General features: G+C 39.3%; 2 protein-coding genes and 1 non-coding gene across 3 annotated transcripts; 2 read left to right on the plus strand and 1 right to left on the minus strand.

The window, feature by feature from the left end:
* Positions 1 to 1,809: 1,809 nt before the first annotated feature.
* Positions 1,810 to 7,811, minus strand: LOC137290872 (diisopropyl-fluorophosphatase-like). The gene is made up of 6 exons (XM_067822034.1): positions 7,744 to 7,811; positions 5,707 to 5,899; positions 5,250 to 5,390; positions 4,393 to 4,524; positions 4,058 to 4,274; positions 1,810 to 3,434 (listed from the first exon to the last, which is right to left on the minus strand). The coding sequence occupies exons 1-6, from the start codon at positions 7,806 to 7,808 to the stop codon at positions 3,172 to 3,174; spliced, it is 1,011 nt and encodes a 336-aa protein (XP_067678135.1). The 5' UTR covers positions 7,809 to 7,811; the 3' UTR covers positions 1,810 to 3,171.
* A 183-nt stretch (positions 7,812 to 7,994) lies between these two features.
* On the plus strand, positions 7,995 to 47,383 carry LOC137290622 (rapamycin-insensitive companion of mTOR-like). The gene is made up of 35 exons (XM_067821685.1): positions 7,995 to 8,050; positions 8,144 to 8,194; positions 16,264 to 16,423; positions 17,437 to 17,568; positions 18,960 to 19,150; positions 20,489 to 20,661; positions 21,791 to 21,855; positions 22,459 to 22,526; positions 23,140 to 23,222; positions 23,764 to 23,851; positions 24,432 to 24,522; positions 25,392 to 25,458; positions 26,411 to 26,491; positions 27,931 to 28,031; positions 28,647 to 28,824; positions 29,051 to 29,155; positions 30,082 to 30,128; positions 30,479 to 30,614; positions 35,372 to 35,431; positions 36,080 to 36,228; positions 36,959 to 37,085; positions 37,410 to 37,574; positions 37,820 to 37,975; positions 38,877 to 38,983; positions 39,556 to 39,643; positions 40,176 to 40,268; positions 40,937 to 41,043; positions 41,297 to 42,547; positions 43,022 to 43,181; positions 43,863 to 43,938; positions 44,375 to 44,506; positions 44,859 to 45,017; positions 45,860 to 45,983; positions 46,340 to 46,478; positions 46,756 to 47,383. The coding sequence occupies exons 1-35, from the start codon at positions 7,996 to 7,998 to the stop codon at positions 46,873 to 46,875; spliced, it is 5,085 nt and encodes a 1,694-aa protein (XP_067677786.1). The 5' UTR covers position 7,995; the 3' UTR covers positions 46,876 to 47,383.
* Positions 40,307 to 40,412, plus strand: LOC137292390 (U6 spliceosomal RNA). Its single transcript, XR_010957438.1, has one exon. It is a non-coding gene; the product is annotated as a U6 spliceosomal RNA (small nuclear RNA).
* Positions 47,384 to 58,430: the final 11,047 nt, after the last annotated feature.

The following is a 58,430-nucleotide window of genomic DNA, read 5'->3' on the forward strand; positions in this document are numbered from 1 at the left end:
GACAGACGAAAGTTATAGCAACAATGTAAGTGCCCCTTTAAACTACTCAGCTACCCCACCGCCCCTAATGACCTAGAGAAGTCCAACGTAACGCAGAACGCAGAACCTTCAGCTTAACAAATATGATGATCACAAACCAAGGGTTAAGGTGGGATTCGAATCTTTTGCACAATTGGCCAACTCTGCATTGTTAACTGGATCTTGCAACAAATCCTCGTATCATTCATGCGACACCATCTCTTTATGGCTACAACAAATCGTTTTTGGGAGACGCACCGTTAAAACACCCCTTCAGTACCACCACGTGCCACGCCTACTGCCTTGAAGGTCAAGAACGTGGCCTTTCTTTCTCCATGTAACATCTTGATAGCTCATCCCGGGATAGATCAGATTTGTTTAGTTCAGGTTTTTTTGTTGTTGTTGTTGAACTCCAGGAAAGTGAGAATTCTTTTTAGAAACTCTATCGAAACATGCAAATGCCTTTTAAACAGTTGTGAACGTTTCAAAACCTTGGTTTGGAAAATTTCAGAACCGACCCTAAATGATAACGACGTTGTAACACGCACATACAGTGTCAAATACAACGTACATTGTCCAGTTGCTGGACAGGTGGCTATTTGTTTCAGTTATGCCATTTTTATGAGCTTATAACAAAACTATCTGATGTTGAATAGGTCAAGTTTATGATATAGACTAAAATGCATTGCTCATGCTAGATATAGACTAAAATGCATTGCTCATGCTATTTAGTATGGACCCGTTAGAGAGCTGACTTTATGTATTAGATATCGGTATGTTCAGATAAATAGTAGTGTCATATATCTGACATAAAACTATCGTGGGACGTAATACATCGTTGTCGAGGTATCTCCTTGGTTTGAACTATAGGCGCGATTCTGTATCTGATGCTGTGGCCTGGCATAGATTTGATACTGTTTCCTGATACTCATTAGAAGCACATGTATGCAATATCAGCATTACCAAAGTTGACAACGGAGGTTTCTGCACAAAGAATATATACTTACAAATAAAACTCGCGAATGAATGTGGTTAAGATTATCATATATAGTATACTAAAAACGCAACACCCCATTCTCCTCCCACAGAGGCTACTCCTGTCATATCTTCTTACCTTACGAGAAAGGCAATACTTAAATAATATTGGAAAACAATGTGTAAGACCTCTGAATGAAAAACAATATATTTGGTACAGTCTAATTCAGGCAAGAACAGGCAACATTTGGGGCAGAAAGACAAGATTAAGCAAGCCTTAATATTGCTTTTAACACTAGTGCCCTTATATAGCCCTCAACTAAATATCAGAGAAAACTTGGAAGTGAGGGAGCAATATTCAGGCTATATGAACATGGCTTATTTATTATCTTCTCTGGACTACACAATCCAGTGATACTTATTGCGTGACTGTGAACATTCATTCAGTAATCAATGCTTATTGAAAAGTGGCAACAAATAAGATCCCTGGTCAGGCTTGCTGACGTGGTTGACACATGTTTTTCATGTTATTCCACCAGAGTGATTGAGTGAGTTTAGTTTTATGCTACACTCAGCAATGTTTCATGGCGGCGGTCTGTAAATAATTGAGTCTGGACCAGACAATCCAGTGATCAACAGCGTGAGCTTTAATCTGCACAACTGGGATCCAGTGACATATGTCAACCAAGTCAACAAGACTGACCATTCAACCCTGTTAGTCACCTCTTTATTCAAGAAGACCTTAGTGCAGTATGGATGACTAACTTTGCTTTGAAGATGCAGAAACTGTGGAAATGGAAAATAAGGACAATAATATTTAAAGTTAAAGATAAAATGTTTTATTCATGACATGTTTGAAATGACAATAATCTTTAGTTAACACAAATGGTGAGATATAAACCTACTGGCACTGAAAAAATTAAACTCTGACTCATAAACATGCTTCTTTGAAAAGCCCAAAAGAAAATAATTTAATGAAATCATGACTTTTGATACTACTCTACCAAATGCACACACACACTACCCCTCAACCTCTCCTAAATTCAAGCTTAATTTCAGAATCTGACATAAAAAAACATCAGGCAATTTTTGTAATTGCTTGGTTTGTGGTGTACCATATGAACAGAAAACAAATCAGGTAAAAACACATTTTATGAATAAAACAAATGTGATAATTACATTCAGAACAGGCATAGAACTCTGGTCTTTAAATACATTTTTCATTTTTTCAACATATTTAATTACTTTGACTTTGAGTATTGGTTTTGTGAAGAGAGCAAATTCTTTCTACAATCTTGTCGGACTATTCTGGTCAGATCTGAATACTTGAAAAATAAGTATTGGTTACACCAAGAAATTAAGAAGACGCCTTTCAAGACAACGCTACCAACTCACTTACCTGCATGTGTACTCACCTTTCCAGCTGTACGTCACACACACCACAGTCTGCACCATCTCCACCATCAGATCACCAACTCACGGCAGCAATGAATCCCTCATTCAAATCCCACTTCAGCATTTCATTGTCAAAACAAGCATTTTCAACATGCCTAATTTGTTAGTTGTGTTGCTCCACATGCCCATTAGCTTGATGGTACATATAAAGCCATAGTTATCACCTTCACCACATGTACAAGACCTGAACATGCTGATTCAGCAAATTTGGCACATGCGTCCTCTTTGGAATCCCAGGCTCAAGCATGATTTCTTAAATTTGATATACATGTGTATATGTCTCTGTGTTTGACTGATACCTGTGCAACAAATGTTTTAAGCCTAAAGCTTAAGTGTTTGATGGGATTTTAGAATAGAGTGAGTGAGCTAAACCACTTTTAGCTGTATTCCAGCAATATCACGTCAGGGGACCCCAGATATGGGTTTTAGACATTATTCCCATGTTAGGAATGGAACCTGGATCTTTGGTGTGACGAGCGAACAAACTAGAATACCCCTACTCACCCTAAAATAATAATGAGCATATAGCAATGATCCTCATATCATAAAGAAACATTTCCAACAGATATCATCTGGAAGAAGTATCCGGTCTAACATGGACTGAACCAGCAAAGGTCTGACTTCACATTTAACAGCAAGAAATTGGAGTGTACCAACAACAGATTAATATAAAGAATACGAAAGTTTGAATGATAAACTATGCATGACATACATGCAAAATAACTACACTTCAAAATACTGTGGTTTGCCCCTCCTTTCCCAATCAAACTTCCACAAGCCGAATGTGTCATGCTCCGTGACATACACCGTGTTGCACTGTGGGTGGAAATGCAGATTGCTGACTTTGGAGAAGGGACACTTGATACGTTTCTGTGGCAATCCACCCTCTGGACTGAACACTTCTATGAATCCACTGCCCCAGTGTGCCACCAGTAGATTGTTATCCTCGTCAAAGTCCATCCCATCAGCTCCACCCTCATGGCCACCTGACATATAAAACACAGAGTGAGTTAATGCTGTTTTTTATCAAAGACTGAGATGTTTTTATGTGAGAGGGATATCAGAGCCGGAAAAATAATTTCATGAAGTTTGAAAAATAAATGTCATCTAAGACAGAATGGCCCATGATGCTATATTTGTTTATGTAAAATGAACAAACATTATCAGCTTTTAAGTGAAATACACATGTCTGAAAATGATACATCTAAACTTTTTAATAACTTGATAAACACAATTCAACTTAGCAGTGTGTAAAAACTTCCCTCTTATATTTTGTTTGATAGGAGTGAGTGAGTGAGTGAGTTTAGTATTACGCCGCACTCGGCAATGTTACAGCTATATGGCGGCAGTCTGTAAATAATCGAGTCTGGACCAGACTATCCAGTGATCAACAACATGAGCATCGATCTGCGCAATTGGTAACCGATGACATGTGCCAGCCAAGTCAGCAAGCCTGACCACCCGATCCCGTTAGTCGCCTCTTACGACAAGCATAGTCGCCTTTTAGGGCAAGCATGGGTTGCTGAAGGCCTATTCTACCCCGGGATGTTTGATAGGAAGACATATAAACACTGAAAGTGTGAAACATATCAGGCCAAGACTTTCTCACCTGGGAGTCTCCCCCACACTGTCTTGTTGGTAACCTTTCCGGGCTCAATGATATCATATCCCCACAGCAGTTTTGTTGGGGTTTCAGCTACAATCAGTTTCCTTGGTCTGTCATCATCTGAGTGTAGTACAGCTATGCCATTAGGAAAACGAATCCCAGTGTCCACTCTTATGACCTGACCATTTCTAAGCAGGCAGTACACAGAGCCAAAGGGATCCTACAAAACAAAACATCTAACATCAAGGTATCTCCCAAATCCATAATCATCTAAAGTAGAAAATATTGTTATATTTGATATCCATTAAGATAGCACCTGGTATTAATTGTAAAGTCACCTGGAAGGACCTTGTGTATGGAGCTGGTGCTATCTCTCCTGCTGGTGCTGTGACCCACAGTGATCCCTGGTAGTCAAATATGCAGTCATTACAACCCTGCATTGGACGTCCATCACTGTCATTCTTACTAAGCTGAAATACACACAGTCTCAGCAACATGATTAACATTTATTCCACATTTAGTGTCTTATAAATAAAATGGTGAATGAGTGAAGGAGACGAGTGAGTGAGGGCAAAGTCCTCCAGGTGAGGTGAGGTGAGGTGAGGTGAGGTGAGGTGAGGTTTTACATTGTATTTAAGAATATTTCGCTCATATGACAATATGTATCCATGTGTACATGCGGCTGTTTTCATAGTGTTAACTGACACCATGCTGCAGTTAAGCATGAACAGCACACTAAGACACATTATACTGACTCCAAGCACACCAGTCCATGTCGAGCACCAGGCAGGGACTAACAAGAACCATGTTTTAATGTCTTTTGGTGTGATTTGCGACCGGGCAGACACAAACTACTGCTGCACAAGTGGCTGTGAGTGAGCAAGTTAGTGGAGAGTCCATTGGGCCACCCACATAACAATTAGAGAGTGTGTGAAGAATATGATGCAATCAGCAATATTTTATCTGCATAAGCAGAATGTAACCATGGTAAGTAGCAGCACAATGATAACATCCAATCACCTGGTCACACATGACCACACTGTCCATATTAATCATCTCCAAGAAGCATTGGCTGCTGAGGCCCCAGTACGGAAATTGTTTTGCAAGAGACAACAATCTTGAGCAGCATTAATTAGGAATCCTCAAACTGGATAAAATGAGTCACCATGTTCTCAGTTATATTCTACACATTTACCTGTGTCATGTTACCATCTGGTGTGACTTTAAGAATTCCAAGTCTCATATCAGAAACTCGAAAAGTTCCATCTTTACTAAACTGCATACCAGCTGGGATTCCGCCATAGCCTCTAACAGTTGGCTGAAGAAACACTCTCGTCTGAAACAATTACAGAGATCTGCCACCACTGGTGAGAACAAAATCATGCAGTTGTTTCTCAAATTGTATTCAGGTATTTATATATATTGACATGCATGCCATACCATGCGCACTTCCCACAGTGTCAACATGGTCAATGTTCAGCGTGCGAAAATCAATTCTGTACATTTGCATATAAGCCCATACGTAATGAACTAGTGAGAGGTTGTTGAACTACTGAGAAATCATTCTGTAGTCTTACTATTGTCTGCATGTATTTTTGGCATTTTCAGTAAAGAATAACATTTGAACAACAAGGTCGTATTCATGACAATACCTGTTTCTTTTCCAAGTCAACTTTTAATACTTGTCCTGCATATCTCCCATTCTTTTCCACTTCTGGGGCAACCATGTAGAAGTCTGACCTGTTGTTGAACACAGGTCCTTCAGCACCAGGAATCCCATCAAGAACTTTAGTAAAATTGTACTCAACAACAACAGCTTCAGAAGTTCTTGCACTGTTTTCTAATCTGAAAGAAACATTATGGAAGGAAAACACAAAGTGTTAAAGGTCTCAGATGCTAACACTTTCATTGACACAAACATTTGTATGAAGCTGAGAAATCATGGGTTTGTGGCTTGCCCAAGGCCTGTAACTCTGCATTGCACATTGCAGTGACTGTAATATGTATAACTAATAATAATAACTTCAGTGGTTCTTAACTATGTCAAATCTGTGTGCACATTAAGTCTAACATTTGTGTCTTCTGTTGTTTCACAAAAAAACGATTACCACATATCTTAGACTATGTAAAAATTCTGACAACATAACAGAACTTTTGTAACAAAAGATTATAAGGCTCATTTTATTGGTCCTGGTGAAAATGGTCACACATCAAAATGGCCATAAAACATCCAAGTCAAAATGGCCATAAAAATGTCAAAATGGCCATACCAAATAATCAAAATGGCCACACACTATATTGCTATTTTCTAATACTCATAACATTTTCCAATATTGTATACAGAGGATATTATATGAGTGCCCATGTCATACACTGTTCATGACACAAGTGCTTAAATGTCAGTATTTCCCGAGCGAGAGAGAGAGATATATTGATATTTAGGTAGGACTGTCATAAACGTAGTATGATATGGGCACTAATATCAGGCCCCGCTAAGTAATAGAAGGAATTACGGCAAATTTGAAGGAATTGCATCTCAAATGCAAACAAATGCAGCCCACTCGCAAACAATAGCAGCGATATCTGTTGTTTACTGGTAATAACATAAACATAACGCCCCTATCGGAAATTATGTTGGTAATACTTGAAACACGCTAGGCCATCTTCGGAGATTTCTTTGTCGCGTTATGAAATTCACACATCAAAACATGGCATCACTGGAAGTAGCACCTGTCTTGTTGAGTTTTGTTTTTAGTTTCTACTGTTTTCATTTATATAATTATCCATCTTTGACCACCTGTGTTGAATGCGTTCAGGTATGAGGTGTTGTCTGAGCTGTAGAATATTTTTAAGGAAAGGATCGTCACTGCAAAAGAGAGTCATCCGCTGGATGTGTCCGATGTTCAGGCGTAAACAACCTCCGGGGTCATGTCTCAGTAATCTGATGCCGGAACCACTGAAACTTCATAGAATCTGTGTGCATTGAAACACAAATAACAATAATATACAATGTCTGGCCATTTTGACTGTTTGGCATGGTCATTTTGACTCGGGGTTGTTGCCATTTTAACTTTTGTGTGGCCATTTTTTCATGTGGCAATTTGGAAAGAGTTCTGCCCATACCCCTCTCTTTTTACGTACTAAATTTGCTCCTTCCCCAGTAAAAAATTCCAACAATGAAAAAATTTCATTGATTGTTTCTTACACCTGTTCCAGTTTACTGAATGTATATTTAGAATGAGGTATGCATGCCAGTTTATCATTTTGGATTTTAATGGGTGTGGGGGATATGTGTGCAACCTTAATTACTTGGGACATGTGCAAATTCTAATTACACACCAGAACACATTATCTGCATACTGCTAACACCTTTTCCCACCAATATATGATTTATCTGTTTATTAAGAATAAAAAGGTGCATTACGTAATTGTCAGCTTTCAGAATTAGCTTCTAAATTAGGTTGCTCCATGATTCAGCCTATCTCCGGAACCTCTTCACCGAATTCATGTACAAGGTTTAAATCCGGGCTCTTCAACCAGCTTAGGTTCATTCAAAAGTAAACAAACCACTTATGCAAGGGCATGCAGATGCACATAGTCACTACACACACACATCGATGGATTTATCGAAAACATTCTAACATATATAATAGGAAAACCCAAAACAAGAAGAATGTTTGGTTGCAAACCCATGAGACAGAAACAAGAAACAGCTGAGAGCAGCAAGTAAGTCCATGTTTCTCAAGTCAGCCATGATTGTCGACAACGGGTCGGCATGATTTACGGCATAAAAAGACTATTTTAATCCCTATCAATGTTAACATTGCCTGTAACATCGACATAAAAATCGAAGGTAAAGCCGTCAACGTGATAGGTTACCACAATATTAGGCCTTTCAATTTTGCGACTTTCCAAAACTCGTTACTTTGGGAGCCACCAATATGGCGGCCTCGATGGTTCGCCCTGGCCGTAATATTCGAAGTGGCCGATTTCGAGGTAATTGTGTGCTATTAACTGTATTGATTTGTGTTTTTCAAAACATCGCATTTGCTATAGGAGTGGTTTTACATGCATGCATTCATTTTTCAGCTCGCCACGAGAGCGGCAGCGAAGAAACAGTGAGGTTGGATTGGAGTAAAGGTTGGCAGTTTTGACTTCCCTACCTGAAATATCATCTCAATAAACGTGACACTGTTTTTAGTGTAGATATCTTCAACTAAGTACAAAATGATATGTCTCTAATGCAACAATTGGATTGTCTGAAACCAAAAAAATGCCCAAATAAACCGGTGATGTACAACAATATAATATTGCTGAAGTAGATAAGACATGACATCATCAGCTCATCACAATTCTTAGACTAATTCGGAATACGTTAATATGAAGAACAGTGCACTATTAATTGTCTATCTCTTGAGATTGCATTGTCATTCACAGTTGACAGGAAAATGTTGTCTCTGTGGAAGTAAGCTCCACATACCTGTTGTGTTTACTGCTTCCTTCAGTTGGTTTAAGAAACAAGTGAAAATCAAACATGATGTGTCAAACAGTTGGTTGAATTCTAATCACTCATTTTCAGCCCAAGAGATAACCTCAGAAATCTTTGGTCAAGAGTCATTTAACATGCTCAGGTCTTTCTTGGCATAGTGTGACCTAGTCCAGCATATAACTAGATGACTTCGCACTATACCAAGGTGTGCTTGGCGTCTAGCCAGCAAGTGAATTTTCTTTGACGCACTGTGTGCTGTACAGAGAGGTACAGTAGTTATAGTAAAAAATCCAGCCTATTGACTAGAACAGGTGCACGGATTGCCAAAACAAACACTCATTTTCAAAATGGCATGCTTACCTCCACTAACATTCATTCAATTTATTATTTACCAGCCCTGATATGGAACCACCCCCGTTTTGCACCACTTGGCAGACATTTTGATTGGTTAACTAAAAAGTGGAATCTCACTAAAACGGTCAGCGATAAATTGACTGGTTGCATGGAAACGAACTTAAGGCATTTTTTCATCGTTTGTAGACATTTCTGGATCCCATATATTATTGAACCATTCACTGAACTCTTAACATTACATTGATTACCCTAAAACGAAATGAATCACTGTTAGTAATTATAATTCTACACCATTATCATAATGGCAGTGTGTATGTTAGTATACATAATGGGTCATACGAGATGATAGTTTTCACTTTCATGCACTTAGTAAAGTTGACATATTTCCTAATTAGGATTTTGTCACTTATTCATTCAATGTTTCATTCCTTCTACGTTCCTCATTTCTACACCATACAATTCTTATCCTTCAGTACTAAAGTGACACCATTACGCAAGTTACATGACACTGAAAGAAGACGTTTTCATGATTATGTTTATATAGTTATATGTATGAATCTGAATCTAAGAATGTAGAGTAATGAGTAATTAGTGCTCAAATGATTCTTGGTACTTGATATTATGTTTATATGTATGGATGTGAAGGTATGATGTTTACATCGTTTTGTGAAACTGTATGTGGTCTTTAAGAGACATCTTACATGTATCATGTCCCTGCTTCACCACCTCCGGCTTGTATTTAGTGAAATGTAATGAAAAACGTTTTTCGTTGTGTTAGTTAATTATTGGATACGGTCTGGGAGGTCCCCTGTTAACTTCCAGAGAGAGAGGGGGAGTTGAAATGAATACGCCAGCATATGAAAATCTAACAAGTTATTCTGGGCGAAGACGTTTTTAAGTACTACCCCCAAGAGAGTGTGTCATAAAGTTTTTCTTATCTTGACAATACATTCAGCGATTTGTTAGCTGATGCATCAGAGATGCATAATGGATTAGTGATTGAGTGAGTGAGTTTAGTTTTACGCCGCACTCAGAAATATTCCAGCTATTTGGCGGCGGTCTGTAAATAATCGAATCTGGACCAGACAATCCAGTGATCAACAACATGAGCATCGATCTGCGCAATTGGGAACCGATGACATGTGTCAACCAAGTCAGCGAGCCTGACCACCCGATCCCGTTAGTCGCCTCTTACGACAAGCTGAGTCGCCTTTTATGGCAAGCATGGGTTGCTGAAGGCCTCTTCTACCCCGGGACCTTCACGAGTGCATAATGGATTAAATAATTAATGTGTGTGTGTGCTCACGCGCGTGTGCGCGTGTATGTTTAGTTCGAAAGGATCTTCATCTTACCGTTCAATAACTAATGTGAATGTTAAGAGATTTCTTACATGTACCATGTATGCTTTAAGTTAGTATTAGTAATACCATGTCTTTTTATGATTATTCAGCTTTTTATGGACTTTAAGTATGATGTGTAATGAGATCTACAGAATCTCTCTTTGTGGCTGGTGTCTTCAAGTAACTTGGTACTCATACAAATATCATTCCAAACTTGAACTCGTGTCTGAAAAAAAAATTTCACATTTGGATAATAAGAGCACGATGCACACCTATCCAACAACATATACATCAAGAAATGACACTGTGGGCCTCGTGTCATCTTAGAACCTGAAATGTACCATCCACAAACAATAATATATACTACTAACGGTTCATTTCCCCTCCGCCTACTGCAGAGCATCATGGTCCGTTTTCATGGATTCCACTTTTTAGACCTCTCATTCACATATTCACAATGGCCAACTGTCAAGGGGGTATATATGTTTCAAGACTTGTCAGAAATAAAATGAGTGTATTTTATTGGCTCTAAGTGTCCTGATTTTCTGATGAATGTTTTTTTTTTAGCAAAATGTGCAAATATATCAGTCGATTGGGTGAGTTTTCAGTCTTGATTTGGCTTAAACCGTCCTGCTCAAATTTCTTCTGGAAAGGTGCGTCAAAGAAAATGCACTCGCCGTATAAACTCGATGTAGGACTTGGCTGGAATACGAGTTTATTCTTATGAACTAAGTGTGACCATAGTTGTCTCCCATTGTGGTAATCATGATAAAGTGATTATGTTAATGATGATTTGAAACTCTTGTGAAAAGTGGTAGTGGTATAATAAAATGTAATTAACAATTACTTCGTCAGCAACTGTATAGCTCACTTACTTCTGGAAAACATCCACACACAGTTTTACAGCAGTTACTTGATATTAGTGTGGTGATTGCAACAAATCAAGTTACTCCAAATAGAATCAAAGCTATTTTCAGATGCTGAAAACAAATGATCAGATTGTCAAGGCATGGTGATGCTTAATTAGGACTTAGCAAACCATCACCTATATCTTTTTACTTGTCATTTGTATTGCATCTATATGAACACCAACCTACTATCATAGTCAGCTTAGTTTTGTGAATCAGCTGAACACTCATCCAAAAGTAGCCTCCCTTTAACCCATGCATTGGTGTGCAAATCAAGAGGGAAGTTTACAGGCTACCATCCAGGAAGAGTTGACTTTCACCAGAAGTCACCATACAGACATGGAACTGGTCACTCCCCAGTCCCATAGAGATGCCGCAGACAGTCATCTCTATTGGTCCTGGAGGATTGTCATGACCATGTGTAATGAAAAATTTAGGCAAGAATATTTTCCCGAACATGTCCGTCCTGCTAGAAAACATTTCCCGGAAGATCTGTGCCGTTTCTCTCAAACACATCTGGGTATAACTTATAAGACTCGCTGAGGCCCATGGGTAAATCTCGTGAATCTTGTGCAGTTCAAGAATTCAATTGTCACCCTTACTTAAGCCCTGACGATTAAGATACTTGTCAGTGGGAAGAGAAACATCATGTGAATTGTTTGGCGCACAGCTCCAGGTGAAATACTTTCTTTGTCAGTCACTGCATTATGTTGTGATTAGGATGTTTTATGAATATGTGAAATAGCTAGGTTTTCGTTATGTACAGGTTTCTTGTTAATTAGTGCGTTTTCGCACACTGGTGTAATAGCTCGCTTATTGTGAATACGAGCAGAGCATTTTCTTTGACTTAAATAAGACCGTGTCTAACGTGACAGAAGTTTGTGTACATGGAAAAGTTCTCACCAAGCGTGAGTGTAATTGACTTGTAATGGTTTGTTTGTTAAACCAGTTTACTATGTACTAACTTGTAGGGACCACTTTGGTCTTCTGTTAGACATGTGGGGTGAGTCCCAACTTGAGATGTGTCACTGTTTTCCGCTTGTTTGAGAAATGTTTTGCTGCGAGGGCCATTGTGGCTGTGTACCCATCATCACGTGACGTGCTTGTTGGAGCTACTTCCTGCATATAAACTTTGCTGGGAAGTTTTGTATTGTTGAACGCCATGTAATAAGCCTGTAACCCGTAAAAACTACATTTGTTGTCACCTGAAATTGTGTGCCTAACCTGCTGCAAATATAATAAACATGAATTGACAGAATCTCTGTGTCATTTACTTGATTTTGACTTGTGTATGAGATTTTCTTTTATTGTGTTCTATTGCCGTGAGCCGATCTAGTTCCGCCCAACTGACTGAAAATAAATTTAAGTAAGCAACCAGAGTTAATTCCCTTGAGGCGCAGGAATAACAACAGCGTTTGGGCAAAAACACAAATTTGGCTTACACATGCACGCAAGGATTATCATTGAAACTACTCATCACAAGACCAACCTGCGCAAAGGCATTCCGAGTCTTCAGTTACACCTGTTGCAGAGATTTGTCAACAATCACCTGAACAATACTGACACATTTGTCATACCAGATCGTCTCAAGCCATATCTGCTTTGGTGGATTCACAGAGACAACGTCTGTGGGGAACCTACCTAACAGAACCAGACTGCAACATTCATCTATATGTAGATGCATCTCTGCAGGGATGGGGCGCTCACCTCGACAATGAAGTAGTTTCAGGGAAGTGGTCGAGACAAGATCATGCTCTATACATCATCTATCAACACAATACAACATTGGTCAAGCCTTCTCAAGAACGCCAAGCTCAGAGTTCACACAGACAACTCCACAGCAGCTTTCTGTATCAGCAAACAGGGGTCACCAAGTTTGTTACAGCTCACAATTCACCTGTATAGCATCGTATAGCTGAACATCTTCATGAAGGCGTGCCACATTCCAGGAGCAAAGAATGTCCTAGCTGATGTACTATCACAACCAGTATGGCAGTTTCCAACAGAATGGATGATAGGTCCATTGGCATTTTGCCTCATAATACAGACTTTAGAATCCCTGATAATAGACTTGTTTGCAACCAAGTTCAACAAACAGTTACAGACATTTTTGTCTCCAATACTGGATCCACAAGCCTGACTACAGATGCTTTCAGCATGCCATGGGAGGGACTCAAGGCACACGTTTCCGCCTCCATTACTACTGCCTCCAGTATTACAGAAATTCAAGCATACAAGGCGACTACCAGTGACTGGTTGCGGCCTACTGGCCAGTGACTATGTGGTTTTCCGACCTCTTACAAAAAATCGGAAATCCTACCTTAAAACTACCAGAATGACCGAATTTGTTAATTTATCCACCCACCAAGCAAGCTCTCGGAAATCCGTCATCATTCCAGCTACACATATGGACTGTATTTCGTTTGAAGAACCAAGTATATTCAGCATGAGCGGCGAAGGTTGTCATGTTCTCCTTACAAACGTCTACTCGATCTCCATACGAGTCTCGTTAATCCAAGTTTGTCGAGCACATCAAACTGTCTGATTAACGAGGATGTCAGACTAAATAAATGACACTAAGTTACATTTATTCAATTTGTTTTCAGCAAAAGCTTCAGATAAGGCCATTTGTTGAATAAATGGAGGTCGGATTAATGAGACTTGACTCTACGATGATAAGTGGATGAGATTCAAGTAATATGAAAAGCGGAAGGGCTTTACTACAAGTAAATCATCTTGTCCTAAAGTGTCTGACTTTTTGTGTCTTTTGCGACACAAGAAAATTAAAAGGTTCTGTGTTATCAACTTACTTATTGGTGTTTAGTACAGTCATCATTATGAAAACTAGCATAAAGTTGCTTGAAGTACCAGAATTACTAGTATTAGTATGTTCATTCAAGTTGGAATATCAACAAAAAGAATTTCTTGACTCCCTCATGGGGTCTCAATGTAGTACTACAATATCTCAAGTGCAACGCGTCTGAACCACGAGATCAGACATCCATGGACCCTCTATCGCAGAAAATGCTATTTTTGGTTGCCCTATCAACAGCTGTCTGGATGTCAAAAAAACATCCACTGGACTGTGCTTGAACGCTCAAGAAAACTGCGCATTGTGACAGTGTACACCTATGACTCATGGGATTATTGCCAAGAATCAACTGCCTGGACAGCTGACAATTTCACATTCCAGCACTGTCTAGAGTACTCGGTTCAAGTAACATGCAAGATAATCCTTGTGTCCCATCAGAGAATTGAAAATATACCTGCAATGGACAAAGACAAGAATTCTGCATCAAATTTAAGCAAACTCTGCACCCCAGTTTTCAATATTCTGCAAAACATTCTGCGGTTAAAACATTTAAAAAAACAAACAAAACAATATAGAGACCTTCATAGTTTAATTCTCAAACACAGATATAAAGTTGAGTCAACAGTACATCTTGCGTAAGTTTGATGACAAAGCACTGACACCTTTATCTGTGTTTGAGAAGTGAACACTCACTGAAAGTTGTTTCTCTCTTCTTATTCGTAACTGCGATGCAGACGAACAACTTCCGGTTTCATGCAAATAACAATTTTATATTTAAACAAAATCTGAAATAATTTATATTTTCAAAATGATCGATTTTGAGAACATAATTGAAGTGTCAAATTCATCTAATTTTACTTGAAACATGCCTAAAACTTGCTTTATCAATAAAGTATCTTTAATCGTGATTATTTTGAAAATGTCACGATAAATATGCCAGTTTGTTTTATGTGTAACTGATGCTACTACTGACATTAACTCTACTTTTCGTTTTGGCTTTCAGTTTTCACTCACTTTCTAAAATAAGCAAATTTCGTGGCAGAAAAGTGGCAGATTCTGCAGTGATTCTGAAAAGAGGTCTTCTGTGGACCAGACGTTTTTCTGCATGGAAAGATAAATCCCGCGATGTTTTCTGCAACCACGGAATCACGGAATCCAGGAGGGACTGCTACATAAATTTATGCTTTTCTCTTCCTCTGTTTACAGTGAATTCTACCCAGAATATATTGTGATATGTTAAGGTTATGCATGTGGCATGCTGATAGTCATGAGACGATTTCATTGTAAGAAATCAAAAGCAGTCAATGAATGTGTCTGCTTTGGCCTGGTAGTGCCACTGTAAGTTTTCTTTTCATTCAAAAATGTTTAGATTCACATATACATGTTTCATTATTTGTAGATTGGAAGTTTCCAAAGCCAGGTGTATGCCTGAATGTTCCTTTTAGATGAACATCCAAATTGTTGGGTACTCGGGTCTAAGTTGGGTCTGACCCCTCGAGTACTCGAGTCCCAAAACTTGGTCATGCCGAAGACCCTGGTTCGATTCCCACACGGGAATGAAACTGAATTCACTCACTCATAAATTCATTTGAATGTTGTTATGGACAGTGTGCTGTACTCATGTACTGATTGAACGATCAGTGTTGACATGGTCGAATAGTAACATAACCATTTGTTAATGTGAGCATGGCAAAAGTACGCTTAGAAATTATTTGTTTTTGACACATACACATTGACTGAAATACATGTAAAATGATGTTAGTGTTGTGTAGAATCTCTTGTGGTATTCATTATCATAATAGGATTTATGTCACACATTGTGAATGAGATATGTCTGGTCCTATAGTTTAATCCCATAAACTTAGCTGACACGTTTTATATCCACATTTAATTCAGTGCAGAATTACAATATACGGACATGTGTTGTACCTTGCATCGCGATGATAAGCAGGGATGAAAATAATTCTTGAATTGCCAATGTACCCCTTTACAGTGACACTTGTAAAATCACTTACCCTGAGAATTTTTCCACTATACTAGCCGATTTTCTTGTTGATTATTTAAATAAACAACATAATTAACAATGGAAAAGTCCACTGGACACCTTTACAGTGTGATATACAAATTAGCTTACCCGACAGAAAAAGAAAATAGACGGGGATGTCAGGCAATGGGTTATTTCCACCCTGATAAGGCAATGATGTTTTCGTTTAACTGTTTTGAAGGCAGGTGTTACCAACTTGCAAATTTTAAAATGTAGATCTGTTATCTATTTATTTTCTAATCTGTGCTGCTATATCTTTCAGATGTGTCGGATAACGTAAAAGAAATACTTCATCACATCGTTCAGCAAAACAATGCCAGCAAAGGGAAGAAGCTGGGCTACTTGAACTGTTTTGTGAAACTTATACACAAATATGGAAAAGGAAAAGGCCTGGGTCTCAAAAGCAGAGATATTCTTATATGGTAAGTTGATTATCAGGATTGAGTTAGAAATGTCATTTGTCATGATTGAGGAAGTTTGGTTTGCTGCAGTAGCCATATTGCTGTCAGATGTCCAAGGCACTACAGGTTGTTCAGCTTGACCTGAGCTATTCTACATATGCATGACCAGGGAGGTCAAACGGCACAAATGGCTGGTTGAGTTAACTTCATTAAACAGGGGAGCTTGCTGCCTGAAAGCCCGAATAGGAAACATTAAACCATCTGCAGCTAATTGTTTAAAGAAAGTTAGCACATAGCTGATGATTTCTCAACACTGAGATGTCAAACTCAGACCTTGTCTTAGCTGTTCGGACATGTTAACAGTCACCTGACAAAGGTGCACCCCTTCACAATAATAGACCCAACAAGTTGTGCAGTGCATTAGTATTCACTTCATCACGTCATGCAGAACAACTTGAAATTCTTTTTTATGAGAGATCCACCTTGTGTTTTTTGTCTTGTTCATCAGCCAGAGGTTTCAAATAAATTATTCCCATGCTTCAAATACTCAGTAACACCCAGAAATTGGCCCACACATGATGCTTATCGACATTGTAAACAAAAAGTAAACCACAATATGAAAGTCTGTCACAATATGAGTTGAATGACGTCACCACTGTCGATGACACAACAAAACAATTGTTTGTGATTTTTCTATGTGTTGATTTATTCCTTCATAATTACATCATCAGGATTATGTCATAACAATCAGGATAAGTGGAAAATTAGTCAGGACAAGTTACTTTCTTAAATTCACTTTCACTGTGGCAAATAGGTTTTAAAGGAAAAAAAAATTGAACCCCTGCACTGAACCAAACTCATTCGTGTTTGAGTCTTGAGTGAGAGAATCATACTTAATGCTGCAATGTTGTGGTATTCCATTATGTCACGGTGGCGTGTCAAGTATGTCACCCCAAGAAGTTGTATCCCGAGAACCTGATGTGCAGTTTTGCTGTCTTGCACTGTTTATCACATGCTTTTTGTTGCATTTTCAGTTTGCGAGTTGGACTTTTGCATGAAGCTAAGGAAGTACGGGCAGCCACCTTGAGAGTACTGCGGCACCTGTTGCCAATCAACGACATTCTAGACACTGCCTTGTCTTTACATCTAGACTATCTTGTTGCTAGGTAAGGCCTTAGACATGACACTTGTTGCCAATCAACGGCATTCTAGACACTGCCTTGTCTTTACGTCTAGACTATCTTGTTGCTAGGTAAGGCCTTAGACATGACACTTGTTGCCAATCAACAATGTTTTAGACATTGCCTTGTCTTTACATCTAGACTATCTTGTTGCTAGGTAAGGCCTTAGACATGACACTTGTTGCCAATCAACAATGTTTTAGACATTGCCTTGTCTTTACATCTAGACTATCTTGTTGCTAGGTAAGGCCTTAGACATGACACTTGTTGCCAATCAACAATGTTTTAGACATTGCCTTTTCTTTACATCTAGACTATCTTGTTGCTAGGTAAGACCTTAGACATGACTCTTGTTGCCAATCAGTGACATTCTAGACACTGCCTTGTCTTTACGTCTAGACTATCTTGTTGCTAGGTAAGACCTCAGACGTGACACTTGTTGCCAGTCAACAATATTCTAGACATTACCTTGTCTTCCAGACTGTACACTCTCTGTGGCAGATGAGATCTGTGACACTTGTTGCAAACCATCAGTATTCTCTGTTTCACTCATTTCAATCCTCTGCTATTTTCTGTTCTCTGTAGTTGCTAGGTGAGACAGTGAAGCATGTTACTGAACAGTGACATGCTCAACACTGCCTTTATATCTAGTTTAGTCATTATCTAGTCACTCCCTTATCTGTTCTGCAGCTGGAGTCATTAGTGGATGCTGCACACTGTTGACATGCTGTGTATTCAAAACACTACCTTTACATCTGGTCTATATAGCCTCAAGATGGAACAGTATTCATGACACTTGTTGCACGACCATTTATGTTCAGTATGTTTTAGACATATTGCTGCTATGACGGCTGTGGGTGTTGGGGTACTCTAATGATTGAAACATCTGCTTGTTGTGCCACACCACACTGAGAGGGAGTAGGGGTCAGGTTGGTTAGGGTGATGTTGGGGACAATAAAAAGTCCTGTCACATACACCTTCAGTGGCATGTCAGTAATGGGTGATAAGAATCTTTGCACATGTTGAGAAATTCCAAGAAATTATTGCTCTGCAGATTTGTTTAGTCTCTGAAAATGAAGAAAGTCTCAGGGCTCCATTTCATGATATTATTTCTTTCACTATGAACATTTTTCTGTAAAATATGTTAATTTCAGAGACTAGATGTTAGTTTAGGAGAGACCATCGGTTTTGATATGTACCATAACCTTGTTTTCAGTCTACAAATATATACCCAGAAATGTGTTTTATCTTTTCATCTAAATGTTGCCAGAAGACAAGCTGGTCTGGTGGATTTCCGTAATGTCAGCAGCACAGAGTACTTTGTGATTTTTTTTTTTTATGTATGATGTGATTTATTTTATGTGACCAATTTTCAGATCTTTAGACATTTGTATGGACAATGAGATAGAACGTGTCCATGCCATCAAGTTGATCCGAAACATCTGTCGGCTGTCACCTAAGAAGCTCTGCCCCTCCTTGCTGTATCCACTTATAGCTGTCGCCAACGATGGGGCCAGTGAGCGTGATCGGCTGCTGCGTGTGTGTCTAGCTAGTGTGTGTGAAATAGGTATGTGAGACTAGTTTACATTTACATTCATAAACATTTATGCAGCAGTAATATCCATACTAGTACACTAGCATTTACTTTCACGAGTTATGTGGATTATTAACGATTAGTGTCACTGTAATATAATACGAACCAAATTTAGAGATTGTGTGCAGTTGATACAGATTATGCTGGGTCACTCCTTGATTTTGGGTACGTAAGTCCCAAAACATTCAAAGTAAATTTATTCTTAGCACTTTTTCAGTCATAGTATATGTGTCATTTTTAATGTATGGTTAGAGTTGACTGAATTGCTAATTGCTGAAGGGGTCGTTTAAATCCAGCTAGGTTCCATGCAAAACCCATGGACCCAAGTATGGTGATTTACCTTCAAATGTCGGCAACAAATAGCCTGTTATTATTAGAAATACAATTCTTTTATCCAAATAGGAAACAAATTTAGAACCCGAAGTTAATGTGAGGTTTTGGCATTTAGTGAAGCCTGGTGGTGTTATCAATCATTTATATTCAGTTTTTGAAGGCCCGAGTAAAAAGACATCAATAGAACGAATCACCAAAGTGCACCATGCCAATGAATATGTGGGTATCATGGACACCCTTCACATGAAATCGAACAAGCCACCCCCATTTATGGGTATGAGACTGTGCACAAGAATTGAGTCTACCACTCTCTTTTCAATAACACCATGCTTAACTCAAATTGAAAGAAACCAGACAGTCGAATGTTTGTAATTTAATGCAACATTATTATTTATTCAAATCCACATCACAATATGGCTGCAGTATTGCTAATGTGATGTTAAATCTTAACTCACTCATTGATCATATGACCATATGTATTTATGAGTGATTGAACATGTGATATATTTTAACCATGTTCAATTCCTGGAGACATTTATGTTGTTTGTAGGACATGAGATTGCATTCATACTGGTGATTTACAGACTGGCACAAACATAATTCATTCAAATGTCTGAAACGCTGTAAAAAGAATAAAACGAACTTGTTTTCCATAAAATGTTTCATGTATTAATGACAAACATGCTCCAGTGTAATAGTCTAACATCAGACAATATTTTTAGAAACAATCAGAAAAAACTCAGTATTTAGCTTACTGTTTTGGGTAATGTGCCGTCATTTTCCTGCCTGATAAAGATTATTATTATTGTTATATAGGTATTTATATAGCTCTATAGTCCATCCTGCATGCATGGTGAAAGCACTTCTTTGAAGCAATCCAGTACTTTGTCCAAGTTTCACTGTTGGATAGTGTCTGCGCTTGTGACTGTAGACATTTTATGGTCCTTAGACCTAAATGAGGTTTCTTTGCTATTTCAGCTTTTCACAATACCAGTGTGTTGTTCAAATGTGGTGGAGTGAGTTCAATTCTCAGGAACATATTGGCATGTCATCAATACCCTCGCCTCAACGAGTCACTAGTCTGTACTGTGTTGTATCTCCTAAACCATCCACGGACCCGGCACTACATCAAGGCCAACACCGACCTGGAGGTGAGCCACTAAGTGTACCATTCACATTTGTCTTCTCACATTGTAACATCCCAGAGCTCCAGATAAGCTTCAGCCCATGTGGGTCCCGTACCCATTGTATATTTTTGGAGTGGGTGTTATGAATGTTGAGTGGGTATTTCATTTTCCTTTCCCCACTGCTTTGAAATATATGGGTATGTCAGTCATTTTACTCACCTAACTATATGTCAGTGAGTAAGTTTAGTAAACAGGTGTCTTCAACCTTATGTCATATCTGATCAAAACCAACTTAGATATAATGGAAATGATTTCAGAAAAATCACTCATCCTAAACTAACAGTACAGCTTCATGATGTCCTTCAGTGTCCTTTTTATTACAACAGCAATTTTGATAAAAATATTCCCGACGCGTAGGCTTTAAAATTTTTACGTATTCAACATTTTCAATATGTTATTGGTACATAAGAAATATTTTTCAAAGAACAAGTTTGGAGTTGGTCTTCAGCAACCCATTCTTGTTGTGAGGTGACTGACCAGCTTGAATTATAATTCTCACTGACTTAGGAATATTGCTGAGCATGGCTTTGAGCAAGGAAACAAATAAAACAATATAAATGGCATTCAGAAAATGTTTTGATGATCAAGGGACATAATTCCATGGATAGGAACACATCAGTCCACCATTCCGCACCAAATGCCACCCTCTTGAAAATATCTGTGCACACATAAGCATAAGCCATGATGATAAAAATGACAGCACTGAACACTTAGAATTGTGGTCAGTGTCAATTATTGGATAGATGTGCTTTGAAAACACATAAACATCTTACACTATTTTATCCAATCATAGCTGTCACAGGTCTCTGTCTCTTTTAGTCGTTGACATACGGTCCTCACTAAGGGAGCATGTGATTTGGATTTAGTGTAGTGGAACATGTTTGGTATTGTGTTCATTTATGTAAATAAGTTGTACTGACTTAGAATTATCTCCTTTGTGTTACATTATTTTTATATTTGTTTCAGAGGCTGATATTTAGCCAGAAAATGTGCATAGAAAGTCACAGACCTGAATATTTTGTATTTATTTTGCTGATACACAGATGTTATTCAGTAACTACGGTTTGCAGATTTCATAATTATTGTATTTCAGCAACTCTTGGCACCTTTCACAGACTGTCACTTCAAATACAGCGGAGAATCAGACCATTCCCATCAGTGAGTGTCCAGTCAGTGAAATGTTCATGTCAGATGTATTATGATCCTTGATATACATACCATGTAGTATATATGTGTTTATGTTGTAAATGTCTCTGTTTTAGACAAGTCTGTGAACATGTTGTATCATTGATGTAACAAATGATACAAAACCTTCACTTTCTGTCTATATGAGTGTCTTGAAAGTAAACTCACTCTTTCATTCCTTATTTGGTCATGTCATCACATGATGACATGGTTGCAGAGATTTCAGTGTTTTTAACTCATTAAGAGGTAAAGCTGGATGGTCCTTCAAATCCTACATTCTGTACAATGATGAGTTTATAAAACCTACATTATTGAGCACAGACAGTGATGCTCAAGTTAAGAACTTTTAATAACATTTGAAACGAAAATATATTACATCCAACCATAATCTTGCACTGCCGATCAACACCAAGTTCATTGGTATATGAATGTGTGTAGCTATAAACATTATTATGAAATGTATGAACCTCAAGTGACAGAAGTAACAGATACAGCAAGAGTGATTGTTTTTACTTTTGTATTTTAAGTTTCATATCATTGTGCTGTGTTTGTACCTACTGTCATGTGTTTTTTCAGTGACAGCCAAGAAGCCAGGTTTAGTGCCAGCAGGATGGCTCTTATCACTGTCATCAGGTCATGGCCAGGTCAGAAGGCAGTATATACCCACAAACCATGCATAGTGGAACCCAGTTACTCCACACCTGTCTAATAAGAGCCATGTTGTCTGAATCACTTAAACTTGTTTAACAGTGTTGAAGGGACATAACTGCTCATCAGTGTCTTGATGGTTTATAAACTGGACAGTTTCCATGGCAACATACTTGATATGGATTGACAGGATTCCACTGTATATTAGTTGCATGTAATAACATGAAAGTAACTGAGAAGTGTTTTAATCATCCATGTAGAGGTAAAAACAAATCACTCACTCAGCAAATCTAAACAAATCTGGTACATTATACTGAAACTTGGAGAAAAAAACTGTGTAAAACTTGAAGGTCAATCACATTTCAGTTGTGTTTTGATTATTTTTTATTTTAGTGTTTGGTTTGTTTTTATTCCTTCAAGGTTTGTTCTTCGATGACAGGTTTTTAGAACTTGTGCATTTATTATGACTTTATGACTATTTATATGTCACAATATGCTGAAATACTATTGCTGTATAAACTACAAACTTTAATGCACTCACTCACTATCTTCAAGGTTTACAATCCAGTGTCTATGATTTCTGATCTATTGTGTTTGTGATGTGTGCAGGTCTGATTCGCCTGTGTCATCCTGAGGGTTCCGGCCTACAGTCCCTCATAGGGATTTTATACCTACCGTATGCGGAAATTAGGGTAAGATTCAGTTAGAAACAGCTGGAATATATGTGTTGACATTGTGAGACCTGGGTTAGAATGCATCCCTTGAATCCCTGTTGATAGTTGTAGTTGATGATTCAATGGGGAACCAAGATCCAGGTTAGAACTGATCTTCAGTAGCCTATATTTGTCATGAGAGGTGACTAACAGATTGGATGGACAGACTCACAATCTTGGTTGAGAATTACCGCCGTATCCCAGTTGCATAGATCAATGTTCATGCCGCTGATCACTGGATTTTCTCCTCAGTTATTCAGAGATCACCACAATATAGCTGAAATACAGCTCAATGCGATGTAAAACTAAGCTCACTCACTCAATAATTGGGACCTGTCTAGAGTGTACGCCAGCCATGAGAGGTGACTCAATGGATTGGATCGTCAGAGTTTGTTCCTACTTGACTGTTTTTATGAGAAATATTCATGGTAAAAGTAGACAGTTATGATTTGGGAGGTCAAGCTCCTTTGCATGAGTGAGTATGTCATGTGTACTGATGTATTATAGCACTGTGTTTCAGAAAAGTATCCTGGAATTGATATTTGACCTGTTTCGGTTGACATTGCCCCAGTGGACAGATGACTTTGCTACAGCTCTTGTCAGTGTTGGTAAGTGATGCTGTATCCTGCGGAGGGACGGTGGGGTAGCCTAATGGTTAAAGCGTTTGATTCCCAACACGAGTACAATGCATGAAGCCCATTTCAGGTGTTCATGCTATGTTTATTACTTGTATTCTTCTTCCATGTACATGTATATACTCTCTGCCTCATAGCGTTCATTCACCTGATGACAGAGTAAGGATTTACTTATCCCTCGTATTAAAGAAGTTGATATCCATAAAACTCTCTTCCTTATGAATATCCAAGAATAATTCATGGAGGAAATCAATAGCTCTTGTCTATATCTGAGTTTCTATGTTAGACTGAGTCAAAATAGTTGAATAAAAAGTTACCCAGAATAGCTGGCTCAAGAGTTTAGGAGAACTCTACCATTCTTTAGACTTTGCATCATACACATCATACCCACATTTGCCTTCTTAGTTGTATTCCAACTCTGTAGACGACTGCTCATAATATTAATCACTAGAGTGGCCCCAAGTGGATTATTTACTGAATGCTGATCTTGCTGAAAAATGTGTATGTTCTGAAAAAAAGTCTTGACATTGTGACTAAATGATGTAACTTTCAGACCCAAGTGAGATGCAAGATAGCTGGAGACTGACAGAAGGGTTTGTGGCAGAAGAAGGCCGGACTGTCCTCCCTCACATGGCAAAGACAAGGTACAGTAGCTATACAGTAGAAGACGTGTCCTATGTGAATCAGTACCTGCTTACATGTCTGACTGAAAAGAAAGGACTGTGGGGTCATCACGCCTGGGTTCAATTCCCCATATGGGCACAAGGTGTGAAACCCATTTCTGGTGTCCCTGCTGTGATATTGCTGGAATTTCGCAAAAGGTGGCATGGAAACCAAATTCACTCACTCATTCACTGGAAAGAGATTAACTGAAGTAATATTAAAATATGTACTTGTGATAAAAGAAATCACCTATGCTATACTTTTTTTTATCCATATACATTGGAAATGGATGTGATATTATAAATATCTCTTCCTCCTAATCTGTGACTTTCACAGTCGAGACATCTAACGAGTTATGGTTGTAATGCTTTGATATAACTGAAATACTGTTATAGTGAAATAGTGCAGCAGTAAGGTGTCTGCTTATCACGAATAACATGCTGAAGGCCCTGGTTCGATCCCCAATGGAGGCACCTAGGTTCAGGTCCGAGGTGGGCATTTGCTTGGATAAGATACTTAGATCTACATTGTCTCCCATTTACTCAGTTCTTAAATGGGTACCCGAGAGGATGTGCTGCAATGCAAGTGTTTAGCTCATTATGCCTAACAGGCAGCATGGCTGTATGATCCCCAGTTGAAAAAGTATCGAAAAGTATGATGGTGTGCTATGACCAGGGACAGTATTGTACATTGTACAGTGAGCAGTGTGCCTGGATGTGAGTGCCATATAAGGAAACTATTACTGTTACTATTACCTCTGTTCAAGGTGATTTTAATAGCTTAATATTATAAGTATTGAACTTCCTGTCAACTGACATTAGATACAAGATCTCTCGCTTTCATATTCCAGACCCAATCTGGTGGAGAACCATCTTGCCTTGATTCTATGTGCTTGGATCCATGCAGGAATCTTGGAGGTATTGATCAGTTAGAGTCTGTTCACTGTGTTCGATTTGTGAAATCCATGCAATTGGAGTGGACTAGCATTATAAATACTAGTACAAACAACACCCCCCCAAAATATGCACAAACTGTTGCAGTATGCAGTGGAAGCTCTCAAACCAGGCTACCCTCTAATCCAGTATGGTCTCAATATCAGCACTATAATTTGGTCCTGACAAGCGAGTTAATTTATGATCATTTACATACTTTCTAATCAGGTGTCAGTCTATTCCATATTTTAGCACAACAAATGCTGCCTATTTGACTGTTTGTTCAGTGATCAATGCTCTCTAAAACGGCATCCACTATTTCGGCTCTTCTTTTGATTGGCTGAATGTATACTAGCAATGGCCACATACCAGTTAGTCAGGTAGTGCTACCATTGGCATTAAGCTCACTGATGCTTCCTAACAGGGGGATATGAATAAGATTAGACCTAACTAGGCAAAGGTGACTTGGTGAGTGATATTTATAAGAAATTGTCACAATTTGTCAATTACTCACCATGTCAAGATTAGCCCTATTTTGAAAGACAGAGCTGTTTTGTTTGCATCATAATTTAATGTCAGTGAGTTAAAGGCATCAGATGGTTGAGTGGCACACTGGAAAACATGATATCACATTCTTCAGTCGTATTTTATGGCACACGGAAGATCATTTTTGGGTTGAAAAAGAGAAAATTTCTCAAAACTGTCATGCCCTCTATATCGTCAGTATTTTCCACTCCTGATGAAAGTCGGTTTAGAGGGCTTCCTTTGTATTTTGAATAATGCTGTACACGACATAAATCCTGATTCTGCATCACCTCAATGTTTCCATCAGATGATGAAGAAAATAATTCTTCTGGCAAAAAACAAATTATATACATAATGTGCATTCTTAGGATGGCATTTAGAGTTACATGTGAAAATGTGATTGTTGTACCAGGCGCTGGTTGAGGTGATCTGCAGCAGTGAGGGACCTCTGTTCATACGAGGAGTGATTCTAGTAGGGGAACTCTTGCATATGGTAAGCACAGCTGCTTAATGGAATACAAAAACATTGGCACCATTTACATCCGGTGAGACCCTATGATTCACACTCCTACCTAGAGTTCCACACAGGCAGCATAGTACGTGCCAGCTGTCATGTTATATCTTAGACGATCAGTTCAAGATATTGTATATGCTTTTCACATTTCATTTTTGATGAGTCTACCTCTGTGATAGGTTTTCTTCTTCTGAGAAGATATCCTAAAAAGTGATCAGCTATTTCAATTTGCATAGTTATTATTTACTAACATTGGTTGAATGGTTCATAGTAAGCAATTCTGCTTGTGAGGGTTATTTTATGCTAACTCATCACTGGAGCTGAGTGTGACTTTATTTCTAAACTTAGAATCTTAGTGTTCCCCCTAGGATTCAGGAAGGGCAGGGTATATTCATGGAAAAGGGCACTTCATAACCTCAAAGGGCATGTTGGTGAGGATTATTGAAAAAACAACAAAATGTACAAGAAGTCAAATTGTCTTATAATTTCAATTCTGAAGTTCGTTTTTACTCTTCTCAGTTTGTATTTTAAGATAAGAATTTTAAAAAAACATTCCAAATCTGGAGAATACACACTAGTCATAGTAAATGACTGCGATTGAGGCGAAAAAGGGCAGGGCGCAAAATAAAAAGGGTAGGGCACTGCTCCCTCCTAAATGTGCCTAGGGGGAACACTAAAACTCAAGAACCATTCTAAAGTTACCTCCCTTTGAATAGTCTCAAGGGCATTAACAATTTTTCAGTTTAATTTTTGTTTCTGTTGTTTGTGAAGGAAAAACTTGGACATGAAATGATCTTTGGATTTGCTTTGTAAACTCTGTAAGAGTTCTGTTTTATGGTGTGTGTAAGGATGCCCTAGATCCAAATACAACTAACAGATGAGTAACCCTACATGGAAACTAACAATGTTTAGCTGCCTATTGACCGGGAGATGAAGTCATATTACAAATTCCATGTTCATATCAAAGCTCAGAACATATTTGTGCAGTAAAAGTTACAAATCATATCATTTGTGTACCAGGTGTCATTAAATAGCATCAATTAGGACTCGTGGTGGCAGTTAAGGACTGTGCATAATTTATGCCTGGGGGTGGTGATGATTTTGTGGGTGGGCCACCCATTTTTTGTTATGGTGGTGGGATGGTGTTTCATCAGTTTTGTACACTTGTACTAGGAGCTTGGCCAGGAATTTTGTACATGACACGCGGGGGGTCATTTACATTGTACATAATTTTAGGGGGTGTCATTGACACTGTACATACATTTCCATGAAAACTCATAAAGACATGCCAGCCATGTAAGTGCACTCACTTGCCTTACTTTCAATATTTGTAACGCCAACATTATTGTACTCACTTTGAATATTCTCTCACAACTGGGATTCAGTGCTATTATCCTTTTAATGTTTACCATTTTCAGGCAAACCAGCTACTTCCAGCAGAATGCAGTAACCACAGCCAATGTCTGCCAACTCTCATTTCCATGGCATCATCCTACGATGTTCCCCTTGCCAAAAGACAGTAAGTAATGATTCAGTGAATTAGTATTAGGTCATACAACAATGAACATTAACAAGTGGTAGCTGTAACTAGCTTAATAAGGTGTTGATGTCTTCAGGAATATTTTATTGATCATAGAACTTAATTGAGTGTTGATGTTTTGGTGAATATGCTAACACTGTTAAATAGCACTATTGACTTAAGTCATCAGGCAGTGGTGCATCTGTTTATGTCTGTCAGTGGGTTGTCACTGGGTTTTCCAAATGTTCTCATATGGCTGTAGTATCTGGATGTGGCATTAACAAACAAACAAACACTCAGTGCTAGGAATCCTATCGTCATGGGTTTGAATCCAGGAATGAAGGTGTCATGTGATACGACTGAAATACTGTTTAAAGTGGGTTGAATTTTGTAGTCCAGACTTTGTTTTCCAGACTGGCATCAGACACCTGGAATATTGCAGACTACAGAATTTGATAGCAAACACCAAATAAATGCCAGAATCATGAGTTGGAATCCCAGAATTAAGCTGATATACTCTGAGAATGTTGAAATACTGTTCAAAGAGACCTCTAACCAAGTCACTTACTCATTGTGAAGTCAGATTTAATTATCTTCTCGTTATCATCATTTCAGTCAGGCTAGTCTAGCTGTCACCTATCTAAGTCACTTCCATGCCATGAAGAAACGGGGGGCAGTTCCGTGCAGTCTCTATCTAGATCAGCTCCTGCAGCATGCTGGAAAGTTTGCTGAATATATAGGACGGCACTGGCATCTACGACGGGACAAACTAGCAGAGAAGTACTTCACCAAGGTAGACTTACAACTCTGTTTTTAGATCCCTGTAAGAAAGCATATATGTGATATTAGTTTCTGTTTCGAATATTTTCCATTGTTTTCACTATTTTGACATGCCCTATCTCATGGTAAATGTGAGCACATGACACACTACGTTATCTGATTGTATAATCATCAGGATATACTTCAGGAAAACAGTTGATTTGCTTTCTTTTGAATTCTACCTGAGATCTATATTACAGTACCTGTCTGAGGATCTGCTGTCTCAAGCAGTGAAGGATTCTCAGGTTCTCATCACCAAGGAGAACACCAACTGGGACTGGGATCTTATATGTGCTCTGCTAAAGGTCAGTTTGCTCCCTTCAGCCATTATCTTCATTGTCACAATAATGTCAGCATGATGCCAATTTTGGTATGACTGGTATTTCATATCTCATTGATAATTACTGAAGACATTCTTGTTCATTATCCAACCCAACTTGTGAAGGTCCGAGGTAGACTAGGCCTTCAGCAACCCATGCTTGCCATAAAAGGCGACTGTGCTTGTCGTAAGTGGCAACTAATGGGATCGGGTGGTCAGACTTGCTGACTTGGTTGACACATGTCATTGGTTACCATTTGTGCAGATTGATGCTCTTGCTGTTGATCACTGGATTGTCTGGTCCAGACTCGATTATTTACAGACCGCCGCCATATAGCATGGGGCTTATAACCAAACTCACTCACTCATTATCCAACTCAGTGATTGTCTGTCCATATTGACATAAACTTATCATGTGTTCTGAGTGTTCAAGATGTACTAGTATGCATTTCTATTGTGGTCCTGGGTGAAGGGGTAGCCTGAAAGCATTCACTTGTCACTCAGAAGACCAGGGTTTGATCCCCAATATGGGTACAATGTTTGAGGTCCATTTCTGGTGTTCCCTGTTGTGATATTACTCACTCACTCACTCACTCACTCACTCACTCACTCACTCACTCACTCACTCACTCACTCACTCACTCACTCACTCACTCACTCACTCACTCACTCACTCACAAAGGGCAGTAGTCTGTATACATGGACCTGTTGATACAGCTGGAGTATCAAGAGGAAAGTACCACTGATATTCCTACCACCTCTTTCTCATTATTGAGACACATCAAACCAAGGTATTCTTTAGTATCTACTATAATTACAGCTTTAGGACTACAGTAGTCCATTAGTTTTGTTTATATATGTATGAAAGGTACAATCAGATATTTTAGTGTTGTGTTTCTACCCATCTTTCAGTGGCCAGATGATAAGTTGCGGAAATTAGATGATCAAAATCATATCAGGTATGTTGATTTGTTTCATCATATGCACATCATCCTGACCCATGAAGATGTGGGTTAGTATTGATCTTAAGTAACATATGCTTGTCATAACAGGTCACTGACAGGATGGGGTGGTTAGGCTCCTTGATTTGGTTGACACGTCATCCATTCCAGTTGTGTAGATCTATGCTCATGCTGTTGATCACAGGATTTTCTGGCGTAGATTCGACTACCTACAAACTACATATAGCTGGAATATTGCTGAGTTCAGTGTAAAAGTAAACTAAAATTCATCCTATGTTGAATGTTTTACAAGTATTTTCTGCTGTGAGTTTTTCACAATCCTTCACTTGCTGCATGTTGTGTTGCAGATTTGTCAAACGTCTTGTGTTTTTCTACAAACCAACCAATGATCTGTTCTCTCGGATGGAATTAACCAATGAAAATGCTCGTAAGCTATGTGATATTGGATGCCATCTCATAGACTTCCTCATTAAGTCAAATCAGGTGAGTGAGTTTCCATGATGTCTTTCTTGCCTCTTCACGTGGAAATGTTACAACCTGTGAAGAAAGGTGGACAGTGCTGAAATTGAAATTTGTCAAACATTGGTCAATTGGTTTTAGGTGCTGCCTTTCAAACTGTTGATCATGACATCCAATCAGTGTCAATCAGTTTATTACTCTCCTTTTGTCAGAGCCATAATTTTGCACAATACCCCAGTTCATGTAGTTTTTAATGTGAACCCATGAAAATTTAGAATATTGGCCTTCAGTAACCCATGCTTGTCATGACTCGTTGACTTGCTTGAAACATGGCATCAGTTTCCAATTACGCTGATTGATGTTCATGTCATTGATCACTGGTTTGTCTTCTCCAGACTCAAGGCATAAAAATAAACTTGCTCACACACTCACTTCTTCACTTATATGTTGTTGACCAGCACTAAAATATGCACCATTAAGGCATAGAATGATCTCAAAATAAGTCAGATGAAAATATTTCTTCTCAAGTCTCTTACATGGTGATCATTATTGGCTTCCAGAGCTGGGATGGGATGGGATGGGATTTGAACAAAGGGTAATTCTTATGTTCGAAGGTGGTCTGAAAGAGTACGTAAAACCAAATTTTTAAACTTACCCAGTCTCACAGTATTCTCTTCTATCTCTTGATTTAACACTGAGTGGAAGGGTAAAAACTTTTTTCTCTCTAGGCCTGTCTTGTCCATCTGCCCAACACTCCATACTACATTATAAGACAGCTTCCCAACTCATGCTAAGCTTGCAACACGCTTCACCAACTACCCACATGACTATCTTTGAATCATCATTTTATTTCTTGTCACACACGTGTGGATGTTGAGCAGAAGAGGGAGAAATTTTCTTGTTGCAACTTGGTCTTTTTCGCTAATGATCCACATACATTGTGGGTTGATTGCATGGGTCAGTGCAAATGGGGATCTCCATGTGGGAAGAGTAAACACCTTACCTTAGAAGAATGTGGTATCCATGGGAAGTCTTGTGCACATCGGTTTGCTGATCTGTGTCGTCATTCTGCATCGGTTGAAGGTCCTAGTCCCAGCGAGAAAGGAAAATTTAAACGTCCAATGTTATCTGCTCAGTTGAATGATGAAAAGTTTATGCAAGCAGACTTCTATCTTTCTGAAGATTTATGCAGTTTGCTGGACTCTCACCACACTCATCGCCTGCTTCCGTCGTGTTCTACTTCATCCCGGGTTGTGGTGGTTTCTAATCCTCCATTACTGCAGGATATTTCGGCTAAACAAGTAGTTGGTCTCATTCTCAACATTCAGTCAGCTGTGAAAAGAATCTATCTCCCTCACCTCAACGACGTTTAACTGGTTCAACGACGGAGTCCCTTTCTACAAAAAGGAGTGTCGTTTCTGATACTCAGCCACCTACTACGTCTGTTTCACCAAACCTACTAGTACAGGAAATTTCAGTTTGACACAGCATGGTTTTGTCCATACCGCATATCATCATGGTTTGTTGAACTGGAGTCACTTATTACACCAGACTCAACAAAACTGACTCATTTGCCAAACTTATCCCATTCACCTAACCACAGTTTTTTTTCTAAGAGGAATCATTCACCAGAGGTGCACCATTCACCAAAACAGCACTTTTCTACTGGCTCTTCCTCAAGTTCTGTTTGATCTTACAGTCATGTTTTCCCAGTACAGACACGACCTAGTCATGTGGAGCAACCTCTGATTATTTTTGTAGATTTGTTAGCAGGGTAGATCTACTAGATCTGCTTCACTTCTGAGATGGCTATCAACGACTTACTAATACTCTGCTAAACATCCAGATCAGTTGTGTTTTTGGCCGTGCTATGATCTTCCGTAGAATGCGGGTTTGGCATCAGTGAGCCTGAGTTCTTAGTAGTCCTGCTCACTATTCATCATTGGTCTTCGGACCTTCGAGGATCATCCCTGTTGATTCAGACAAACAACTCAACAGTTGTATGGTATATCAACAATATAGGGTCGGCAGGATCGGCGAAACTTCTTCAGATGGCATTCCACTTCTTCCATCTGATAGACCCGAGCCAGACACATTCCCAGAGTCAGGAACATCATTGCTGAAGCATTGTCTTGCACCAATTGGCCATCTCCCGCTGAGTGGCAGAAAAACCCACAGATATTTCAAGATCAGATCTTGCCGCTATCATGGTCCCAAGTCGACCTTTTTGCCACATGGTTCAATCATCAGCTTCCAAAGTTTGTATAGCCAATACCTCACCATCTGGCTTGGAATCTGGCAATTTTCCCCTCCGGTGCATTTACCCAAAGTAATGAAGAAGCTTAGAGCGACCAAACAGATTGAGCTGCTTTTGGGCAGCCAGAAGTTGGTGTGTGGACCTCGCACAGATTGCAGACCAAATCCGGGTCTGACTTACTTTTCGGGACAAGATACTTCTACACCCTTACTCAGATCGTCAACGCACATCCCTGCAAACCATGTCTCTGTATGTATGGCACAAGTGCACGTCTGCTCACCAGACTTCCACTCTTTCACTTTATGACGATAGGTATTTCGCCCATGTCTACTTCACCTCAAGATGTCACTGAATTCCTTCAACATTTGCGGTCATCTAAAAAACTCAAGAGTTCCACTTTGGCCACCTACCTTGCCGCAATCAACTGTTTTGACTACAACCACTGGCTCCAAAATTTCAATGGTTCTTGAGCTTCAGTACTTGCTTAGGCCTTTCAAGTTGGCTGACCAGTCCAAACAGTTTAGACCTCTAGCTTGGGATTTATCTGTGGTGCTGCATCTTCTGACTTCAGCGGATTACGAACCACAAGATCAGGATTTTGAGCAGATTTCCTTCAAGATTTTTTTCCCTAGTGGCATTGGCTACAGCTGCTAGGATATCTGAACTTCATGCCTTAGACGTTAATAAAGTCAAGTTTGAATGGAAGAAGCATGGCAAGGTTTTCTTTGGTCCCCTTTGGAACTTCATTGCCATGAACCAGTTGCCAGGACAACCTAAGCGCACCTTCACTTTGGCCATGATCCTTGGGCCGCATGATAAGGAAGACCTGCAGCTTTGCTCAGTTAGGGCATTGAAGATATATATGGCTGGTTTATAAGATTGCTGCCATCTTTGCAAAAACCTTTTCGTTTCGCTTTCTTCTACATCCAAAGCGGAAATGTCTCATAGCACATTATCTTTTTCGATGAGAGCTACCATCCTACGGGCTTATACCTTTGCTGGCTCCAACAGCTTCCAGTCCTCACGAGACTCAGGCAATGACATCCACAATGGCTATCCACAACAACTGTTCCCGTTGTCCCATTATGGAGTGATGCTTCTGGCAATCAGAGATGGTTTTCTCTACCCACTACCTGCACAACCTCTTGGTCAAAGATGTTCAAGGCCGGCACCAGTTTGGTCCTCTTGTCCTTGTACAGCAGCTATCTACGGCCCATTAACGCAGATAGGAGATGGTTCCTTGCGGCCATTTATCTCCTTGTACTTTCTAGAATATTAGTCTGAACTGTTTGTCTGCCTTTTGTTTTCTTTGTTCATGTGTTATAATTGCTTTACTTAGTGTTGTACTCAGATATGGAGATACTACCACTCTAGTTGGATGAATTTGGAGCATGATTCTGTATCACGATGTGGAAGGGTTTGACAATTCACATTTCATGACCTGTACATTTTAAGCAGTTTAGTCAGTGAAGTGTGCCTTTCCCGAATTCCGGTGGATTTCACTGTGTTCTGACTCCAAGTTGCTGGGCACATCCTATGATCAGGCTTATGCAAAGGAGTAAGGCTCAGTTTGCTCCGGAACTGGACATAAAAATTGGAGTTTTCTAAGTACTGTTCTTTCACCTGCTTCTGGTCTGTGTCTTTCGGGGTCTTCTTGAAGCAGGGGCTGGCCTGATTATTGTCTATTACTTTAATTTATGGGCGTATCTTGAAAATCTTGGTGAAGTGGCATTCTTCTTGTCTCTTCGGACGTTGCAGCCAAACACCACTTTGCTCAGGAGCACCTATCTCGAAGGGAGTCGTTGTGCTTAGTAAGCCAAAGGGCTCTGGAGAACCCGTCACAATCACAGGAGTAACAGGACTCTTTAGTGCATCAATTTCTATGGCTGTTTCTAGTCTACACAGTTATACTGTTGTACTGTCAAGGCACAGGGTATCTACCTTCCTGCCGTCCAGCCATGGGATAGGATAAGTTTAAGTTTAAAAATTTGAAAATTTTGATATAAATTGTATATTTATATATACTATCTCACGTGATGGATTCACGCCCTTCCTTCCTGCTGTGCAGATCTCCTAAATGGATATCTCGGTGGCTTCAAGCAAGAGAATGATGATTCAAAGATAGTCACGTGGGTAGTTGTTAAAGCATTTTGCATGCTTTGCATGATTTGGGAAGCTATCTTATAATAAGGGTAGTATGGAGTGTTTAGGCAGATGGACAAGAGAGAGACAAAAAAGTTTACATGGTTCCACTCAGTGTCGAATCAAGAGATAGAAGTGCGTATCATGAGATATAATAAGTATATAAATATACAATTTATATTAAAATTTTCACATTCACTGATTATGGATTGGTTGGGGAAAATATTCATATGATAATGTAAAGTTGTTTTTTATTCTGTTTAATGACAATATCTAAAGTGTCCTAAATTTTAATTTGCTTGATTGTTAGTAATAATATTAAGATGGCCGCAACCTGTTTCGGATATTTTTGTTTAAGTGTACTATTCTTACCTTGTTTCAGGATGAAGCACAGAAACACATAATGGACTGGCTAGTTGACATTGCCCAGTGTCTTGGTGAGGTGAGTTGAGAGAGAGAGAGAGAGAGAGAGAGAGAGAGAGAGAGAGAGAGAGGGAGGGAGGGGAATTTCCTGAAAATTACTGAACCAACATATAGCAACTGGAACTTGGAAATGGACAAAATAACCTGGCTCAAATGCAGTATCATTTTGGAATGTCTTTTAGTGCTAAGGACACCTACCTATACCACTGCACAGTTGCTCTCACTGGAGCTAAGGACTGTGATACATGTGATCTCTGTGCAGTCCATTTCAGTCAAAACCTCTTTGAGCTTCAGGCTTGGAAAAAGTTGTAGACGTTGTAGAGTAAAACTTCATTCTGTGAGATGAATCAATCGCTCGATCAGAAGGATAAACTGTCACATGACAAATTTGCCCGTGTCTCTCGCTTAACTGGATGTTACCTGAGCTGTTGCTACACCTGTGCCACAAATCTTGCAGTATCAAATACAAATAATGATGGTTTGTTAAACAACTTTATATTTTGTTGACAGAATTATAACAAAATTCTCAGGAGTTGGTGTGCTTTTCCTGTGAACTTTGGCATTAGTTTGAGTCATTTACGATTATTTGTATTTTAGTTGGAGTGCAAATCACTGGGGAGATTTTGACTCAAATGGACTTTAAATGTTGTCATCTACTTTGTTGCAGCTGTCCACACAACACTCAGCGCCTGAAGCCGTCCTCTCCCTGAGCAGTATTCACTCTACCCTGAGTCAGTATTACTTCCTGTTTGTGGGTCGCTTCTCCCTCACACCCAGGGGGGACAGGTATCTGGAGAAGTCGGGGGTCTATCAGAAGTAAGTGTATGCATGTTGCCTTGTTCATAGTGATTGGGGGTTGGGTTAGTCTAGTGATTAAGGTGTTTGCTTGTCATGCCCCCAAACGGGTTCAACTCTGGTGTCCCGTGCTGTGATATTACTGGAATATTGCTAGAAGTAGCTTCAAACCCACTCATGCTCATACTGATCTCCATGAGAACTCTGGTTTAAAACTGGGTCCCATCAATCTATGCTGGTAATAAACGGTGAATGGAATGGGTCATCTTAATGTGTGTCTTTGTGATTGCTCGAAAGAAGCACTTCGAGATAGGAGTAATATCGCTTGTATCTTTTTAGAGTGGCATTTAGTGGCTGTCGTTTCACTGAAGATTGATTGATTCCATCTTCTTTTGACTGTTGCTATAGTTTGAAGCTTAAGTTGATATCCATAGCACCATAACTGTAACTGCATATGCTTTTTGTAAGAGCATACTGTGAAGTGTTGATTGATCATGACATGACCTTTTGACATCATACATTGTAACTGCATATGCTTTTTGTAAGAGCATACTGAGAAGTGTTGATCGATCATGACATGACCTTTTGACATCATACATCAGGGGTATTTTTCTCATGAGATCAACCACTAGTTTTGCCTGGTCCAAACTCAATTACTTATATATAATGTAACGTCACTGACTTCTGAGGCAACATTTACTAAGTCATTCAGTGCCTAGTTTTGTAAGTGTTTCATGTTTTCCTCTGACAGTTTGCTGGAAGTGGTCAGTCCACCAACACAGGAGCTGTACATCAAGCTGACCATCTCAAGTCTCAACTACTCCCGGGATGGCACTGCAAGGACCATCCTGTCTAAAGCTCTCACGTCTTCTGTAGAGGTAAGCAGTGATACCAATCATGCACTGTGTCTATAGATCGCAGCATGTTTTACCAGTGACTTTTGACTGTCCAGTGGTTTAATCATTCTTTCCTATTAATCTGTCATTTTGATGTTTGATTATGTCTCAGAGTGATCTGTCACTTAGATGTGATGATATTTCCCACAATGTTTTTCACTACGACATATACTTACTTTGAATCTGTCTTAGTTGTTGCTTGCTAAATAAAGATCAGAGAATGTCCCGTTTTGGTTCATGTCTGTGTGACCTTTCAATCAGAACACAAAGGCCTGGTTTAACCAGATTGTGTTCCTGTATTTCAAGGCTGCTAGAGTGTATGCTACGAAGCTGCTACGGGTGTTGTTGAGGACAGGTGTGGCAGGATTCAGCTCATGGGGCATTGAACTTCTCATCAGTCAGTTGTATGACCAGTGTCAAGCTGTTGCTATGGCAGCAATAAACATCCTTGATGAAGCCTGTGATATTCAGGTGAGGCATGTTCCTTCAGTGTGATAAAAAACTTCAACAGTTTTTTTTTATTTTCATCGAGGCTTTATTCACAAGATAGAAGTGGAACCTAGAAACAGAACCACTGGCCCAGAATGGTTTTTGACATGCAGATGAAATATAGTTGAACCAAAACATTATTAACTGTGTTTATGTGATTCTGTGAAAGAGGTCAAATGAATCACATTGGGCGGTTCTGCTGTATTTGACCATGTGATCTATTCCAGGTTAACCTTGACTCCTTAGTGAAGTTGCGTCCCACATTTCTCCACCTCGGCCATCGTGGTGTGATGGTTCTGTGTCGTTTCCTCTCCACACATAAAGGCTTCAAGGCCTTAATGGATGCCAACTTTGTCACCAATGAATTACAGAGATGGGAGAAGGTGGGTACAGGTATCTCAGTCTGTAATTTTTGCCATTTGTCCAAAGTTCCTGTCTAGAAAAATCTCTTTGGTCCTGTAAGCTCACCCTATATTAGGCCCAACCCTCTTACATGCTGGGGAGATATAGTTGACAACTAGTCCATTATTCTGTCCATCTGTGATCATTTTGTTTCCATACCACATGTCAAAAAACGTTCAGTATTTTTCAACAAAAAATTGGCAGATCTATCAAACAGAACCTAAATTGCTGCCTTTTCCTATTTACAGATTTTTCATTTTTCTCATTTTTCTTGGTTTCCATGGAAATGGTTTGGACTAAGTCTCAAAAAGGAGGGGTGACCTTCATTTCCAGAGCATAGCTTGTAAACCTCTCAATATCTTTCAGCAAAACTTGGCAGTTATGTGATGCAGATCCCTAAGTAGTGTCTTTTGCTATTTGCAGATTTTTGGCATTTATAGTTTTCATAATTTCCATGGATTTGGACTTAGTCTACAAAAAAAGTCAAATCGACTTAGAAGTTACTGTCAGATCATTTGTTCTTTCAAATATTTGGGGGCCAGGAAGATTAGTCATCTTCTGATGACTCTTTTTATGACTGGTTGAAAATAATATGGGTGGGTCTTATGTTGCATTATTCACTGAATTGTTGATTTTATTATAAAACAAGTGTGCTGAATTTTTTCATATAATTTGATTTCAGTGTGTGTTATTATTTATGAAGTAAAAAACACAGTAGAACCAATATGCACTTTTCACAAACGTGCACTCCAGTTTCTCTTTTAAACCCTTCAAAAATGTGTAGCAGTTAGTTTTTAAAACATGATAATTACCCACCCATTCATCTCAAACTTCCTTTCTGAGACTGATGTTCCCAAACAATTAGACTTTTATTTATGCCAGACGTACAACCTGCGGTATGTGAAGATTGTTGAGGAGCAGCTGAATGAGGCGCTGACTACATACGAGAAGACGTACCAGGGACAGTTCACTCGGCGGTCAATACAAAAGTGAGTACACCACACACAGTAGAAGAATAGGATAGAGTAGCTTTGGAGTTGGAACCATAGTTTGTCAGGTCGGAGACTTGGTTTGATGCAAAACTAGTGCTTTAAGCTTCCGGGTGGGGGATTCCCTTTGTGATATTTATAGGATATTGTGGAAAGTTGCTGGGATGGATAGTCACTCAGCCTGTTTAAGGAAATATCCTCAACTTGAACTACTTTATGCTTTTCTCTTCTGATACATTCATAATCCAGGAGATGAGATTTGGTTTTAGCTTTTGTCATATTGTGTTGTATTGTATGTCATTTCTGTACATCAGTAATTTTATCATTTCCATGCCACCATGTTCAAGAAGTAATGATACTGCAATTCAAAGTTACACTCAGTAGGGCGATTGGGTAGCCTAGTGGCTAAAGTGTTCACTTGTTATGCTGAAGATCCAGGTTCGATTCCCATCATGGTTACAGTGTGTGATACATTTTTCTGGTGTCCCCTGCCATGACATTGCTGGGATATTGCTAAAAGTGGCGTAAAACCATGCTGACTTACTTACACTGAGTAACTGACTGACTTGCAGACGTCCCAAGAAAGATGTGTTCCTTCCTGTCCACCTGTATGGCCAGCTTTGTCAGCATGAAGAAGGCCTTGACCTGCTGAGGAAAGAGGTCAGTCATCATTGGATATATGTTTTTGTCACATGTGTAATTGTCCCCAGCTACAATGTGTTACAGGGGATTATGTATTCAGCCTCGGCTGTACATCCATCCGTGCATACGTCCGTCCGTATGTCCCGATTCTTGTTAATATGATATCTCGTGAACTGTTGTACCCAATGTCTTCAAATCTGGTGACAGTCTAAATTGGGGACACCAGTTGATTTTTGTGAATTTGAGCTTACTTCCAAGGTCTGTGATATTTGTATTGGTATGACTTTAACTAAATGGGCCAGCAGATTTCATTCAAGACCTGTAGATTTTAATGCCTGCAGGCTGCAGCAGGCGCTGATGGCCATCTGGCAAATTAAAGTATTGCAGACACTGCCGGTGACACTTTAAATCGTACTAGTTAAGGCTATTAATAATGTGCTGAGCCTCCACTCCATTATGGAGTATGGTCAAGGCTCATTCAGAAAATGCAAACAGCCAAAAGGTGATAGGAAGACAGCAGCCATTATATGTCTTTGTGTTCGTGATGCAGGAATGTGTGAAGGAATACATCCAGCATATTCACAGCCTTGAGCTCCTCAACGACCATGACGTCCTCAAGCTGAAGATTGCTCTTTGGGCAGTGGTAAGTTTTCCTTGGACAGTGTTTTCTTCCTCTTCTTTTCATCGAAAATGCAGTGTATATACTAAAATTGGAACTGTACAGAGAAGATTAGCATGTACCCTACGCAAGCATGACATGCAGATTCGTGAAGCTTTCCATGTGTTTGTGTTGTAAATAATAAAGAAGTTGTATATCCATGTCATACATTGTTATGCTACCTGTTTTACAGCTGGGGGGTGTTTATAGCCATTCGCAGATACCTGCTCTAACTGAGCAGCGTCTCCTGCCTTATGGCTGTGTGACTCTCTCTCCTTTAACCTGGACCTTATTATACACCGCTCTATCTAACTTAGTAGTGTCTCCTGCCTTATAGCTGTGTGACTCTCTCTCCTTTAATGTGGACCTTATTATACAACTCTCTCTCTAATTTAGTACTCTCTCCTGCCTTATGGCTGTGTGACTCTCTCCTTTAACTTGGACCTTATTATACAACTCTCTCTCTAACTTAGTAGTGTCTCCTGCCTTATGGCTGTGTGGCTCTCTCCTTTAACTTGGACCTTCTTATACAACTCTCTCTGTAACCTCATGATGCTTTATGCACCCGTGTATTAATTGAAACCTGAATTTGATTCTCTCCATGTGACCTGCTCAGTAACAGTCTTATTCCTGTCTCTGTCCCTGACTCACAGGGCCATGTGGGAACATCGGCGGATGGGGTGTCCTGGCTAGATGAGGAAAACGTTATCCCTGAGATCATCCGACTGGCCGAGGAGTGTGGAGTATTCTCAGTCCGTGGGCAAGTAGTGATCACTAAACTTTAGATGTGTTAAAAGATGACCTTTGTTAAAAGCTTCTGTAGTGCGTCCAGTTGTCAGTTCATCAGGCAGTATTACCACCAGTTAAGCTTGACCTAAGTTGACTGATTTTAGCATCACCACTTCCAGGGTTTTGGACGTAGGCTTTGACAACACTGCACCTCATGAAAACAATGCCTCCATATACAAAACATAGTAGTTACAGTTTTAAATGATAGGAAGTATTTGTTTCAGGACTGCATTCTATGTACTGGGGCTATTTGCTTGCACAAGGAAGGGTACAGAAATTCTGGCCCAATATGGCTGGGAATCACTGTGTTTTGTCCGAGGCGACAAATGGCCAGTGACGCTGGAACAGGGTTATTTCCCCTTGACTCTAGGTGGAGCCGGCAGTGTAAGCAATGTGAGTCTACTTAGTGCTTTCAAGCCAGAAGTGGACCGCGGTCAGATGTCCACTAACACGCAGTTGTCTTTCATTCAAGAAGAGGGAAAAGGAGATATATCCGATCAGTCTTTCACATGTGATAAGTCAGACACTCAGTCGGTGACAAACATTCCAACAAGCCTGGAGAAACTTAATGGTACCAATTCAAATGGACATTCACTTGGGAGTATACCCAAGAGCCGAACTTTGCCTCTTGAATCGGGGGACTTTAGTAGATATCAAAGCATGCCTGTGAGAGCGCTTGCGAATGGACAGCCTCACCCAATGGTACGTGTTCGAGCAGCAAGTGATGATGGTGATGTGTATGTGAAAGCAAATAGTTTGTCCATGAACTCATCAGTGATAGAGACATTTAGTGAGACTTTCAAGGAGAAAGCTGTTATGGGTGATAAGTTACTTACAGCAACGACCACCTCGGAGAGGCTGGAAACAGCAAGTGATCCGGGCCTGCCCGAAAACTGTGATGAGAAGGTGAAAGAGAAAGAAATTGTTTTCAAAATAGGGGGGTCAAATATACTCCGGGATGACCGCAGTAGTAGTGAGAGCTCCCACAAAAGTAAAAGTCGGACTAGTAGTTTTAACACAGACTCCACAACAAGTGGAGTTAGCTCATGTGACTCAGGAGCCCTGGCTGGCGGCCTTGGGCTCACTTCACTAAGTCCGATTGCAAGTACGTCTTCTCTCAATACAATAGCATCAAGTCAAGTAGCAGGTCAGCCTGACCCAAAAGAACCAGTCCACCCTTCATCTGTTCAACGTCGACTAGCGAAGTTGACTCGAGTTCCTAGTCTGCGACGACGTTCTGCCGCTCCCGCCCTCGGTATCTACCCAGCAAGCCATTCCACTGATCCCTCCACATTCACAAGTCACAGAGATGCTGTTGGGTATGCCACCTTGCGGATAATCAAACGGAAAAGGACTCTCAGCTCTGAAGGTGACTCTGATCCAGGTCCTGGTGTTCCAGCTTTTGGTGATGGCTTGATAAACAGAACGTACAGCACTGAGTCTGATAGCAGTGTCGACAGCAATATCTGGCTCAGGTAAGTTTACATTTTCTGTGACATGTCTGATGTAAAATGCTGTTACGTGAGATTTCAGTCTAATTGGGTGTGCCAAGTTGTAGATTTGCTGTGTTTTGCAGTGTGTTTTTCAGTAACCTATGTTTTTGCTTTGTCAAAATATGCGTTAAGTATTAGAAAGATTTGATACTTTATGAATGATAGCTTCGTTATTATATGATAATGCAGTGTTATAGTATAGATTCTCATACCATTGTCAAACAAAAGTGTTAGGAAGAGTAGTTTATATGCACATGGAGAAGTGTCCTTTTTAATTTATTGAACTGGATGAAAGACTGTTACTTAAAGAATCATTTACTCTTCTTTGTCATTCTGTTCATACTACTTGTGAGGCCCATTTGCAATGATATTGCAATTGTGATGTTGCTGGAAGATTGCTGAGAGCTGTGTAAGACTGAACTCACTAGTTCTGTTCAACTACTATGCTACTTGCAGCAGTATACGACGGAACATCAGCAGTGCCTCACTGCCTGACTACGATGGCCAGCAGTCTAGTCCATATAACACTCTCAACAAGGCCATCATCCAGCCCCATACCTCCACATCAAACTTTGTGGGGCTGTGTCTGCCTGTGGATATTTATATGGTGTTTGAGGTGAGTTGTTGTCGAGGTACTCTCAGACATCTACAACTTGCGATAATCGTAGATAATTACATGGTGTTTGAGGTGAGTTGCTGTCAAGGTACTCTCTGGCATCTGCAACTTGCCATAATCGTAGATAATTACATGTTGTTTGAGGTGAGTTGCTGTCAAGGTACTCTCTGGCATCTACAACTTGGAATGATTATGGGAAACCTTTTCTTCCTGTAAGATTTGTATGATATAGCTTTGTGATCATATTTTGCAAAGTTTTGCTCCTTGGCCACGTTCCTCAAAGCAATCGTAGTGCTATGACAGTTGTAATTCTCATACTTTAACATACACACATGGAACTGTCGTAGCGCTACGATCGACTTGAGGAACAGGCCCTGGTCACGAAGAGAAAGTTTGATCTGTATCTGCCAATCTGCTGTCTTATTCTAGAACAATGTTTTGTTAAAGGGAAGGGATGATTTTCAGTGTCCATCATTATTCAGTGTTCATATTTGTAAGGCTGCAATTATCATCTGAGAAAGGCAACTGACTGGAACCTCCAAAAGTACTAGAATCTGTACTTCTTTGAGAAAGTGTAATCACACATATCATTTGCAGGAAATATATACTAACATCAAGGTTAATATGTTATTGTTAGGGAGTATATGCTACAAGTTACAAAATGGTCTTGTTTGATGGCAGGTTATTGAGGGAGAGGACCAACGTTCCAATGTATCACTGCATCGCAGAGACAGCTATGTCATGGACAGGGAACAAGGTAGGTCTCAATCACATGGACAGGGAGGGCAGTGGGGTAGCCGAGCGGTTAAAGCGTTAGCGTGTCATGCCGAAGACCCATGTTTGATTCCCCACATGGTTACAATTTGTGAAGCCCATTTCTGGTGTCCCTTCGCCATGATATTGCTGGAATCTTGCTAAAGCTGTGTAAGACTCCCCATCATTTCCAGAGAACAGAGCAAGTCTCACCATTATTGTCAAGGAAAGTCATTCCATTTTGGACAGTTTAGGTCTCACAGTTACGTTCAGGAAAAATATCATCATAATGTTCAAGATACAAGTGTTTCTTTTTCAACAATAACTGTTAATGGGCCATTATTTTTGTGATATCAGTTTATAATGTATTTAGTTAATATATTGAACTGGAATCAATCATATCTCATACAGGACATATATTGGATTATATTGTGTTTCAGAGCGCAAGCTGACGTACAGTGTACCACCTCTTAAACCAGATGTTGATTTGGAGCATTCTGCTGACGTCTGTATTGTCTGTGTTGCCCAAGGGTCCCACAAGTCAATGTCCCATGATGCTCTATCTCATGATGGTAAGTTTGGTGATAAGTGGTCACAGTCTTGTCCTATTATTCCATATTTTCTGTCCTTCAAAGGATTATAGATTTGATGTTTTGATTTATTTCCCCTGAATTTTATTATCCAGACAATTTTAAGAATGCTGTGAATTACTGTATCCATGACATTGATATCCGGTCTGTAGACACACAGTGAAATGTAAAATTGTTTTGTCTTGACTTTCAGGTATCCTGTCAGTAGAGTCATAGAAACTGATATGTTATCCTGTATTCCTGATAATGATAAGTCCTGTAGTCCTGATAAACCCATAAAACCCTATAATAGCCTGGGAAGTTGTGTAACTAAACTGTGAACCTTGATCTTCAGATATCCCATCAATAGATGGGGTTACTGAACAGAAGGTGGATCTGGCTAATGGTCAGAGCTCACATGGGCTCAAGACAGGACGACCAAGAGTGGAGAGTATCAATGATGCCTCTTCAACAACTCCTGGTAGTGTCACTAGCACAAACAGCACAGACTCAGGTCAGCAATACTTTCTGTCTGATGCTGTTTTTGTCTTATGTCACTTTACACTTTCAGTATTGATCTTTTAGTGAAATTGTTTGCATATTAATTGCATATTTATCATGTAGAATTCATTTTATACCTTTCAACTTGTACAAATAATGCCAAGTGGTATGAATAGCCAGAATCTGCACTGTATAGTATCCAGGATTTCTCAGATCAAAGTTTAAGGAAGATCAAAGCGTAATGCAGATGAAAGTGTAATGCAGATCGAAGTGTATTACAGATGAAAGTGTAATGCAGATCGAAGTGTATTACAGATGAAAGTGCAATGCAGATCGAAGTGTATTACAGATGAAAGTGTAATGCAGATCGAAGTGTATTACAGATGAAAGTGTAATGCAGATCGAAGTGTATTACAGATCAAAGTGTAATGCAGATCAGAGTGTAATGCAGATCGAAGTGTATTACAGATGAAAGTGTAATGCAGATCAAAGTGTATTACAGATGAAAGTGTAATGCAGATCGAAGTGTATTACAGATGAAAGTGTAATGCAGATCGAAGTGTATTACAGATGAAAGTGTAATGCAGATCGAAGTGTATTACAGATGAAAGCGTAACAGGTCAAAGTTTAATGCATATCAAAGAGTAATACAGATCAAAGTATATGACAGATGGACGTGTAATTCAGATCAAAGTGTAATGCAATGTGTAACAGAGATCAAACTGTAACTCATATTAAAAGTGAAATGCATGTAATGCAGGTGTATGTTTAACACCGATTGAAGTGTAAAGTGTATCCATTTTTTAATCATATGGCTTGACTTGTGAGTCTGTATAGACCTTTATGGATTTTCAGCCTCCAAGAAACTCAGTGAGGAAAGCCCTAAAGGACGCAATCTGATTCGGAAGGAAATCATGAGACTGGTCATCAACCTTGGCAGTTCAGTGGGGGCAAAGGGCACGGAGCAGGGGCTCCTCAGGTAAGGAACAGGTCCAGAACACCTTTGTTAGGATCTTGTTGAACTGGTCAAGATCTGTTCGTGCTTATTGTAGAAGTTGACCAAACTGATGTGTTAGTTAGTGACATGTTCCATTGTTTGTCATCTTAACAGCTTGGATTGCTGTTCATGTGTTTTGAGTCACTGGATTGTCTAGTCCAGATATGATTATTTCAGTGGCAACAGTCACATGGCACTCTTCATTTCTGAGTGGGGCTTAAATGACTAACATAACCCAGAATCCACGAGGCAGAAGATGAGTGTCGTGTCACCGCCACCTTTCCCAGAGTCTATGTTACTGAGTTTTTATTGAGTTATTTACTGAGTTTATTTTTCAGCCTGAAACAGAAGTTCCCCAAAGCCTTCTGTGACATGTGTTTTTACTCTGAGGTGAGTCATCTACTAGCAACATACTCCTTCCGACTGGCCCCTCGGCGCTTCATACAAGAGCTGTTTGATGAGCTGGACATTTCAAAGGTAATAATATATCATATATTTGCCCGAGATACAAAACAAAAGCAGTCAGAAATACAGGGAAAAAATATTACTATGTGTCATGTTTGTGGGGTTTTGTCCAGGTCATGTGATCAAAAGTTTTTTCCATGGCTATTTCCTGGAAAGTAATTTCTGTCATTACTGTGATATACCTCATTGATGAAATGGTATTCTTGTAATTTTCATGATTATATTTCGAGTAGCAGTTGAAGGATTTCATCAGAAAAAATGCTAGTTGTTGTTTGTTTATTATTATCAGTTGCTGGAAGAGCCACGCATGCTGTTGGATGTTACTGAGCCAGATGAAGATGAAGGCTTTAAGCGTATGACACCAATACACCAGGGAAGTCTCGACACGTTCCCAGAATCCACTGCATGACATTGGCACACTTCCTGTTTCTGTTTTCTTCACTATAGGCTGGACTGAATAGTCATCCCAGCAACAACATGATTGGCTGAACCCAGGGACATAACTCTGTTCAACCCTTTCATGAACTGGTCACATTCTTAGTGCCATTGTTTAGTTATCTCCCTTGAATTCGTGTTCAAGCACTTAAAGTATTGACCTGATGATGATGGTGATGATGATGATGATGATGATGATGATGATGATGATGATGATGATGTTTAGTTGTAATGTAATGTAATAGCTGAAACAACAAATGTGACACCATGTCACCAGCCAAAATTACTGATGAATGAGGGTGGATGATGTGGATGAGTCTTTGATTCCCAACTCAACAAGACCATCCATCGTGTTTTCAAGTGCTATAGCATGGTGAGGTTGCTGAAGTAAGTGTGTAGCCCTCAAGACTCATTCAGAATCAAAATGTGACCCTTTGTATGATTTCATTTACATTTCACTACTGTGTAGACGGTAACAGGTTGTAGTAATGATGCTGGCTGTAAATACCTGATGATTAACTTTCAGTAGGTGTAACAAATGAACCTCTATGAGGTTACTATGGTTACTGGTAATAGTGTCTGTGATAAGTTGTACGATAATGTCATTCTCATGAGGGCGAAAGATGATCCAGATGATGTGTCTGTGATGCTTTCTTTACAATTAATGTTGTAGTTTAAATTAGATATTAACATCAACATTATTTAACTTTCCGTATATTTTCACTTCTTTGTTATTACACAGAAACAGAAAATCTTTCTCTATTTCTGTGGTTATTAAATCACAAATTTTGGACATGTTCTCTCAGACAAGATATTGATGATTCTTTTGCTATGTAAATACCTTTATATTCATTTTAGAATTGCAATAATTTATTTTATGATTATCAAATTTTTAGAAACAAAATTCCATGCTCTTATTATGATTCATATGGTGATGATGCATGATGTTCAGGATAATGTCACCATGGTGGCAGAGATATTCCAGAGTGTGACAACAAGGATATGATTTAATATTTGTGCCATAATTCCTTGTTGTGACCAAGTTTGAAAGTTCGATGTGACGACGGTTTGGTGGGACGTCTTTAAACAAACACCATTGACGAGGCAATAGAAGAATGCAGGGAGAGTGACTGTAAACTTCCCGTGATGACCTGGTCATCCATATTGAGATATCACTGATACAAGCATTACATTTCCATTTTTATCTGTTGGAACTGGACTCTTGGAATATAGGCACTTGAATCACAAAGTTCAAACCACCACAATCGTTATGGCAGTGTGTAATGGAAAGAGATGTGTGGCTGTTTTTTGCCAAGATTTTTATTGTTTAGGTGGAGGCTGTGTAGAAACTATTGATAGGTTTTGGTGTCCTTGAGATTTGTAGCTGTAGTAGTTGCATTTAGGAACCCCTTAAATCTTTAAGTTTTAGGGATCGGTTGGCTAGCCTCTTGGTGAAAGCGTTTGCTCATCATGCTGAAGACCCGGGTTTGATTCCCCATATAGGTACAATATGTGAAGCCCATTTCTGGTGATATTGCTGGAATGTTGGTTAAAGTGGTGTAAAACTTATTTTTTATCATGAGGACCCATTGGACTTCATGAGGTTAGTACACTACATGCTGTTAAGTATGTCCCATTATCTGCTGTCATGGAATTGAACTAACCATTGTTTTTACTTTTATCACCTTTATCACTGCATATTTGTAATCGGAAATGAAATGGAAAATATTTACTTGACTTATGCACATTTCACGGATCTGTGTCTGTTCTTGTGAAGTCTTGTTGTGTGCACTTTTCTTGTGGCAAGCATCATGTGTTTGATTTGATTTGAAACTGTGTGAAATGAAGTTACGTGACTGCAACATGATGTAAGCTTTCTTCATATTAGCTACATCCAATGTTGCTCCCTTCAATTCATTGATACAAAGATTTATGAGCATGCCCCCTGCATATGTTGATGCATAGCAAGAACATACTGTATGTTTGTATGGCAGATCTTACTCCTGTGCTTCAGTACCTGCTGGGCTTGTCTAGACATTAGAGGTCATTGTTCAACCCTGAGTCTGTGTACAATGTCAGTATTGGAATAAAAATCTATTTGTACATGTTAATACTTAAATAGGGGTGGTGTGGTAGCTGAGTAGTCATCTTGTAGCTCTGAAGAAATATCAGATAACAAAAACAATAAAGAGGGTTTGCATTACTACACCGAATGCAATTTAAGGATACATTAAATTTGGAAAAATTAAAAACTTAACTGCAAAACTCATACTTTGAAGAAAGGGAGAGATTTCTCCCAATTTGCGGGGTGTGGTGGCATAGCTGACTAAAGCGCCAGGCAAATGATCCAGCGAGGTTGAGGTGTCGGGATCGAGCCCACCTGTGACCAGGTGTAAAACCCTTGGAGTCAACTTTGTGTGCAGACTCTTTCCGTGTTGTCACAACCCCAGGTGTGCAGTACACAACCCTGTGCACTTAAAAGAATCCACAAATCCGTTGGTATATGACCAGATCCATGAATGAATACGTGCATACACCTAGTTGCAGGTACAGTGGTTAGCACCATCTGTTCATGGTGTAATCTTCAACTTGGTAAGGCATCCTCATACAGATTATCATAATGCATTCATGATGCATTCTCATGGGACCTTTTCTGGATACATTTTCATTTTCTTGACACATTCTTTTGTTGTCATGATACTCTCCTCTGATTCATTCTCTTGTCTCTTGGTGCATTCTCATGTTGCTTTCCTCTTGACGTCTCATACATTAAATTGGTCTGTTCTCATGGTGCATTCTTCTTATGACTTAAAAACAATCCCCATACTGTGAGAAAGAATTGTGACCTCAACTAGCAGAATAATACGACTAAGCAGTAGACAGCATTCTGCTATTGGCCTAATTTTTTTTGGTTTACAAAAAATGTTTGAATGGTTTCCGAATGGAATGCTCTCTCTCTCTCTCTCCCTCACTCACTCACTCACTTATTCAAGTACTGAATCATGCACTCACCCACCCACATGGAATGCATCAATACTGAACTGAATGAAAGACAACTGTGAAGAGGGATGTGTGAAACTCACAAAGACAAGACTCGGCCTTTCATCTGTGTGGGGATGAATATTTCTGTGTCCTGCTGGAAGGTGTTCAGTGTTGGATACTGTATGAATACTGTACGAATACTAGATGGTTCACTGCTCTCACGCTTGTCACAGGAGGTAGTTCAGTTTGTTTGGATAGCCAGGTTATATTATTGTGTTGACATTATTCCATCCTGGGAACTCGAGTCATTGCTCATAAAATCAACCACTACTTTCTCTAGCATGGATTCGGTTATGAAAAGGTTGAAGTATCACTGTGTTTGGTGATGCATACTTTTAAGTGATGTCTTGAGACAGAAATATGTAGATAATAAACTTCATCATATAGTTGTGCTTCCTTATAAGTTCACTAACTGCTCCCTCATTCACAGCTGTTTTGAAGAGCAAAAACATGGCAACAAATTCCATCCTTCAAATCAAATGCATTTTAATGTGATTTACAGCCTTTTAACGCCTTTTAGATTGTTTCAAATTTTTATATATGATTATCTGCGGGTGCTTTGTGATTTTCACTTCTTCCCACACCTTGTACTTTTTCAAGAAATGACCGATGTTGTTTCTGTAGAAATGTAAAGAACATGCCTAGTGAAAATGATCATGGTGCCATTCGCATTCATCGAGTGATAATCAAAACAGCCATCCTCATGCTCCAAGATGAAATGTAACAGCCACTCAATGAAAGTATTCATGTAACATTAGCAGGTCCATGATGCTTATGCATATGCAGAGCTGGGTGTGTTCCTTATAGGACGGATGTGACAGGAAAGGTGTCGTCATGTCATGTAGTGCAGCTGAAGCGTATCAGTTGCTGTAACACATGAACCTTGATTGACATGCCGTCAGGACTTTACTTTAGGACCTTGAATGGCAGATCTTTTATGGACTGGCATCATATTCCTGATGCACTTAGTCTCTGCTTCTTGAATCACTGGGCCCTGAGTAGTCACAAACTAGCTTCAGTCTTCTCAACTTGAATTTTTATGACTTGATTTAAAAACTGACGGACATACAGTTTTGGTTTCAACAAAGTGTAGCACTGTTTTCTATGTGGGGCATTGGGGTAACCCAGCAGTTTAAACATTTACTTGCCACGCTGATTCCCCATATGGGTATGATGTGTGAAGCCCATTTCTGATGTTCCCCAGCTGTGGTATTGCTGGAATATTGCTAAAAGCAGCATAATACCCAACTCATCTGGTATGTCAGATGTAAAGATCTGATTAAAAATAAGTCTAAACTATACTCACTCAATCTGCAAGTTTACAACCCTAGTGACTGCTGTAAACTTTGTTGACTGTTCATCATTAAAGTGTTGACATAGGACAAACACAGTCTAAGTAAACTTAGTCTCAGTGTATTTCGTTACACTCCACCACTGAGTCTAACAAAACCTAGTAGAAGGTCGCATCAGATAACCTTTGAGCAACCAATGACACTCAAATCAAACGCAAGATGGTTAAACAGATTTAACCAATCAGACAATGCCTACTATTTAGGGATCGGAGGGACTTTCAAGATATTCAGGCCACTGACACTGATCTCTCCACAAGCAAAAATCCGCATATAACACAATTATTTGACTTGCAGTATATACGCTTTGGGGTTTCTGTTTGGTTACCATTAGTTAATATTTCCATAATATGACATCCTTGAATATTGCCCAAAGCACCATTTTCAGCGAATGTTCACTCAAAGTCGTCATGGTTGTACGTAAGCTGTCACCGGGAAGCAAGCGTAAGCTGAATAGCATTTGGAATCGTTCAGGTACGAACCTTTTCAAGATAAAATGTTCAAAAGGTATGTGTGAATGTCCACTTTCGCGATTTGGTAAGCTGTGTTCTGATTGGTCAATCTCAAAGGTTACCTAACGCGACCTCCCATAAGGTTTTGTTAGACTCAGTAGTGGAGTGTAACGAAAGTTTACTTAGACTGAGGACAAACATAGAAAACACCGTGTCTGTCAATGTGTTATAAGGGTCAGGCCGTGAGCCACTACTGCACAAGTTGGCCAAGAGTGGACGGACTGCAGTTTCACAGACAGTAGCTTCAAACAGCAGGTTTTAGGGAGATTAACCTCATTTGCAATGATTAGGTTGTCAAGTATAGTAAATGATAAGTGTTTATTAGATTGTCTCATTTGTGCTTTTTATCAAATTTAATCATTTAGTTATTCATCATCAATTTAGCACAGACTCACCCATGTTTAATATTGTAGGAATGAGGTGTTATTATCTTTAACACAGTTACAGTCTTTCAGATGGAATGTATAGAAGTGTACCTGGTGTATCTAATAGATAGTCAGTGGATATCATTGACCATGGTATAAATGTTACACAACTTACTTTTATTGTCACAGATCATGTTGTAATTGTCACACAGTGTAATTTTCACAAACCCAGCTATGATTGTCTCAATCAGTTTCAGGATTTGTCACCGATAATGAGATGATTACAGACCATATATTACGAGTGTTAAGATGCTAAGACAATGAAGAAATAACGAAGGAGTCAGTTAAGAAATCTGTATTATTACTGTATGTTTATTTCTCTACTAGATAACCAACTTAAGTTTCAAATTGGAAAGTGGAAAATAAAATATTTCAGAGTTATATTTAAAACAAGAATTATAATGCAAGTTCTGTATTCCTTGTTTTCTGTTTCTGTCCATCATAGGAAAATGCTGAGACAGTTCATGAATTCTCACTGTAGTACTTAACATTGGATGTTTGTGAGATCTTTGAAGAATGGATTCTGATGCAGTCTCAGGAGACTCATACTTTCATAATTAGTGGTCACAATGTCTTTGTCTGAGCAGGGTTGTTTCCCCTGTATAGTTTGTGCCCATGTGCAGTTACCTCCCTTGACTTGCCCAGTTTTTAGTTTGTTTGGATGTCACTACCACCCCTGTGCTCATGCTGTCACATTAGTGTTAAACATCTGAGACAAGCGTCAGCTAAGTCTTTCCTTGCACTTGACATGCCGTAATATAAGTCTAATATTCACTTACTGTTGTTACTGAAATGAAATGGTATAAAACTCCTGTGTGTGAGCAAGTCCATTTGTTATTTGTCAAAGAAACATAGTGCACCAACCTTCTATATAGGTCTTAGATAATAATGCTCAACAGATTATTGTTTAACTTTGTACAAAGTTTGTTTATCTATTTATTGCTTTGTGTGCAGTGGAAATGATGGATAAATGATGGATTTCTGGTTTCCCCTGCCGTGATATTGCTGGAATATTTCTAAAAGCAGCGTAAAACCATACTTACTCACTTAGAGATAAGTTCTGCACCTTATGTTAACAGGTTTTTTTTGAGTTCTGTATCTGCTTCACAAGTGCACACCCTTGTCCTTATGCTTGTGTTTCTATGATCACTGCTGAGGTCAGTTAGTTGTATCTTTCATGTTGAGTTTTCTGCTCTTTCCATTTGTGCTGACTACAGTAGATATTCATAACATTAGTTATATTCAACGTTACATTTTCTTTGTAAAGTAATATTTCTGGAATGTTTGGTGTCAGTTCCCATTCAGGATTTGAATCTGCTGTCTGACTATTTGCAAGTGCAAAATGTGGATTCACATTCCAGGTGAGAGTCCTCCAGGTGAGAAATCACAAATAAAGTTTAATCCCAAATATTACCTTGTATCTTTACACTTTTTTAAAAAGCATTGCTCATAGTAGCTATTTATTATGAAAATGGTATGCATATGAGGCAATGAGGCAATGAAGTTGACACAATCCATGTCCATGTTCATTGTAGTGTTAATCTAATCTTTAGTTATTCTTCAGTATTTGCGGAGGCTTTTAAGCTGTTAAATATGTTTAAGGCCAGAATAATTGTATTTCTTGTTTTATGGATTCTTGTTCTCAGAAAACCTAAAGGCAGGAGGAAATTTCTTTTATGAAATCACCAGTCAAAATAATATTTCTTTTCAGTGCTAAAAGTGTTTTACTTTTGGCAACTTTTGATGTGTATATGTAAGTTTACATTTTTAGCCAGTGAAAATATTAGGATTTTATTTTCTGAGTGAGAGAATTAATTTTTTCTTATTCTTGAAAATATATGACCAGTGGATCCATAAAACAAGAAATAAAATTGACCTGGCCTAAAGATGCAATTTCACTTTGAAACAAATGTATTGGTATTTGCACTCAAACATTTCAACTTATTAATCATGTGAAATACCTGTGTTGTGTACATGTAGTGAAGTTAAAATCACCATGACACTTTTGTGACTTTCTCTTGTGGATACCTCTGGCCGAACATAGTGCAGTGTCCAGTGTTGAGTTCATTCCCTTAGTTGTACCAGGATCCACTGATACTGAGTCCAGATCCTGGGTAATATCTTTGCTTTTCAACATGCTGCCCATGTGTATTGAGTTATCTAAAATACAAGAAAGCAGCATGACACCTTTATGATTTACTCATGTGGATACAGTTTGTCTAACATACTGCAGTTGTCAGCGCTGAGTTCCTTCCCTTAGTTGTACCAGGATCCAATGATATTGAGTACAAATTCTGGTTAAGATCTTTGGTTTTCAATGTCCTACCTATGTGTAGTATTGTGGGGTTATTCAAAATAATAACCAGCACCACGGACTTCCCCTCAAACAGTTCACACAACTGAAAGAAAGTTTTAACAGATGGCTAATATAATTTACTCAAGGCATATTTTATGCATCAAGTGATACCTTAGCACTAAGTGTGAAAATATGTTAACTTACTTCTAATAAACGTTATTGCTGTTACATGAATCTGACACACCACTATTCAGTGACCGGAAAGGGTAAGACGTGAAACCAATGATATTAGGATGATGTTTCTTGGTTTGTCCCAACATTTCAGGCATTCAGAGTTTTCACAGATTGGTAAATGTGCAGGACCTGTATTACTATCTGCTTGTTGAGTGAAATAACACTTTGATGTAACGGAAATATGCTATTCACATTTTGATAAGGTTCAAATCATTGATTCCATAGAAAACTATTGTGTGTTATCAAGTTTGGTTAAATATCTAGGCCTATTGTAAGCCTGGATCCAAGTCACTACATCTTCTGGATCCCATACTTGCTGTTGAGTGGTGTTCTGGTTGATGACCCATGCCTTGATTTTCAAAATGGTTGTTTGGTGTCACAAAGAACATTTTTATGGTTACTCACATAAGAAGTTAGCTTAGAGGGCTGTTTTCCTGTAGGTGTTTAAGCACATAGTTATTTATCCAGTTTTAAATGGATACAGTTTCAAATAATAAATCTGTGTTTAAGTAAAGCTGTGAATTTTTGTGATCCTTATCAAAGGGTGAGTGGTATACTTGAAGCAACGTTGAACTGAATTCTCTCAATCTTTGGTCATCAAGGATCCTATCTGACCACCTCAATGCCCTGTGCTGCTTATATGTTGAACATGAACTTGATGTGCATTGTAAGCTATGTGTGTACTGACGACTGTTATAGGTATTTCAGATTCAATGTCATTATGTTGAATGTGGTATGATGTTTTGGTAGGTGGATTGGCTTGGTCTTGGTGTGGCTCATCCATATACTGATAATGCTTTGTACTGAATATACCTGTTTTGATCTGTGGTCCATTTTCAAATTATGTTTTATTTCTCACATCTAGCATGCTTGTACATTATCACATTTGTGTCAGTAACCAAAGACTGTATATACGGAGAGCTGTGTTCATGTACAATTCAGATCTATAACTACTGTAAGAATTGACAGAGTGATGTGAATGTGATCTTCTGGTGATATGTGTACAGTCAGATTTTATATGCTCACAAGAGAAATGTCAATAAATTATGTAAATTATGTGCAAAGTTTGTTTATTGAAGTCATTTCTGACAGACCAACATCCCAGTGAGTTGGTAAGTTTCAAACTGACAAGGAAAGAGGAAACGGCGTTCCTCTCCAGTGTCATTGTACACTTTCACTTCTTACATTCACTGACTCACATGCAACATGTGTTTCCCAGTGTATGCAACCAGTATGTGGAACATCAGTACATGTAAATAGCAACCAGATGACACAAGGATTAGTTGGTTTGGTTGTTGTTTATCGCCGCACTCAGCAATGTGCTATGTGGTGGCAGTCTGTAAATTACTGAGCCAGTGATCAACATCAAGAGCATGGATCTACGCAGTTTGGTTATGACATGCATGCCAGCGAGTCTGGCAACCTGATCACGTTAGTTGCCTGTTATGACCAGCATGGGTTACTGAAGACCAATTCTAACCCGGATCTTCACGGATGTGACACAAGGAGGATGGTTGCAAGACAGATAAGGCTGTGGGGTCGATTGCAAAGACATTATAACCAAGAGGAAACTTAAAAGTTGACACTGGTTGAATATTTGAAAAACATATACAGCTGCAGGTAGATTACTCCGCAATATTCCAGCTGTATGGCGGCAGTCTGCAAATAATCGAGTCTGGACAGTCCAGGGATTGTCTGGTCCAAACTCGATTATTTACTGTTGCCATAAAGCTGGCCTTAAAAAAAACCAACCAACCTATTAATATCTTCCACGAGCTGAGTGGTTTCATTGGCAGAATCACTGCAAGCAGTTAATAAGCAGGATGGTTGTAATATATAAATGTAGAATGGTACCAGCAGGACTTGTTTGGTGATGACCAGAGGATTGGGCTCTGGTTGGTAAAACTTATTTCAAGGAGGACTGAACGAGGATTATGTTAGCAATATGTTTACGGGATGATTGCAAGATGATGCTATTGGTGATTTCAATATGCCACCAGCAAGATGATTATGAGGACTTGACAATTTCGTCATGATTGCTAGAGGGCTCTCAAGATTGAAGGATGATGCTTGCATGAAATGACAGTAGATGACTGCAAAGTTGTTTGATAGGAAGAAGATGCGCCATGAGGATTACAACAGATGATGTCAGCAGGATTACAAGAAAACTATACCAGCAGAATTACAAGGTGATGCCAGAAGGATTACAATATGACGCCAGCAAGATTACAAGAAGATGGTGCCAGCAGGATTACAAGAAGACTGCACCAGCAGGAATACAAGAAGAAGATGCCGACTGGATTACAAGGAGATGGTGCAAGAAGGATTACAAGAAGAACATGCTGTCCGGATTACAAGGAGACGGTACGGTGCCAGAAGGATTACAAGAAGAAGATGCCGACCGGATTACAAGGAAATGGTGCCAGCAGGATTACAAGAAGGACATTCCGACCGGATTACAAGGATATGGTGCCAGCAGGATTACAAGAAGAAGATGCTGACCGGATTACAAGGAGATGGTGCCAGCAGGATTAAAAGAAGATGAAGCCCAATGTATCAATTAATGCAGCTCAGTCATTTAATTTGTTTCAGTAGGCAGTGTCACTTAAGGAGAATAAGTTTCATGGGCTATTTTGGCGCATTGAACCTGCGTATTGTGAACATTTTCATAACTAAACCATTGCCAGAACACTCCCATTAACAACCTGGACTCGCATCATATTAGTTTCAACCAGGAAATGTATTATGCATTAATCATAAAGAACTAACAATCAACAAAACTGCATCTTCTGGTGTGAGTCATGTTATCATTCTGCATAGATAACGTCATGTTGTGCCCATTGTCGGTAACCCAGAGTGCAATACAACATAAAATATACATAAAATATAGCTCGTTCGAGAGATCGAGAGAGAGAGAGAGAGAGAGAGAGAGACCTCACTATGGATACACCTATGACTACTGTCGTCACACATCCTCAATACATGCAGCGTTGTTGGCGGTCAAACCTCATAGACTCCATGATGCTACGTTTTGTGATCGTGCAACGCTTGCAATACTTGAGACGATGTATCACAGCACGTCGGCAAGATGATCATATATGCCTCTGGTTAATCTGCGACATCGCCAACTGCATCCCGGGCCTAGATTTTCTAAGCTCTCTTAGCGCTAAGACAGTCGTAAGTGCCATACATTAACATTAACTTACAACTATCTTAGCGCTAAGTGACCTTCGAAAAAATTGGTCCTGGGTTAACAAGTCCGATTACTGACTAACGCACAATCCCTGAATATATATAATTTCTATAGAAACAAATAATAACAACTACAAATTTGTTCTTTTTAAAGAAGCCCTCGTGAGTTGGGGGGATTCTGAACCTGGGGAAGTCTAGACTTGTTTCTTATAGGGCTTTAAGTTTAACAGTGCAGAAGGGGGTGGACGGAACAATGACGCACTGAGACACACTAATCCGAGTAGTGCCAGATCTGTGAGACTTCAAGTCATTGACGAGGGCATGCCCGTGTGCAAGTAAGAGGAACTTCGGAGGTTCAGGTTGCAGGTCTGGGGTAAGTGCTGGTCACATGTTTCATCTAGACAGCAGTGATGGCCTCCAGTTAGTTTATCGACGTTGAGCGTAGCGTTACGCTGATGCGTGTGTTGTTCAACGTTCTG

This window comes from Haliotis asinina, chromosome 7 (assembly GCF_037392515.1).
Source record: "Haliotis asinina isolate JCU_RB_2024 chromosome 7, JCU_Hal_asi_v2, whole genome shotgun sequence".
NCBI classification, from domain to species: domain Eukaryota; kingdom Metazoa; phylum Mollusca; class Gastropoda; order Lepetellida; family Haliotidae; genus Haliotis; species Haliotis asinina.

Bases quoted from the DNA above. Each gene is read 5' to 3' on its own strand.
- LOC137290872 (XM_067822034.1), bottom strand. From the start codon at position 7,808: ATGGCTGACTTGAGAAACATGGACTTACTTGCTGCTCTCAGCTGTTTC. The intron at 5,391-5,706 runs GTATTGTCATGA...TAATTGTTTCAG, and splicing joins TTGACTTGGAAAAGAAACAG to ACGAGAGTGTTTCTTCAGCC. The intron at 4,525-5,249 runs GTAAATGTGTAG...TGTGTATTTCAG, and splicing joins CAGATGGTAACATGACACAG to CTTAGTAAGAATGACAGTGA.
- LOC137290622 (XM_067821685.1), top strand. From the start codon at position 7,996: ATGGCGGCCTCGATGGTTCGCCCTGGCCGTAATATTCGAAGTGGCCGA. The intron at 8,051-8,143 runs GTAATTGTGTGC...TTCATTTTTCAG, and splicing joins TCGAAGTGGCCGATTTCGAG to CTCGCCACGAGAGCGGCAGC. The intron at 28,825-29,050 runs GTAGACTTACAA...TCTATATTACAG, and splicing joins CAGAGAAGTACTTCACCAAG to TACCTGTCTGAGGATCTGCT.